The sequence below is a fragment of the Centropristis striata genome, chromosome 12, assembly GCF_030273125.1.
Source record: "Centropristis striata isolate RG_2023a ecotype Rhode Island chromosome 12, C.striata_1.0, whole genome shotgun sequence".
Taxonomy (NCBI): domain Eukaryota; kingdom Metazoa; phylum Chordata; class Actinopteri; order Perciformes; family Serranidae; genus Centropristis; species Centropristis striata.
Window position 1 is genome coordinate 17,123,501 of NC_081528.1, and position 55,116 is coordinate 17,178,616.

Genomic DNA, 55,116 nt, shown 5'->3' on the forward strand with positions numbered 1-55,116 from the left:
TTTTAGGGAAGCCACAGAAACATTTGAGCTGTCTTTATGATGAATTAATTAGAAGTAAAGCTGAGAAGATAATTAATGACTCATCCCATGTACAGCGAATTTGAGCTTTTACCTTCGGGGAAGCGGTATAGGCTATCGATGGCCTCCTCCGCTCCCTCCACTGGCTACCGGTGGCTGCGCGGATACGCTTCAAGACTCTAGCTCTGGCGTACTCTGCTGCTAACGGTTCAGGTCCTACTTACATCCAGGACCTTGTCAAACTCTACACCCCTGCCCGTCCTCTCCGCTCTGCATCAGCCAAACAGCTGGCGACTCCCACCCTGCGTGGGTCAACTCGCCTCAAAACCTCCTCCAGACTTTTCTCTGTCTTGGCTCCCAAATGGTGGAACGAGCTCCCCACCATAATCAGGACCTCAGACAGCCTGTACATCTTCCGCCGCAGGCTGAAGACCTATCTCTTCCAACAATACCTCGGTTAAGTCATGGTCACCTAACAGATATATTTAAAAAAAAAAAAAAAAAAAAAAAAAGCTCTTACTCTTTTCTCTTCTTTTCTTCCTTAACATATAGCACTCCTTTAGCAATGACAGTTAGCTCTTAAAGTTATGTACTTACTTGATTCCTATGGTCTCTGTCTAGTACCATCAGGTTGAATGCACTTATCGTAAGTCGCTTTGGACAAAAGCGTCTGCTAAATGACATGTAATGTAATGTAATGTAATGAAGAACCTGTACAAAAAGTCCTTTGTCCCAGAAGCTGTCAACGCTATAAATAAGACCAGAATGCGGTAGCTATTTACCCTGTTTACTCCTGTTGTTTTCTTTGCTGAGGGTTTCCCTGCAGAGCAGGGGCCTCATGTATCAAACAGTGCGTAGCTTTCATACTGAAAGATGGCGTACTCCCAAAACTAGGAAAGTACGTACGCAAACTCACCTCCACATGTATCAAACTGTTCTTACGCCAGGTTCAGCGCACCTTTCCTTGATACATCCCAACCTGCGTGGAACTGAGCGCCCATGCACGAGCCACCAGCCACGCCCCGGCTCCTCCCCAAAATGAAGACGCAAATAACATGCAAATGACTATAAATCGCCGGCATGCCCGCTGATTATCGACAAAACAACGACAAATCAACTTACTGCGACTGCGCGCGAGGTGGACGTGGTGATCTCCGGTGTGGAGGCAGGAAAAATGAGCTTTTTAGTGCCTCAGGTGTGGGATTAGCAACAAGGTGTCACTGTGGCTGTTAACGCAGCCGAATCAGAGGGCTGCACCATGACAGAAGGGTCCCTCCACACACGCTCCTTCTAAATGCCACCGTTATTGAATGAGGTCAGAGCCGTTAGAGCTGCCAGTGCGTAATGCGTGCCAATATCATTTTTACGCATCAGTTTATAAGCCACACTTAACTTGTTGTCCCAATTAAACATCACATATGGGATCAATTATGCACCACACCTGACTTATTCTGAAAGGATTTCCCACACACGTTTTTTCTCCGAAGAGAGGGATCTGTGCGTCATGGATCGCTGTTCATCTGCAGCGTTAACATCTCCATGTTAAGCCAAAGGAGAAACGGTCGGCGATCGGGACTTTGACACAGTAATTAAGGCAGGTTATCTGTGAAAAATGTGTGCGCTCCATAATCAGAATCACAAGTACTTTATTGGATATTCGGTATATATAAAAATAGTGGAAATAGCAGAATATATAGACTTAAGAAAATATACAATCTTAACACCAAAACATATGGACTTCAATATACTATCATTGCACAAGTAAGCAGCACTACGCAGGTGAAGTCTAAAATATGATAATAGAAAAAAACATCTACAATATGAAAATAGAAAAAAACATCTATACCCTCATATTTAGAACGGGTTATTGATGGTGGAAAATGGCATTTTCCTTCCATTTTCCGAGAGCTATGAACTATAAAAATAATAAGTTGTGTGTAGTATGAGTTTAGACATGAAACACGTTTTAAATAGAGCATAAAAGACAGTAGTTTCTGCCAAACAAAAGTTTGCGGTGCCACCGCACATTCTCACGGCACCTCGATAGGTTGCGGAGCGGTCCGCACATTCTCACGGCAAGTTCACTTTTCATACATGTGGCGTGTGCGGAAAAAACAGCGTACGCAATGTTTTTTTGCGGATGCAGCGTTGATACATGAGGCCCCAGGTTCTCTGAACTTGATTTGTACTGTGGTGTGGTTTTATGAAATTATGTACTTGAATGGGTTATGTGTGAAGTACAGTTATTGCTGTAGGCTATTTTATATTTTTCTATTCTTGAAATGTTTTTCTTTGTTGTTTTACTATTTATTCTGTTTGTTTTGAGACATGTCTATGGTGAAACCAAAGAGGAATTTCCACTCAGTGGATAATAAAGTTTTCGTATTCATATTCGTATTCGTATTCGTATTTATTCTGCTGTCATCTTCACTGTGATGAAAACTGGATGTGATGCAATGAAGGAGAAAAATGCAGCAGAGAGACAGAGGATCTACGCTGCTGTCAAAGCTGTTGGGTTGGATTAGTGAGTCAACAGGTCTGTTTACCATCAGTTGATACTGTATGATCAAGAGTTTGTGAAACATTATGTGGCTAGTAGGTGGTACTGCACCTATTATAGTATTCTAATGTTAGAATTAAGTTTTGTCCCGTTGTTTGATTGTATATTTTAATGCAAGTGCTCAGATTAACATAGCAGCAGTGGCCTGAGCTCAAGTCTGTGTTGTCCAACACTGTTATTGAAACTTAATTTCCTGCATTAAGATGAGTTTCTATGCACTAATTTGTGCCTTTTTGCATCAATTTCTGGTGGAATTGTGTTTATTTTTGTAAAGGAAACAAAACACAACACAAACTTCATGCATCAGATGACAATTTAAAATGAAAATATATAATGGAATCATACATGTAGACATGATTTACTCTCCTGTCCTATTTTGTGATTATTTTTATTCATTTTTTATTCATTCTTATTATTTTACAACCCCTGGACTATAGCTCATATGCGTTTCAGCACGAGTTCTGCTAATTTCTTTTTGCATATCTGAAACACATCACAAATATCTGTGTTCACTTAGAAGTTAGTAATAAAATTGGAGGCTAATATTTAGAGAAAAAATACGCAATTTAATTACAATTAAATCACAATACTTAAAGACAAAAACAATCTATCCTATAATCTTCCGTGCATTAAATTTTTGTCTGCTGAATCGGTAATATCCCCTCAGACGTCTGATGGAGGTGTGACACACTTTGGTCTTTGCATGAAATGAAGACATCTCACCATTTAATGTCTTAAAGTCCACATAAAATTGGACTGTGGAGTACCTATGCATGCATGTATACAATTTCTCATGCATGTGTGTTCTTCACCATAGAAAGGCTGGCTGCCCACAGAGGGCATCACATGGGAGCATGTACTCCCAACATGACAGTTTGACTCCATCAATATATCTGTTCGGCGGGGCAGGCTGTGCACAAACAGGAATGTATCTATTTATTTTTAAAAACTGCTGTAAAAATCCCAGAAAAGGGCATTTTCTCTCTGGGAGGCCAAAGGGCAGGAGCTCAAGCCCCTTTGAGGTCTATCTGTGCACATGCAGGGTTGTAGACATATTTAATCTTTCAAAGTTATACAGTACAAAATAATGGTCAAGGGATGACAACATGAATGAATAAGTCCCTCTTTCTGGTCAGGTAGCACTTTGTAAAGGCCTTCAACATGTCCGTCATGAGAACATGAGAAAGTAAAGCCACATGCAACAGCTACACTGACTGAGCTGCTCTGTGGTGGGCTGTTTCTCCTCCCTGTGACCAACCATCAAGGCTGTTCACTCAGAACAGACTATTCAACAGGATGTGCAGAGAGGGGAGAGCTACATGAGGTCTCTGCAGGCTAAATTTAGTTAAAATAAGTGTTGTTGGTTTTTTTCTTGGCTCTTAACATTTAAAACATTTTATAGAAACTCCAAACTCTTAAAAGATGCAGCCATAGACACCTACAGCCGACTCATCTGCAGATGTATAATATAAAAATATTTCCATTAGTTGATGTTGGTTTTAACTTTAATGTAGATTTATTGATTCATTCACTATTATTTTGGACAGGCTTCCCGTTAACTTTAGCAAGGCTCTCATACCTATTTGTGGATAATCAGGCAAACTTAAGATCACAGTTTAGACTGCTGCTAAATTAAAAGCACCAAACTGAAGTGCAAATAAAAACAGTAAAGACATGTGTCTCTGGGTGTCCAACCCTCCTAAACCCTTCACCTACTCCTGTCAATTGTGTAAATTCTCCCTCTTGCCTTTTTTAAAACAGCAGTGTAGCCCAGCTCCCTGAGGCTAAAGCTGAGTGAGAGAAAGGTAGAAAGGCCCCTTTGTATCAACACCTCAGTTTCAAGCCCAACCACAACAATGCTAAAGGTTCCATGCATCATTTGTTTGTCGTGGTGTGTTTCTATATGTGTGAAAGTGCAAAGAGTGTTTTGGCTCGTTGTCAACAATATATTGACCCTGATGAAGGCCACAAACCACAGTGTGCTGGTCTGACAAACCTTCCTGCAGTGTTGGCCCTGTAGAGATACGTTGTCTGTCTATTTTAATTCTTCTTGATGCCAGAGTTTGTGGTGTTGTATTAGATGTGTTATATTATCAGCTGGTGTCAAACACTGTACATATGGTGGCCCTTTAGATACAAATATGCAGCTCAGAAACTGAATCTCCTCCAGGTGAATGTGCTCCTACTGCCTTGACATTAGTATAGCAGATAAATGCTTTAAATGCCCTCCTCTGAACGCTGAGCTTTTCCTGCTGAAGTAATTGACAGGCAGAGTTGGTGGGTCATCAGAATGTGCAGCATTTTGATTGGCTGGCTTGCACAATATTTGAGATGGCTCCTGTGTTTTTGTCACTGTGGCAAATAGCTGGATACATGTTTTTCTGTCATGCAATTAAATCTCTGTTTAACTTAGTGGTAACACACATTTTGATTTGCAGACAAAAAGCAGTTAATTACACTCCAGTTTCTCCTGTGCAGAGCTATAGGCAGAGAGGTCAGAGCCTTCATTGCATTCTATGCAAAGCATTTATAATGAAATGGTTCAACATTCCCTCTAAGATGACCACTTACATCAGGCATGTCCAAACTATTCCACAAAGGGCCGTGTGGCTGCAGGTTTTCGTTCCAACCAAGCAGCAGCACACCAGACTTGACTCAGTTAATCAACTGATCTCAGTCTTCAGACAGTTGATTGGTCAAACTGTGTGCTTTTGCTTGGTTGAAACGAAAACCTGCAGCCCTTTGTGGAATAGTTTGGACATGCCTGACTTACATGGTTAACAGAAAGGGTTGTGTTGTAAACCTTATCTTCTTCTTGTCCTCTGGTTTTTACTACAGGGTGGCACTGATGTGATGGAGTTGTTAATGTTTTGATAAAATCTAATCTATCTCCCAACTCTACATATAGAATACAGCCATTAAATGTAAATAATTGGACACAGAACTTATAGCAGTAAGTCCAGTCTCTAGGAATTACCTGGACTTCTCTGCAGTGCATCATTTACACACGAGCTGCCACCCGGCGTCTGGCGCAATGCCTGCGTCCTGTTGCCTGTGTCTCGCCTGCTACTCCTGCTGAAGCCGTCCTCGACCGCGATGCTGCTCCACTGCCTCGGCCATCGTTGTCTCCAGCCCCTCCAGCCGTCCCGACAGCGCCGACCGGACCACGACGTACTCAAATCTCCACTCCTGGCTCGGCCAGCTGGCGATCCCTCGGTAGGTGCAGTCGTGGTGTTGACCACTCTAGCCTTCGCCTGTTGAGGCGCACCGGACCAGCGGCTAACGACGAGCTAACCCTCCGGTTGGCGTTGATTAACGTGCGGTCACTAGCGAGCAAAACGTTCATGCTGAACGACTTCTTTATCTCTCGGGAGTTGGACTTTCTATTTCTGTGTGAGACCTGGCTCTCTACCGGTGATAACACGCCGTTCTCTGAACTTCTCCCACTGGACTGTAACTTCCTGAATTCTCCCCGTGCGACTGGGAGAGGCGGAGGCATTGCTTCTGTTTACAAGTCGTTTTTTCACTGTCGGCAGATTCCACACTCTGGTTTTGCTAGCTTTGAACTACAGCTCTTTGAATTAATTATGTCTTCTCCCATATTGTGTGCAGTGGTGTATCGCCCTCCTAAATTCAACAAAGATTTCATCAATGACTTTGCTGATTTTTTGTCTGGGCTATTGGTGAAGTATGACCACTTAATAATTTGTGGTGACTTTAATGTCCATGTTTGCTGCGAGTCTCAACCTCTGACCCGGGACTTTCTGAACCTTCTAGATTCATTTAGTCTTAAGCAAGCTGTCACCGGCCCAACACACAAAAAGGGTCACACACTTGATCTTGTGCTGTCTTATGGTGTTTCTGCCTCGGTGACTGAAATCTGTGCCATGTCTTTCTCTGACCATTCCCCAATTCTGTTCACTTTATCAGTCCCACACCCAGGTAGTAACCCTAGTGTCACCAAACGGACCTCACGCACAATTAACTCATCCACTGCTGGGCAGTTTTCAGCCGCTTTCAATGATTCACCCCTGTATGGGCCACAACTGGACATTATCTCTGAGTGTAGTGCTGATCAGCTTCATTCTGCATTCTCATCAGCTTGCACTGACATTCTGGACTCTGTTGCCCCTCTCAAACCCAAACAAGCTAAAGCCCAGTTAACACCATGGCTCAATGATGCAACGCGTGTCCTCAGACGCTCCTGTAGGCAGACTGAGCGCAAGTGGCAGAAGGACCGGCTCCACGTGTCCCTCCAAATCCTCCGAAGTCGCCTAGTGGACTACCAACGAGCCGTTAAAACTGCCAAATCACAGTACATTTCCACCCTGGTCTCCAGTAACAGTCACAAACCTCAGTTTCTCTTCAATACTCTAAATTCTCTCATAAATCCCCGTAATGAATCCCCTGTTGTGCCCTCACCTGCCCTCTGTGAAAGCTTTCAAAAATTCTTCGTTGACAAGATCGCGGCACTCAGGCCCTCTGATACCTCTGCCAGCCCCCTCCCCCCGCCTCCCCCCCTTCCCCAGCCGGCTGTCTTCGAGCAGTTTGAGCCCATTACCCTATCCTCCCTCTCCGATGCAGTCAGACACCTGCAGCCTTCTAACTGCACCTCTGACTGTCTACCCCCCCGTCTACTTAAGGATGCTACAGTTTTCAACACAGTTGCCCCCTTCCTTCTACTGTTGTTTAATTCCATCCTCTCCACTGGTTGTGTCCCGGCTGCCTTCAAGTTCGCCGTGGTGCAGCCACTACTAAAGAAACCCAACCTCGACCCCTCCATTCTCTCAAACTTCAGACCAATTTCCAAACTACCCTTCCTGTCTAAACTCCTCGAGCGAGAAGTCTACATCCAACTGAAAGCCTTTCTCACCAATAACAACATCTATGAAAAATTCCAGTCTGGCTTCAGAACAGCCCACAGCACAGAGACTGCACTGCTGAGAGTGCTAAACGACCTGCTCCTAGTCGTTGACTCAGGGAGTACTGTGATCCTAGTGCTCCTAGATCTCACAGCAGCCTTTGACACGGTGGATCACAGGATCCTGCTGTCGCGGCTTGAGCACCAAGTTGGCATCAAAGGCACAGCCCTGAAGTTCTTCCAGTCCTACCTGGCTGACAGGAGCTTCTCTGTCCTGCTTGGGGATTTCTTCTCCTCTGTTGCCCCCCTCACCTGTGGGGTCCCTCAGGGCTCTATACTAGGCCCCATCCTCTTCCTGTTATATATTTTACCCCTAGGGGACATCCTGGTCAAACACAACATCTCTTTCCACTGCTTTGCAGACGACGTCCAGTTATATCTGCCTCTTAAGGTTGATGGGCAGGCTGCACTCCAGCCAGTGCTTGATTGTCTGGCTGACATCAGATCATGGATGGGTGCAAACTTCCTCAACCTTAATGAGAGCAAGACGGAGATCATTATTTTTGGAAAAACCTCTCCGGCCTTCTCCACTGATGCCCTAGGCCCTCTAGCCTCCAACATCCGGCCTTCTGTCAAAAATCTTGGCGTGATTTTTGACAGTGCTTTTAAGTTTGAACAGCAGGTTAGTGCAGTGGTAAGGAGAAGCTTTTTCCACCTGAGAACTCTAGCCAAGACTAAAGCCTACCTGCCTCAGAGTGACCTGGAGAAAACTATCCATGCCTTCATCACATCACAACTGGACTACTGTAACGCCCTCTACACCGGCATGGATCAATTGCAGCTTCGCCGACTACAGTTGGTCCAAAACTCAGCCGCCAGACTCCTCACCTGCACTAAAAAACATGATCACATCACCCCGGTCCTCGCATCACTCCACTGGCTCCCCATCCGTCACCGCATCAACTATAAACTACTTCTAACTGTCTACAAATCCCTCCATGGTCTGGCCCCTACATACCTGTCTGACCTCCTGCACCACCACACCCCCTCCAGAGCTCTACGGTCAGCTGACCAGCTGCTGTTGGAGGTGCCCAGGTCCAGACTAAAAACAAGGGGCGACAGGGCCTTCTCAGTAGCAGCCCCCAGACTCTGGAACTGCCTCCCCCTCCAAATCCGTGCAGCGCAGTCCCTAAATGTTTTTAAGTCTCACTTAAAAACCCATCTCTTTTCTCTTGCCTACAATTAAAGTTTTTTGTTGTTGTTTTGTTTGTTTTGTTTTGTTTTGTTTTGTTTAGTTTTAGTCTCTTTTTTACCTTTGTCAATTCTGTATTTTATTGCACTTTTTGCACTTTTATGTGAAGCACTTTGGTGCGGCTCAGCCGTCTGTAAATGCGCTATATAAATAAATTTGACTTTGACTTTACATCAAGTGTTTATGTTTAGTGCCAATGTAGGAACTAGGCACAGCTGCATCATCTTTTTACCCGTCACGGTGTCTTTGTTGCAGTTCTATTTCTACTAATTTTGACTTACTTTTATATTCACAGATTCTTATTCAGAAAGCGAAACTTCTTAGGGCTGATTGTCCACATGTACAAATACATTTCCTCTTTATCTGAACTGTACCTACTATCTGTTTTTGGGTTTCTGGAAATCAGGCTACAAATATAGTTATGGTAGTACATCAGTAGGGATGGGTACCTTTCACATTTGAACCGATACGGTACCGATACCTGGTACCTCGGAATCGGTAACGGTACTCAACAGTACCAATTTTCTGTATTTTTGCGTTTGTTTATGTGGTAATAAATGTTAATTTGTTTAATAATAAAATCAATTTTTTTCAATTCAACATATTTATTTCTCAAAATATAAACTTTAAAAAATATATCAAAACAATATAAAATCCAGGATGAGCAGTGCTTCATTGTTGAGCGAACGTGCATTTTGTAACATGAAGGTTACAGTGTTATCAAAGAATGCAGAGGAGCGCTCTCAGGTGGCAAGTGCACGGAGGAGAAACAAAAAAAAAAGGTTGCAAGTGCACGTGTGATTTGTTGTGATGACGTCGTAGCTGTGCGGCACAGCACCGGTCAGACAGTATTGTGGGCATAGCATGGTTGGAATAAACAAAGTTGAGTCTGGCTGCTCTGTGCACATATCGAGGATGACGCAGGATTCTGAGGGATTTAATTTCAGCGAGGCAGTTTGGAGTAAATTGGCAGGTAATATTCCTGAGTTGAAGAGCGGAGTATTAGCGGAGGACCAGAGATGCAGCAGCTAGCTGCTAGCTGCTAATGACTGGTCTACAGAAGAATGGAGAGAGCAAACGGAGTAAGGAAGGTCCAATCTCGAGGCAGACGAAGGCCAAGCCCGGGCAGAGACATTGGAGAGATAGCCGCTGGCGGCTAGCAGGCCGAGAGCCGGCTGTTCGTCTCTGCGCCGGGTTGGAAGAGGGCAGCAGCTAGTGGCTAGTGGCCGCGGTGAGCAGACAGGACCAGACGAGGAGGTAAATAAAAAAATAAAAAATAGTGTGATCGTCAGCACGCTTGTTAATCAAAGACGTTAAATGAAAACAGGTTGAAATCAATGATCAGTTTAAAGTTAACGCCGTTAAGGTACCGAAACATGGTACCATTTGATTTTACATGAATCGGTACTCGGTAGTACCAACGGAATTCGGTCGGTAGCCTACCTATAAAAGTACCGAATTTGGTACCCATCCCTATACATCAGCGAACAAAAACAAGATGTACAACACAAAATGTGCTGGATAGCGTTCTTAATTCATGACTCCCAACAGGTAATATGACAGGTCAGCCATATTAGTGAGTAACCGCTATCTCTTTCCAAATATTTCAGCTTCCGATTGATCAAATTTTATTTCAGTTACAATTTTGGCTTGGATAAGCCCATTTTCCTTTGTTTATTTTGTTTTTTTGAGTAGTTTTTCCTTGTCCACCATGAGGGTCAAAGGACAGGGTATCGTAGAATTAAAAAAAAATTATAATATATTACTATTTCTTAAATTATGTATTCATATATATATCATATATTTTTCATTAAATTATCTATTATTATTATTATTATTTTGATTATATATTACTCATCTTTTAAATTATATATATTTTTAATTATTATTAATCGTTGGATTTTAGGTTTTTCAGTTTAATTGTATTGAAATTTCAATAAATGCATGATATTTCTTCTTAAATAATTGTGATCTCAATATTGATCAAAAAATAATTATTAGGATCATGGTCATAATCTCGCAGCCCTGCCATATATAGTGAAGGTACAAAGGAAAATTAAGCAGAAAGTTTGGATTACTATAGTTCACATTATACAAACAAATCATGTGTTGTGTTGACTGTCAGTGTCAGGTTGAGAAACCCACCATGAAACATGAAACAGAAGTGTGCTGTTGATGTTGTTTCATGTGCTCAGGTTGGAAAGAGTAGATTTTATTTCCACTGTGGTCAAACAGTGAAAAAGCGACATAATAAGAAGCCAATCAGATCGCTCTGAAATGTTCCCTCCCACTTTATAGGATTATATTAAGGCGACTCATCTTCTAATACGACCCTATTCGACTGTTGGTGGAAGTGAAATAACAACAAAATGCTGATCTTGTTTTATTTGCTGCTGAGTCTCACATTGGGCCGTAAGTAAATCTAAGTATTGTCATCTTCTCACAGTGGATTAACAGGGCACACATTTGTCTTTTTGTCTTTAATCACTATTCTCTGTTTTATATTTCCAGGATACAAACAGGATCAGATCTTTGAGACGAAGTCTGTTGGTGTTGGAGATAATGCGACTTTGACGTGTTCCCGGCAGATATCTGAGCTCAGATCAACCTTGTTTTGGATCCGACTTGTTTCTGGAACCATCCCTGAATTTTTTGGAGGAACATATTCATTTGACTATGATGGTGTTAATAAGACTCCTCGCATTACAACAAAACAAGAGCCTGGAACATTTATCCTGCATATTAATGAAGCAAAGCTAAGCGATACTGGAGTTTACTACTGTATAAACGTAAACGGCTTTGAAATGACACTTCTGAAAGGAACATTTCTGAGAATTGAAGGTAAACACCATTTATGACAACAGTTTACGCAGCTTAATTCTCCTTCATGCAAAAATAAAGATAGCACAAGTTTCCATACTTCATAGGGAAGAATGAGGGCAGAATATGTTTGTTAAAGCATTTTTATTTTTTACTCACCAGGAACAGAACCTGATATCACCGCCATCATTCAAGACATTCACTCTGATCCAGTCCTTCCAGGAGACTCAGTGACTCTGCAGTGTTCAGTCTTCTCCGACTCAGAGAATAAAACCTGTCCAGGAGGACACAGTGTGTTCTGGTTCAGAGCCAGATCAGATGAAACTCCCAGTTTAGTTTATGCAGAAGGAAACAGCAGTGATGGATGTGAGAGGAGCCCTGAAGCTCACTCTCCACAGAAATGTGTCTACAGCTTCTCAAAGAACGTCAGCTCCTCTGATGCTGGGACTTATTACTGTGCTGTGGCCACATGTGGAGAGATATTATTTGGAAATGGGACAAAACTGGACATTGAAGGTAAGTGCAGAATGATTCAATTTTCATTTTGAGTCTGGTAGAAACCATCAAGTATTACAAAACATTTGTTACCAATACATTAATAACTTTAATGATTTGTTCCTGATATTGTTTCAGCACTCAACATGTGGGACATGCAGCAAACCAAAACAGCTCTGATTCTGTTATGTGCAGCGTTGGCTATAAGTCTGATTGTTATCGCCGTACTGATTTATTCCATCAAGAACAAAACTTGCGAGTGTTGCAACAGTAAAATAAGTTTCTTATACAGTTTTTTCAACAGCGAATAACCAACATTTAGAATGACAATTTGTGTAATTAACCTAGAGAACATAACATTTTTGTTTTTATTTATAATCCAGATACTTTTGGTCTGCAAACAAACTCTGCAACAGCCGGCTGTGATCAACAAAGTCAGCAGGTAAAAAGAAAATATTCTTGCAAGCTTTTCTTCCTACATACAGTATGAACAGTGCATTTTCAAAAACAAATATCTTATTCATTTATTTTCCAAAATCATGTTTTTTGTGCAAGCCAGGGAAAATAACTTGAACTGGTGTTGAGTTGTTTTAATATCTCCTTGATTTTATTTTATTTTTTTAAAAGTGCACTTAAGAGAATATCAATGAATCTGTTGATGGTTTATTCATTTCAAGAATGGCTTTTAAATTATTTTGTTAATTAAATCTTTATAAAGAATTCGAAGAAGAATTTATAGTCCATGTATTTCCTTTAGAGACATGAGGACTCGTTGGTTTATTCTGCACCAACCTTCAGCAAGAAGAAAACTGGCCGAGCAGAGAGAAGGAATGCAACAGCAGGAGACGGAGAGACCGTCTACTCTGATGTCAGGGTGAAAAATTAACAATCTACTGGATTTGCTAATAAATGCTTTGAATTTTTTACTGCTGCACCTGTTGTAATAATGCTGCCTTTACATACATTTCAAATCAAATTTCGTTTTTGTATGGTTGATAACCTTCAAACATTTTATTTTATCATTTTGACATTATGCTTTGTCCAATCACTGGTTGGCTTCTTTCTTTCTTTTTTAGGGAGGTTTCCTTTCTGTCTCTTTTATTGAAATGCATTTTTAAGTTATCTTAAGTAGAGTTAACTTTCAAGTTAACTTTTCTTATCATTGCAATTTTAGATGTTAGAGCAATGTTAGAGCACCGTTTTCAGGTTTTTCAAAGTGTTTTCTCTTTATGTTTTATGACGAGGTGTGGTTGTGTTTCATTTTTATTGTTAAATCATGATTTGTTTATTTTGAAAATACCTTTAGTTGCACTTACTTGATGATGCATCCTGTATAGTAAAGTACTTTGTTTTTAACAAAATAAAACAAATAAATCACTTTTAAAGCAATAACCCCAGAGGCTAAAATGGTAGAATTATTTTATATTGCTTAATGTGTCACTCATGCTGATCTCTTACTGCTACAATTAAAATGCATGGACTTTTGCTGCTGTGAAGACTCTGCAGTGCAAACATGTTACTCACATTTGCTCCTGGAAGAAAACCATATGGACTACTTTGAAATTAGAATTTGCAAGAATAAAACACAGGGTTCAACTAGTGTAAGGCCAAAAACCAAAACGTTAAAAAAAACCCCCCAAAAAACAGCTGTTATCGAGTTGAGATAAAATACAGATTTGATGATGATTATTTGTAGTTTAATGACATAATTTGTGTGACTTGTTTCCAAAATGTGTGTGTGCTTACTTGGTTTGTGTGTGACTAGAGCTGCATTTATTCTTCAAATACACAAAATGTCACTAATTTGACCTTTAACCCATGCAAATAGCAATTTATAAGTCTGCTTTGTCACAGCCCTCTGCCCCAGATACGACACACACAACACTGTCTAAGATCAGTTTTGGACATGTCAGGGACGGTGTGTCACTTCCCCCATTGTGGCTTTTCAAAATAAAATTCCATGTTGACAGAAAACGGTTACCTTTGGGTAATTAAGCTAATGTCTTAAACGTTTCGAGGACAGCCACTTTCCACTAGTTTTTCTGTATGTCAGTGTGCTGCACACCACAACATCCTTCAAAAAAACATGTTTCAAAAGGATAAAAATCTGTCAGGGGATAATGGCCGCTCTGTTTTTGTGGCCTCACATCACTCTGTAAAGATCTTCTGCCTGTCTGTTGTGAGAACAAGTAAAGCCACATGCAACAGCTCCACTGACTGACATGAGCTGTGGTGGGCTGTTTCTCCTCCCTTTGACCAACCAACAAGGCTGTTTACTCAGAACAGACTATTCAACAGGATGTTCAGTGAGGGGAGAGCTAAAACTACAAAAATATCCGTTGTTTTAAAAGATGCATCCTGCAACGACTAGATGCATCTGCAGTCTTAAAACACCACAGATGCACATTGATTCATGTTTTTATTTTATTGGAACATAACGTCACTGTGCCTTGTGATGAAAAGACTGTCAAACCTTTTTGTCAGTTATCTGGCAAACTTCAGCTCTGTGGTTGACAAAAAGACAGAGGTGGGACCAGAGGATGTTCGGCACCGCCCACCTCCGAACACGACTTCCAATGAAAAGCACCAAACCACAGAAAAATGCATTAAAAAAACAACAAGGCGTGACTCTACTCTTTAACTGCTCCTGTAAACTGTTGTGATATTAGAGTCATGAATGTGATGTTACACTGTGTTAAAACAGCAGTCAAGCCCAACTTCCTTGAGCTAAAACAGAGTGAGAGAAGTAAAAAATAAAAAATGAATGAAAAAGCCCCTTTATATTGCCGTCTTAGGTTAAAGCCCAGCCACAACAATGCTTAAGTTTCCATCCATCATTTGTTTGTCAGTGGTGACTGTGAATGCATTTTTATATGTGTCTGTGTGTATCAGGTGCACACAAAGAAAAAGCAGATGCTGCAGGGTTGTTTTCTTTTGAACTACGTGTCACAGTTGTTTCCTGTCTCCACCCTTCTCTATATCTAACACTGTGCAGGGGCTGGACAGGGCATTGATTTAACGGTAGGGTTATTTTAAAATTTTCTATTGTATTAAGAACTTTAAACCAATGTCTTTTGGCTTGTGGTAACAATATACTGACCCTGATAAAGGCCACAAACCACAGTGCAGTGGTCTGACAAATGTCACTGCAGTTTTTTTCCGTCAGTTGTCGATCTATTTTTGTCAGTCTCTAAAAGCGTTTTGCTAGAAACCCCCCACTCTGTTTCTGTAATTCTTTGAGTTTGTGGTGTCATAAACAACATGACAGCTTCAGGTGTTGTTGTTATCTGTGGGTGTCCACGGCTTCCTTTGATATAAATTGTTTGAGTTTCTTTTAAAGAGCATGGTCATTGTCTCTGTGACTCCACCCGGAGGTTTCTGTAGAGCTGTTGTGCTCAGTGTGGTGGAGGTGGAGGCTCTGGTGAGTTGAATGCAGCCCGGTTGCTGAAACACGCCACCTGTGACAGCACCCACCTGTCAAACAAATAGGCCTAACTTCTAATTATGCTCAACTTTAAGCCTTAATATAATGTAAATGGATGAGTTATATAAAGAGTTCTAGCCCTGTACAGTTGTCATGAACAGGGAAATTGTTCCAGGCCCTAAACATGTTTTTTTATGCTGTAAAACTGGATATTTTAACTTGGGGGTCTACGGGGACTGACTCACTTTTGGAGCCAGCCTCAAGTGGCCACTCTGAGAGCTGCAGTTTTTTGCATTTCTGCTTAATTCTTCGAGAAGCCCCTGGCTGCAGCTCGCAGTTCGGGGCGGAGCTCAACAGGCGTTGAGGTGGGTGGAGTCAAACGTTGAGCTGGGTGGAGTCAAACGTTCAGCTAGGTGGAGTCAAATGTAGAGCTGGAGGAGTATGTTAGATTTACTCAACGGCACCACTTATTAATGACAGCCGCAAAGCACCGTTCGGTTGTTATTATTGGCTGCATATAAACAAATAAGGAGCATATATATATTTATATTTTTGTTTGTAATGACTCAAGTAAAGAAATGAGGACTATTAGTTTTATATGGAATGACTATTCAGCATTCACAAGTATAGTTCATTTTGACTGACATGACATAAGCAACGATAATGTTATAAAACAGCAGAGAGTTGTATGAAAGCAATTAATGCATGTCCAAAAGCATTTATAATTTGTTGTAAGGAGAAACTGCTAATATGATGAGCACAAATGACTAAATGTGGGGAGGTTGAACTAACTGTTGTGCAAATGTTAATATTGATGTGAGAAATGCACCAAATGACAAATAAGGGAGTTTGAAGCGCCATTAAAACTTTAAAAAGCTGTTGTCATTCCCATTTTCATCATGCTAAAATAGTTTGCATCCTTTTGAAGTCTAATGTCGAGTTTTTTTTACCTTTAGTGAATTCTAGTAAAATATGGGTCATTGTTTATTTTGATAAATGTTAAAACTTTATCTATCCTAATTTATAATGCTATTATGATGTGTCATTTGTAACATTTTACTTGTACTAGAAAAATTCTGTCAGACACACTGACAAGGTGAATGTGCTTTGTACATAAGGTTATACCACTTACGTAAGAGATCAAAGACTGAGGTGACTTTAACATCATCTTTATTGAACTGAACACAATTAAAAATCAAAGATAACATATTTAAAAAATAACACAAATAACTGAATTAAAAATCACAGCAAAACCCCTCTATTAAACAACATAACACACTACTAAATTCAAAAATCTAAGCAAAAAAAACCCTCTATTAAACAACATATCACACCAATAATTTCAAAAATCAAAGCAAAAAACCCCTCCATTAAACAACATAACAAACCAATAAATTCAAAAATCAAAGCAATACACAACACAGTACAGGCCTAGAAGCCCATGTAGATAAGTATCCAAAACATATGGAATACAATAATGACAAAGTATGAAAAAATATACTGTACATATGATGTAATACAGAATATATGATGGGTATTTAAATATAATACTTAAAAAAAATTAATATAAAGAATATTTATAAAATATTAAATATCGAGCCACATGCACACATTTACTTACAGTTACTTACAAGTGCATATCCATACAATTAAAAATATATATACAGACAATGGCCCTTTTAATATAATAATACAGAATATATTTTATATTATTTCATATTTGTTCATTATTATTTCATAATTAAACTGTCACATGCATCAAGGAAGTAGGCAGTCCTCTGGTGTTGCTGCTTCTCAAACTGTATCCTCTGACAGAGTCATATGGAGCTTCACAAGATGGACCAAATGTTTTCATCTACAAAATAAGATAGCATAAATGAAAAATCCAGTCATCACAAACCTTTTGGGCTGGCTAAATCATATTGAATCATTGTTGAATGAGGCCTGATCATTTCTGTATTATTGCTTCAATATGATCAGTGTATTCACTGATAGACAGACTGCACAGGATTTAATACAGCCCCATATTCAGAAACATAACATATTCACCATACAGGTTATGATTCACCATATCAGATCTTTTAAACAATACTTTTACTATACTTTTACCATACTTTAGGCTGTTTATTTTGTTATAGCCTAAATATCTCCTCATCTTTGTGTCTCACAGCAAACCTGTCTCCTACAAATTATGTTTGTATATTACTGTTTAATACTTAGCCTCAGTTGTGTGGTGATAAGGTAATCACTGCCTGGATTATGTTCAGAAACAACACTTTTTTGAGTGAATGAAACACTGATTTTCCTCATTATGTTAATAAATGTAATTTATAGGAGACAGTAGACACCTGAGACACACACACACCTGGGCTAACGTTACACACACTATAGTTATCACACAGCATTATTAGCTGCTTTCTTAGCCTGCTCTAGTGATTTTATTAGCCCTTACTAACAGAGAAAGAGAGGATCGTGTAGATAAAGTATAAGCACGTACCATCAGTCATCTCTTTAAATAGGTGGCGTCTTCTCACGTCTCCGGTGAACAGCAGCTAGCAGGCGCCGCTGTTGTGAAGTTTGCGGGTCTACTTGTACTCCCGAGCTATCGCAGTCTCTTTAACATTGTCCTCGTTTAGATAACTACAGTCAGAGACATTGTATGCTACCATCGGCTCATCCATGAGCGCAATATCTTCCTCCTCATCATCCCCCAACTCACTCTCTCCGTCATTATCTTGGCTAATGTTAGCCGGGCCGTCCACGTCCTAGTCGGAGGTCCCGCTGTCTCTCTCTCCTCTCGTCTCATCACCTACCGGTGCGGGGAAATAGTCCATAATTAACTCTGTCCAGTTATCATCACATGTAGCACCTCTATCTCTGATTAAATTGAAAAGTTTTGCAATGTTCTCCTCACATTAATCCACCGGAGCTAAACGACTGAAGTTCCACTGCTTTTGACTCCACCCAGCTCAACGTTTGACTCCACCCACCTCAACGTCCGTTGAGCTCCGCCCCGAACTGCAGGCTGCAGCCAGGGTTACTTGAATTCTTCAACCCCAGAAGTTGCTGCTTGGAGGTAAATTGTGTCATCTTTGTGTCCCACTGATTAAAAAGCCCTCCTTCTGTTCTTCTGATGTGTTTTGCTGCAGGTGACTGACAGGCAGAGTGGGCGGGCCATCATCGGAACATCTGGATTCTCATTATATTCACAGTAAGACTGCCCCTTTCTGTGTTACTGTCACACAAATACCTGAACACATTTTTAAATGTACGCCAATCAAGCTGATCAATTGAGTTCCTATTTAAAGCTGCTATGATCAATATTTTGGGGGGCGTCCTGGTTGCTCACTGGTAGAGTGCCTACCACAAGGACTGAGTCTTATTGAAATATTGAAATGTTGCATTGAAGAAAATGCGAATTAAGGACGGTTGCATTTACTGATTTAGAGCGAATAAAACAAGCTGCATAGACTTACTTTGGTCAGAAGATGGCAGTGTAATTTGTTGCTATAGGCTAATCCATCAGTAAACAGTAGAAGAAGTAGAGATTGAGCAAGAAAGAAAAAATAAGCAAAGGAGGTTGCTATTTGGCCACCGACAAGAGAAAACATGTCTTCAGGAATTGGATTCAATTGGGTGACTTATAATTGTTTCTTCATGTCAGAGTGGAAACAGTGTGTTAAATATTCACTAAGTCAGAACTTTTACGCAAAAAGTGTTTCCATCTCCTGTTTAGCACATTCACTTTTTTTTTAAGACAAAAACCAACTCAAGCAAGCATAAAAACTTCTATGCAATTTTTTCGAACATTTTCCAAATTTTAGTGTTTCCATCAAGCTTTTTTCATGCGAATCTTCAAAATGTGCAGAGAAATTTGTTGATGGAAACAGGGTTAATGCCTAATAAAGCTGAAAAGAATTTTAAAAATGCCAAAACAAAAACACAGTAAGATGTAGAGCTGTTGAAGTTCCCCTCAACTAATAAATGAGATGTACAACATAAAAAAGATTGTGGTGTCATATTGTGCCTTTTGGTTTCATGAGTAAGACTTTCTTTATGCTTCATATTACTCTCTCACACACACATCCTGCTTCTTAATCTGCTCATTATTCGCATGTATTCTTTTACTTAAATCAACTAATATTGAGGATCTCCATCAGTCAATCATGTCATTGCTGTCAAACTTAAAATCTCCTCTCTGCCTCTGTCAGCTGTGATTTTAGGCAAAAAACACATTCACCTTCAGTTTATTATATCTACTGACCTTCTGACATTTTTCTCAACACCACCACCATTCTTGTCTAGACTCTAAAGGGGCTTTCCTATTCTATGTACAGCTTTACCGCCCGCTTAAAAATAAATGACGTAAGGATGAAGTCTAAGTTTAAGGTTCAAAATCAAGATAAGAGAAGCACCTGTTGTGTTTACTCTCAGTGTCAGTTATAGAAACCCACCATGAAGCAGAAGCGTGTAGTTAGTGTTGTTTCATGTGTTTTTATTTCCATTGTGGTTGAACAAGTGAGAGGCCAATCAGATCGATCTGAAGCATTTCCCTCCCACTTCATATGATTACATTACGGTGAATCATTTCATAAATTACAGCAGTAAAGGGTGGAATAACCAAAAAAACATGATCATATTTTATTTACTGCTGATGTTCAGCGTTGGGCATAAGTATATTTCTAGATGTCAGATTTACTCAAGATATGTATTTGATCCATTGTTGTGTTCTTAAAGTTGTTAAGTAGAGAGCTACATTATTATTTCTCTGTTTTTAATATAAAATGTCTTTTTCAGGATGTGAGCTTGATCAGATCTTTGACACACAGACTGTTGGTGTTGGAGATGGTGTGGCACTGAAATGTGCCCGTGAGTTTTCAGGAAGCTTGTTTTGGTTCAGGCTTGTTTCTGGAGACTTGCCTAAAGTCTAAGGAAAAACATTTAGCTTTGAGACGGATCCTCGCATCACAGCCACTGAATAGCCTGGATTCTTTGTTCTGCTTATTAAAGAAGCAAAGCTCAGTGATGCTGCAGTTTACTTCTGCATGAAAATATATCAGAACAACATCACGTTTCTGAAAGGAAGACCTCAGAGTTAAAGGTAAATACAAATCCTGATTTTATTACAGCTTTGTTTGATATTGGCATATGTTAAAAAAAATATGCTTAAAGTTTTGAATTAATTTCCCAGGGCCAGATACCACTGCAGTCCCTCCGTCTGATCCAGTCTGTCCAGGAGCCTCGTTGTCTCTGCAGTGTTCAGTCCTCTCTGACTCCGAGAACAAAACCTGTCCAGGAGGACACAGTGTGTGCTGTTTCAGAGCCGGATCACATCAGTGTCACCCAAGTTTTAATTATACTGATGGAAACCGCGTTGAAGAACATGAAAAGAACCCTGACGGACCCTCACAGAAGAAATGTGTCGACAGCTTCTACAAGAACGTCAGTTCGTCTGATGCCGGGACATGTTTCTGTGCTGCTGCCACATGTGAGGAGACATTTTCCATTTTCAACGATTCAAAACTCAACACTGAAGGTAACTGCAGCATATTTATGTATAAAAAATGAAATTTGCATATGAACCTAATTAAGGTCAAGTCTCTGTTCTTAATGTAACATGCCATCATAAATGATAATTTACTCTTAATTCCACTTCTATTAATTGTTTTCTTTTATATTATGCTCCTTTTTTATTTTTTGCTTTGTTTCAGCACTCAACATGTGGAATTCACAGAAAAACAACACAGTTCTCTGTCTGTTATGTGCAGCTTTGGTTATAAGCCTGATTGTTATAGCCCTTCTCGCTTATTCAGTCAAGAAGCTCAAGAAAAAATCTTGTGGTTGTTGCGACGGTAAGTAAAGTAATTCACACATCGATCTATTAAACTGTATTTGCCAAATGTGAATTCACATCAATGCTGTGTTTTTATTTTATATTACAGCTGCAGCATCAGCTGGTGGTCATCAGCAAAGTCAGCAGGTAAAGAATATAAACAGCATGTTTTCCTCTCTAATGCTATAAGTGTTTACGTCTCATAACATCTCTGTATATTTTCTCAGACAGACGAGGACTCACTGGTTTATTCTGCACCAACCTTCACCAGCAGGAAAACCAGCAAGGGAGGGACGAGGGACGCAAAATCAGACGAGGAATAGAGCATCTACACCGATGTCCGGGCTTGTGGACTCGAGTCTGAAAACCGGACTTGATACTTAATGCTGAGAGATTTTAGCTTGTGGAAAATGTACCGGCACTAAATTTCACCTCCAAAGTCGGTAAATATTTCTTTTTTTTTTCAATAAGTTAAAAAATATGTATCATATTTTATTGTAATTGTAATAATATTTTCTGTAAAGAAAATAATGTATTTTAGAAGTTTAAGATACTTATGCTGATTCCTCAGAATCTATAAAAGTTTTATTTTTAACCCCCTTAAATTCCCTTTGTTTATCATGAACTTTAAAGTTACTTTCCTCTAAGACCCACATACTTTTCTGTCTGTGCTATGCAAATGTATTGTACTAACAGTGATGGTTGTGTAGGTGTGTTGCTTCCTTTATAAATAAAACACAACATGACAAGAGTAATCAAACTGATGGTTGAATTAGAGATATATGACTTTTGAACCTTTATTGCATTATTTCTCAGTGTGACTCATCGGCTCAATGTCTTGTTTATTTAATAATTGCAGCATTTCAGAAACAACTATTAACAGTAATGACTCAGACAGAAACATAACGATCTGGTAACACTCATGCGATCCAGATTTATGAACATACAGCTGTTTTTAAAAAGTCACCTCTCTGGATATGAGTCATAAATGTGCAAGTAGAAGAGAAACTGTAGGCGGCCTGCAAGTTACACTGACTTTTCACTGAATTTCAATCATATCAAGCTGATGCAACCTCATCAGGTGATGATATTTCTAATGTTTTCAGTCATGTATAACAATTTCAACATGAATATTTTCACCACTGCTTTAGTTTATACCTCAGGACTTGATATTTAATTACTCAAAACTACAGAAATCAGAACTGCTAACACATCACGGTGACTGTTGACCCACTTTAATCACTGCAGGATACTTTGACTTTGTTCACAAAGGTCAGGGCAACTCATGTCAAAGTTCAAGACATTCAAACAGTGCTGCTCTGAACGTTAAATACTGATCAGTGCAACACACAACACCGACACAATAATGCAGAAGGCTGGCACACACCCTACAGTCCTGTTCTCTGCTCTTGCAATAAGGAACTGTTTTCCAGTTCTGAAATAATTGATGCTGCTGCAGAATCTATGCAAACCCCTTTAGAAGCAGCACTCACTTTTCCATGTTGTCACACAAACGTAGCTGCCAGTAGCTCCTAACAGGAGGCAGACTGGTCAGATCCTCCAGTTGTTGATCTCAAACATGTTAATGGGACCCTGGCAGGTTGGATTTGTGATAACTTGATCTCGCCGTTTGCATGCTCTCATAATAAAACCAACTTCAGTGCTAAGTCTGATTCTGTGTATGCTGAAATCAGAGACAAATCCTTACGCAGTCTGGTGCACTGAATTCTACATAAGACTAAAAGAACTGATTTGTTGATATGTTCATTTTATAGTGAACTAGAGACATCAAATCTGTTACAAATTGGTCTACTTCCGCCCCCTTTGCTCTGACCACACCCATCTTCAAACTCACAAACACACATTTCAAGTTTCCTTACCGCATCTTAGGGCGCTTTCACACCTATCTTGTTTGGTCTGGACTTTAGGAATTTTCAGTTTGATCCAAACCTAAATTCCAGGTGTGAAAGGTGCCCCGGACCACGGTCTGCACCAGAGGACCAAAGTTTGGTCCAACCAAAAGAGGTGGTCTCGGTCCGGTCCAAACGAACCAAGGTCCGAACCTTTTGCAGTGTGAAAACAACTTTTTTTTTTTATAGTTCGGACCTTTGTATCAATGACAGGAAGTTTTTTTCTTCTTCTGCTTTCGAATTACGGTACAGGAAGTTGGATTGCAGGATTGCGAGCCGTGTTCTCCTCCTCTCCTGTCGACGGCGATACAGTTTTTGCATGATGAGGAGGCTCATCTTGTGAATACCAAGCACTCTCAGTTGCTCATTACGCTGGTGCTGCTGGTAGCAAAAGACCAGCAAAAGTATTTGTTGCGGCGATCTGCCTGGAGGTGCAGCTGCGTGTGTGTGACAGCGGCCGTGCTGCTGCATGCGCGCGACGGCGTGTGCGTTGCTCCGCGGCGCCTCAGCAGGTGAGCACAATCACTAATCAGCGGCAAGGTAACACAAGACCAAGGACAAACATTTAATTGTGTGCACGACGGAGCTGAGGACAGCAGCAGAAACCTTCACTGCCACAAGACTGAAATAACGCATGGGAAAAGGACTCAAACGGAGTAAAAGGTGGCTCGCTGGATTCATTTTGTGTAAACACGTTAAGGAAGTAACATAGACGTCAGATGCCGGCCGGACTAACAACGCAGTGTAACCAAAACAAAACGAGCCGCGGAAGTCCACAGGGAGATGACGTGTCCAGTAGAATTGTCTTGTAAAGTCCGTTGTTCCTTTTGCAGTGTGAAACCAAAACCCTCTGTACCAAATGTATACAATGTAACAGAAGCGTTTTCAGGTGTGAAAACGTCTTACACTGCTTCTGTTTTAGTTCCTGCTTCAGTAGGTGTCTCCAGGACAACACAGACACACACAAGAGAAAACAATGTCAGCCACGCTATCATGGTTGCTAATAAAAAAAGAGCAAAATGTGACATCTTTCTCCATAAACTATGAAGCAATAAAAGGTAGGTTGACACTTTTTAAAGTCTATCTGTTCCCACGCCCCTGCACTGTATTTTAAGAGTTATTAGTCTCTGTAATTGTTCCTCATCCCCCATTTAAGCCATTCCAATACATAGTCTTTCCCTGCAAAGAAGTATGTTAAAGATCAGCTAATGGCAACAGCAGAATACAACAGTCAGAGTTGGACAAATCAAATTGTTTCCTTCAGTTTATTTCTTGTAACAGTTACAGTGACCAGTAAGAGCAGAGAAAACCACTAATGCTGCCTACAAGATTGATGATGTTGTGAGAAACGTCAATGTTAGCAGGGCAATCACACATAATATATTTCACATGTACAAACAATTTCAACCATTTATTTACAAAAGCATTCAGCAAATCCTACATCTTCAAAAAAAGGCAGTAAATATTTTGAAAGAAAATAATTCAATTTAAAAAAAATTCAAATGTTATGGTCTTCAATAGCCCTGTAAAACTTTATCTTCTTAAAACAAGTGAGGGTTAATATTTCTTAAAGAAAATAATAAAAATAAAAAGATGCAAAGGATCTGTAAAAACTGCCTGTATATTGTGATTTTGTCTTATCTTATTAAAGGTATATAGGAACATGCAACATGTTTGATTATTTATTTACTCTGTTAGAGGCCAGTACTATAAACCAACCAGTTTGTTTTATATAGATACACTTTCACATTCAGCGTTTAACTCGTGAATAAACACTTTCTTCAGTGTTCAACTCGTTCTTCCTTCCTCTTGTAGCTTTGTTTCCAGAGAAATGCAGCGCAGCGTAGTTCAGATCAGGTCCAGCTTCACTCTGTGCAGCAGATAAAAAGCCTCAGTTTATAGTTATGGTATTATATGTTGCTGTATAGAATTGTGTTCAGGAAAAACAAACAAATAATATAATTTTGTACCATATCTTGAAGTGGCAGGCAGGAGTTGTCATGTCTTGCTTTGGGAGCTGTGCTTTCTATTTCTAAAATGTAAAATAATACAAAAAATTTGTTTTTTATCTGACTTTACAATTGATATCCTCAGAAGATTCAACATGTTTTTTTTTCAATTATTGACATTGTTTACTATAAACAGTAATATGAAGACTGGTAGAGATGTTTGCAGATACATGTATTCAGTTATTCATCCGACAAAAATATACTCGATGGCTCGCACAATATCTTACGAAATATGATTGTTCTGTTTCACTTTGTGAAATGGTCACACAATCTCTGTTTCAAACATGTCAATAACACTGTGCAATGCATCTACTTGTTTAAGTTTAGGCACCAAAATAACTTGATAAAGTTGAGGCGAAAGATCAGGGCTTGTGTTAAAATAACAACTTTAGTACGTCACTAACTGGACCCAGTTACGTTGTTGACATAGGTGATAGAACCAACTTCAGTGCAAAGTCTGATTCTGTGTATGCGGAAATCAGAGACAAATCCTTATGCAGTCTGGTACACTGAATTCTACATCAGACTAAAATAACTGATTTGTTGATATGTTCATTTTATAGTGAACTAGAGACATCAAATCTGTCCAGAGGTGTGTGTGTGTGTGTGTGTATATATATATATATATATATACATAACTTTCCAATTAAAACTATGGGAATATTAAAATACTTGACTCAGTCAACAAAACTTACCTTTAGGTTGTAAACGTGCTGGTTTTGAATTTCGGTAACAGATGAAAAAGATGTTTCCAATCGAAGAAATGCCCAAGAAGACTGCTACTATCACCAGTACGATGAAGTCAGCACTTACTGTTTGCCCTCAATAACAAAGAAAACATCATATCAATAGTTCTGAAGGAAAAGGAGACTTTTTGTGGAATATTATTCATAGCAGTCATACCGATGTGCAGTTTTGTTATGTTTCCAAATAATATTTCTCCACATGTGGCCACAGCACAGTAGTAAGTCCCAGCATCAGATGAAGTGACGTTCTTAGAGAAACAATAAACGCAGCTCTTCTGAGAGTCAGATTTCTTCTCACATTCATGACTTGATTCTCCATCAGTGTAGATGATGTTTGGATGAGATTCAACAGATTTGAACCAGAACACACTGTGACCTCCGTGACATGTGTTTCTCTCAGAGTCAGAGAGGACTGAGCACTGCAGAGTGATCGGGTCTTCTGGTCGGACTGGATTAGACTCTGACAGCTGAACAACAGTATAGTCGGACGTCCTCTGAGTCTTTCCTGCGTCATACAAAATTATGTTAAAAGTTGTGGATCTCCACATACTGTAAAATATTAAAAACGATATACAACCCAAAAAAAGAAGTTGCAACACTCATAAAAACAGAATGTGTAAGTGAAAATGATTGTATATATTTACAAAAAAATAAAGTTTCCCAGTTTGGGCTTTAGATATCTTATCTTTGTACTGTATTCAACTGAATGTAGGGGGCAAATCATTGCATTGTCATTTTTACAGCGTCCCTGTAAACGTTTTGCAGCTTTTTTTGCAGAAATGATAACAAATGCATTTTCCAGAAGTTAAATTTGATCCATGGTAAAACCTCCACATTGACAGAATATGATGAATATATCTTTCCATATCAGAGCGTGAGACTGATCTCCTTTAGTTGGCTTTTAAAGTTGCTTTTAAAGCTTTTCTAGTTGAGCTTGGTTCCTAAATATTTTATTGTAGGAATGTATTGTGACTATATTTTGATTGTATTCTTTGATGTTTCTATCTTGTTTCTATTGAAAAACTTTATTTTACCATGTGGTTGTCGCGCTATATTTAGGCTTAATTGTACAGCACTTTAGTCAATCATTGATTGTGCTTAATATGTTGTAGATATATACTTTGACTTAACATAACATTTCAGGTGGATATTTTTAAGATATGTTGTACTGTGAATTTGGAAATTGTCTCAAAAACCCAAGTTATTTTTCTTGTTAACATTGCAACAAAAAAAAGAAAAGATCACATAATTACCTTTCAATGACAAATAGGAGCCACTCCAAGTTATATTAATCCAGTCCACGAGTGCACAGTGATACATTCCCTCGTCTTCTTGAATCGTGCTCAAAATAGTCAGATTGCTATGAGTTTTATTAACTATTAAATCCAATCTTGAAGCTGAATACTCTGGTCCGTAGACATGCTGTACGTTTTTCTGCATTGTCACAAGTGATTTCAGAGTCTCCCCGGCACTCTGCTTGTACCAGTGAACATCTCTGCGACTGATCGCAGCGTCAGGCAAAACACATGTGAAGGTCACAGGTTCACCAAGTTTAACTGTGATCACTGGAACCAGAGCATCTGAAATAAATGTAGACATACATGAATAAATAAATGGCAGTTATTGTGAAGAAAATAATAATCAGGATGCAAAACAATAATCACACAAACTATCACACACCTAGTTTGCATGCAGAGAAAATGTTCAGTTATGATTAGAAAGCACACTTACCTCCCTGATGAAGAACAAGCAATGCAACACACAGCAGGATCATCTTGAGACTAGTGTTTGATTCGGAAAGGTGTTGTTACTTCAGTGAGTGAGGAAGCAAAGATGCTCCTGATAGGTCAAACCATCAAATGCACCTGATTGGTTAATATTTAAAAAGCCATTTCCTGCTATGCTGGTCTGGTCTCATTCTTGTGCAACCACTTTTTTTTGCAACCAGTATTTCTTACAGCAGCAGTAATTTGATTCAGAAAAAAAAGAAACACTAGGTACCACAAGCTCCAATAGCCACAATGTTAGTGATGTTAGTGAGTGAGTGCCCCATACAGAATATTATATTTTATCAGAACTAAATGATATAATACTGTCCATTGTTGCACATTGTCAACGTTTGTATACTAATAATTGGTCTATTTCAGTGGTTTTCAAACTTTTTGTGCCCAAAGCACACCAAAGTGCAAGCCATAAGCTAATGGCACACCTGTATTTATATTCTTTCAGCACTACTTCAAGTAGTCATGTCAACCTCGTAACTACTTTACTTCCAGCATTTACTTACTGTTTACACTGTCTCCTATATAGCCTTCCTAGGAAATGTTTTGACATAACCCTAGATCAGTGGTTTTGTAGCCTAAATTCAATTAAATTGTTTTCTTGTTTGTTTTTTTTAACTTGTTTGTTTTTCGAGTGCTCCTAATATGGGTCATTTTGACCAAAAGCTCATATGGATCATTATTGGTGGTTTCAGCAGGTGCAAGTGATGTTGATCAGCCAAACCACAGCACATCCATCTAACACTTTTTGTGCCTAAAGCTAAACAACCTGACAGTGAAAGACGATTGTATTGTGGGTGACACTGCTTCTCCTTCATCAGGGATGTAAGTGATATATAATAACAGCTGTTTTCTAATGTATCTGTATCTACATGCAATCTAAATGTGTGGTGCTTCATGTGAACATTGTAAGGGTTATTTTTAACATCTGAACTACACTAATTATTTGCTGTTTGTCTTGTGCATCTACATACGCTGACTCCAGTGAGTAAAGTATTTTTCAGGCTGCACTTTGGTAAGGGAAACTTTCAAAAGCATGCCCCAAGTTGTCTGAATTCAGTAAACTATTTTTGAAGCAGTTTCAGATATATTAGGCATAAATCTAATTCCAACCCCTCATATCGCTATTTTCGGCAAGCCCCCAGATGACCTCCGTACCACTCAAAATAACGTTGATGCCTTCGCCTCCCTTATTTCTCTCGTGAATTATTTTATTTTGAAAGTCTTCTCAATCACGATCAATCAAAGTCTGGTAACATGACATTTTCGGTCTTCTGAAACTGGAGAAGATCAAATTCTCACTCAGAAGTTCATCTCACAGGTTCTATACTCATTGGAGACCACTACTTAACTATCTAGATGGGCTGCCAGCTTGGGAAGTATCTCTGTAAAGTCCCATTGTATGCTTATGTTTGAACTCACTACTCCATGCCGGTCTGCCAACAAGATCTATTCACCCTAAGACACTCCAGCATAACAAACTTGCTTTGATAACTGAGGAGTAAGCAGCTATTGATATTTACTCTGTACAAGTAATGGTCAGCACTTGCACTTTACATTTGTATTTTTAATTATTACTGTGTACGTATATGTGTATACTAATGTATGTATATTTTAATTATTTTTTTATTTTATTTTTATTTTATGTTATTTTATTTTTTTATTTTATTTTTAATAATTATTTGACATTGGACCATGGGTCTGGGGGGGGGGGGGAGTGAAGAAAATAAAATAAATTCTATTCATGTATGCACTTTATGTCTGTGCCAAACATTTGAGAAATAAAAATTATATATATATATAAAAGCTATATATAAAAGTTCAGTGTCTGTAAGTGTAGCTGAAGTTAAGATTTATTGCTTAGATCATGAGAAAAAACTCATTTAAAGATTATATACACCCTTAATGGAAATTACAATTTGAAGACAAAATATTGTATCTAATTCACAGCAACAACAATAGAACATGTAAAACACCTAATATTTTGCAGGACAGTGGCAGTTTTCTAACGATGCCTGTGATGACGAGGTTTAGACTAGTAATAAAATAGTAAAATATACACCTTAATGTTTGTTTTTGGGAGAAACATGTTTTGGCCTGTAGTGTCTCGCCTCAAGGCTCTTCTGCATTGACTTCACAGACTCAGAGGCTAAGTACGCTTCTTTTAAGTAGTGTATTACGTAAACAATGACTATGCCTTCTAAAAAATGAAAAAAAAAAAGAGAAAAAGAAAAAAAAACAGGAAAAGGAGACCATTGTGGCAGGAAATGCACTTTGATTGTAAATCTGTCATAACCAATCAGATACAAGATGCACATTTCAACCACAAGAGTGAATGAAGTACAAACCAAAGCAGCAGTCTGTTGAGAGAAAAAAACTTCAAAATGTCAGCGTATTGTCAAAGAGTATAATCATGATCCTGATGTCTAATTAAAAGTTACAACTTGACCAGAAAAGAAAAAAAAAAAATATATAGATATATATGTTTTTATATATATATATATATATATATATATATATATATATATACACATAAACTCTTTAAAACATAAACCAGATTTAATTCTTATCTTGAAATGAAAAAGAGAGGGAAAGAAGAAAAAAAAAAAGGCAAACGCAAAGACGAATCTTTCTGAACATCAAAAACAATAGTTCCGTGAATGGTTGAGAATAAGAGAATCACATGCTTCACATAGACCAGGAGACCATTGTGGCAGGAAATGCACTTTGATTGTAAATCTGTCTTAACCAATCAGATACAAGATGCATTTGAACCTATCAGGTTCATTTCACCTCCTTCACTCACAAAATAAGCAACAAGTTTCCTCACGAGGGACAAAGCGAAGATGATTGTGTTGTGGGTGACACTGCTTCTCCTTCATCAGGGACGTAAGTAATATGTAATAACAACTGTTTTCTAATGTATCTGTATCTGCATGTAATCTAAATGTGTGGTGACTCATGTGAGCATTGTAAGGGTTTTTAACATCTTTACTACACTAATTATTTGCTGTTTGTCTTGTGTACCTAGATACGCTGACTCCAGTAACCACAGTTCAGCTTGGTGAACCTGCAACCTTGACATGCGTTTCTCCTGATGAAAAGTTGAGTGCTAGAAAAGTCCACTGGTACAAACAGAGTGCCAGGGAGACTCTGAAATTGGTTGTGTCAATGTGGAATTTAAAACCTCAGTATGCGCCAGAGTTTCCTGCATCGAGGTTCGTGCTAAATCATGATAAGAAGTCAAGTAACCTGACCATCCTGAAGACGACTGAAGAAGACGAGGGGATGTATCAGTGGTGCAGTCACAGAGTGGAAGAGTCCTGAATGGAGCGGGACTTATTTGTTGGTTAAAGGTAATCATGTTATTTACTTTTACTGAGTTTTAAAATGTCAGAGTTCAGGCTGTTCTCATGACCTGTTCATAGTTAAACGCAAAGCAATGCACTGAATTTTGTTGCTATTCGACCAATATAATAATAATAATAATAATAATAATAATAAACTTTATTTATATAGCTCCTTTCATAAATGAAATGCCACAGAAAGTGCTTTACAACAAAGAAATTGCATACACCAAGAGCTTCACATTGAAAGGACATACAATTGAATGTATTAAAAACAAATAAAAAGCATTAAATTAATAAAGTCGAAGTTAAAAATATAGATAATTAAAAGTTTTTTGTTTGTTTTTTGCTCTGAAGCCACTGACTAAAGAGTCTTACTGTATGGACGATCACAAATACACAGACTGTTCTCGTCTGATCAAAATGATTTTCGTGATAATTGACCCCTAAAAGTCTCACGGATTAAATGCATATTTGTGTCATACAGACGCATTTAGATCAGGTTTGAGGCTTTGACCCAGGAGACCAGTGTTCATGTCCTGTTAGAAACTTATTTACTCATGTTCAACATCACAGATGTAATTTTGTCCAATATTTCTGTACAGAAGTAGTTATTTTTAGTTAGTTAGTCACTTTAAAGGGTTTTGTCTGCCCAAACTTAATATAGCAGTCCCACATCACACAAAAGTTAATGAGTAATAACGTGGCAGATTTTTATTTGACATAAATTGTTCTGCAGTGCTCCTTAAGCTTTCAAAATCTGTCTAAAGATCCAAAACTTTTACCAATTTTTTATGACACAGAAAAGACTCGGAAGACGTCAAACTACACTGTTGTTCAGCCGCCAGCGTCTGATCCGGTCCGAGCAGGAGCCCCGATGACTCTGCAGTGTTCAGTCCTCTCTGACTCTGAGACAAAGACGTGTCCTGGAGATCACAGCGTGTTCTGGTTCAGAGCTGGGGCTAAAGAATCTCATCCAAACATCATCTACACTGATGGAAGAACAAGCAATGAATGTAAGAAGAAATCTGACACTCAGAAGAAATGTGTTTACTAATTCTCTAAGAACGTCAGCTCCTCTGACTTACTACTGCGCTGTGGCCACATGTGGACAGATATTAATTGGAAACGGAGCTAAAGCGGTCATTAAAGGTAACTGCTTCATTGTTCAGTAAATTATAAGATCTGTATATATGAATGTTAGATTGCAGGTCAAATGAAATGTATTAAGATCAACTATTGCGTTTTTTATTCAAAATCATTTAACCAGAAAGTGACATTGCATATTTACCTTTCCTCAATGTGCTTTTTTCCCTGTAGATAAAGGTTCAGAAGTGATTTTCCTGCTGTGTGTCATCCAGGCTTTAAGTCTGACTGTGATCATCTGCCTCATTTATGCCCTCAAGAATAAAGAGTCTGGTTTTTACAACGGTAACAGAAGTTATCATAGTTCTCTATACAGCAATATTAAATGAAAACTATTGCATCCTTCATATTCTTACATATTTTTTTATTTTATAATTTCAGCTGCTGTTGCCGTGCAAAAACACAGGAGTGGTCAGCAGGTAAAGAAATAAAGTCACAGTCAGATTGACTTTGTTATAATCTTTCTCATGGAGGTTTAACTTTGTCATATTATTTATATTTTCAGAGAGATGAGGACGCACAGTTTTATTCTGCTGTTGTCTTCACCATGATGAAAACTGGATGTGATGCAATGAAGGAGAAAAACGCAGCAGAGAGACAGAGGATCTACGCTGCTGTCAAAGCTTTTGGGTTGGATTAGTGAGTCAACAGGTCTGTTTACCATCAGTTGACACTTAATGTCAGGCCGCCATTGTAAATAAGAACTTGTTCTTAATGACCTGCCTGGTTAAATAAAGGTGAATGAAATGAAAATACTGTATGATCAAGTTAATGTTAGTCTAAAGAGTTTGTGAAACAGTCTGTGGCTAGTAGTTGGTACTGCACCTATTATAGTATTCTGATGTTAGGATTAAGTTTTGTCCAGTTGTTTAAAAGTAGTTAGATTGTATATTTTAATGCAAGTGTTCAGATTAACATAGCAGGAGTTGCCTGAGCTCAAGTCTGTTTAGAGCATTATGTCTCCCTCCTTCATTTTCTGTCATCTATTTACTATATGTAATACGTTCATAAAAAATACCCCCAAACATGTAAATAAATATCTGCCTTAAAAACTAAGTTGTGCAACACTGTTATTGAAACACTGAAAACTTAATTTCCTGCATTAAGATGAGTTTCTATGCACTAATTTGTGCCTTTTTGCATCAATTTATGGTGGAATTGTGTTTATTTTTGTAAAGGAAACAAATCACAACACAAACTTCATGCATCAGATGACAATTTAAAATGAAAATATATAATAGAATCACACATGTGGACATGATTTACTCTCCTGTCCTATCTTGTGTTTATTTTTATTCATTTTTATTATTTTATAACCCCTGGACTCTAACAGCTCATATGCGTTTCAGCACAAGTTCTGCTAATTTCTTTCTGCACATTTGAAACACCTCACAAATATCTGTGTTCATTTAGAAGTTGGTAATAAATTGAATTGAATTAAAGTAAAATCATAATACTTAAAGACAAAAACAATATGTCCTATAATCTTCCGTGCATGAAATTATTGTCTGCTGATTCGGTAATATCCCCTCAGACGTCTGATGGAGGTGTGACACACTTTGGTCTCTGCATGAAATAAAGTTCATACAAGAGGCAGCGCTGCTCTTTATCTGAGGTGGAAACTGAAACTAACTGAAAATACTTCTGATCAGAAAGGCATCTCACCATTTAATGTCTTAAAGTCCACATAAAATTGGACTGTGGAGTACCTATGCATGCATATATACAATTTCTCATGCATGTGTGTTCTTCACCATAGAAAGGCTGGCTCACCTGGGAGCATGTACTCCCAACATGACAGTTTGACTCCATCAATATATCTGTTTGGCGGGGCAGGCTGTGCACAAACAGGAATGTATCTATTTATTTTTAACTGCTTTAAAAATCCCAGAAAATGGCATTTTCTCTCTGGGAGGCCAAAGGGCAGGTGCTCAAGCCCCTTTGAGGTCTATCTGTGCACATGCAGGGTTGTAGACATATTTAATCTTTCAAAGTTATACAGTACAAAATAATGGTCAAGGGATGACTACATGAATGAATAAGTCCCTCTTTCTGGTCAGGTAGCACTTTGTAAAGGCCTTCAACATGTCCGTCATGAGAACATGAGAAAGTAAAGCCACATGCAACAGCTACACTGACTGAGCTGCTCTGTGGTTGGCTGTTTCTCCTCCCTGTGACCAACCATCAAGGCTGTTCACTCAGAACAGACTATTCAACAGGATGTGCAGAGAGGGGAGAGCTACATGAGGTCTCTGCAGGCTAAATTTAGTTAAAATAAGTGTTGTTGGTTTTTTTTTCTTGGCTCTTAACATTTAAAACATTTTATAGAAACTCCAAACTCTTAAAATATGCAGCCATAGTCACCTACAGCCGACTCATCTGCAGATGTAAAATATAAATATATTTTCATTAGTTGATGTTGGTTTTAACTTTACTGTAGATTTGTTGATTCATTCACTAATATTTTGTACAGGCTTCCCATTAACTTTAGCAAGGCTCTCATACCTATTTGTGGATAATCAGGCAAACTTAAGATCACAGTCTAGACTGCTGCTAAATTAAAAGCACCAAACTGCAGACATGTGCAATCAAAAACAGTGTGTCTCCCATGTGACCCATGTGTCTCTGGGTGTCCAACCCTCCTAAACCCTTCACCTACTCCTGTCAATTGTTGTAAATTCTCCCTCTTGCCTTTTTCAAACAGCAGTGTAGCCCAGCTCCCTGAAGCTAAAGCTGAGTGAGAGACAGGTAGAAAGGCCCCTTTGTATCAACACCTCAGTTTGAAGCCCAACCACAACAATGCTAAAGTTTCCATGCATCATTTGTTTGTCGTGGTGTGTTTCTATATGTGTGAAAGTGCAAAGAGTGTTTTGGCTCGTTGTCAACAATATATTGACCCTGATGAAGGCCACAAACCACAGTGTGCTGGTCTGACAAACCTTCCTGCAGTGTTGGCCCTGTAGATAGATACGTTTTAATTCTTCTTGATGCCAGAGTTTGTGGTGTTGTATTAGATGTATTATATTATCAGCTGGTGTCAAACACTGTACATATGGTGGCCCTTTAGATACAAATATGCAGCTCAGAAACTGAATCTCCTCCAGGTGAATGTGTTCCTGCTGCCTTGACATTAGTATATAGATAGATGCTTTAAATGCCCTCCTTTGAACGCTGAGCTCTTCCTGCTGAAGTAATTGACAGGCATAGTGGGCGGGTCATCAGAATGTGTAGCATTTTTATTGGCTGGCTTGCACAACATTTGAGATGGCTCCTGTGTCTTTGTCACTGTGGCAAATAGCTGGATACATGTTTTTCTTTCATGCAATTGAATCTCTGTTTAACTAAGTGGTAACACACATTTTGATTTGCAGACAAAAAGCAATTAATTCCACTCCAGTTTCTCCTGTGCAGAGTTATAGGTAGAGAGATCAGAGCCTTCATTGCATTCTATGCAAAGCATTTATAATGAAATGGAAATGAAACATTCCCTTTAAGATGACCACTTACATGGTTAACAGAAAGGGTTGTGTTGTAAACCTTATCTTCTTCTTGTCCTCTGGTTTTTACCACAGGGTGGCACTGATGTGATGGAGTTGTTAATTATTTTGATAAAATCTAGTCTATCTCCCAACTCTACATATAGAATACAGCCATTAAATGTAAATGTTTAGACGCAGAACTTATAGCAGTAAGTCCAGTCAGAATTACGTGGACTTCTCTGCAGTCCATCATTTACATCCAGTGTTTATGTTTAGTGCCAATGTAGGAACTACTGTCGTGTGCCATTCACGGTGCATCACGACCATGGGCCTTTCCTGTTTCCCAGTGTGCACATCCTCGATAGCTTTTCTCGCCTCCTCTTCTAACAGCTTAGTACCTCCCACAGGAGATGCAAATGGAGGAGGCAGGGAAGAGACACGAGGAGAGACGAGTCAGAGGAACAGGATTTTAACAAAATGAGACATTCAGGTTTTTGAGATGAGATGAGATGAGATGAGATATACTTTATTCATCCCAGCAGAGAAATGTAGGTGTTCCAGCAGCCAACATACACACAACACAACACAACACAACACAACACAACACAACACATGTATACATACATACATATTCCACCTATACAAAACATGAGCCCACAATACATATCCTAGGATAGAAAAAGTGGAATGGATGGTCCATGTGCATGAGTAGCTGTTACTCATAGATAACAGTTACAGCAAGTGTGCAAATATACAGGTGTGTAAATAAACAGGTGTGCAAATATACATGTGCAAAAATACAGTTTGATGTATACATATAGTATAAGCAGCTTAAGCTAAAGTTTAAATAAATATTCTTCTGTCCTTACTAAAAGGGGAGTCATTATAAAGTGCAATTGCAGTAGGTAAAAAAGTATTCTTAAGTCTGTCCTTTTTGCAGCTTAGCTGCCGTAGCCTCCAACTAAAAACACTCTTTTGTTTGCACACTAGATTGTGCAAGGGATGCGTGTTATTGTCCATCATACTCAACAATTTCTGTACCATGCTTCTCTCCATCACCACCTCCAGGGACTCTACAGCAGTCCCCAGCACAGAGCCAGCCCTCCTAATCAGCTTGTTAAGCGTTTTAGAGTCACAAGCCCTTACGCCGCTGCCCCAGCTGATGGCTGCAAAGAAAATGGCACTTGCCACAACAGACTGATAAAACATACATAACATTTTGCTACACACATTAAAGGACCTAAGCTTCATCAAGAAGTAGAGTCTGCTCTGACCTTTCTTGTAGACAGCCTCAGTGTGTTGCTTCCAGTCCAGTTCATTGTTCATGTGCACACCCAAGTATTTGTAACTCTCTACCACCTGCACTTCATCCCCAAGGATAGAGATGGTGCTTAGTTCAGGCCTGGCCCTCCTGAAGTCCACCACCATTTCCTTGTTCTTAGTTACATTTAAAACAAGGTGATTCTCCCCACTCCATACAACAAAGTCATCTATCAGCTGCCTGTATTCTGTCTCATCTTCTGTGCCACTGACCGCCTGGTCAGAAACAGACCTCCCCAGTCTCACAAACTGGGGTCTGTCAGTCAGGTAATCCATTATCCATGATATTGTGGTGGTGGTGTCTACCAGCATCAGCTCCAGCTTTTCACGTAACAGTACTGGCTGTATGGTGTTAAAAGCACTTGAAAAATCAAAAAACATTTCCTTTCACCTTGAAACCGGTTATGGTTTTCATACCATGCCACACATCCCTTATGTTGTTCTGCTGGAGCTTGCTCTCCAGCTTCCTCCTGTATGCCTCTTTGTTTTCTCTCAGCCTCCCTCTCAACTCCCTCTGTACGCTCTTCAGCAACTCTCTGTCACCGTCCCTAAATGCCTTCTTCTTCTTGTTTAGCAGACCTTTTAAGTCACTGGTGATCCAGGGTTTATTGTTTGCAAAGCACTTTACTTTCTTAGGAGGTACCACATTATCGACACAGAAGGAGATGAAGTCTGTTACAGTCCGTCATGGAGGCAACGTTATTCCCATGTGGTGCCACTAGCGCAGCGCCATGACACCAAACAATAATTGCTGAGCTGTCAATTAAATATGTGTGGCACAGCTGCATAATCTTTTCACCTGTCACGGTGTCTATTTGTGCAGTTCTATTTCTATTTATTTTTGACTCATTTTTATATTCACAAATTCTTAATCAGAAAGCGAAACTTCTTTGAGATGACTGTCTACATGTATCAATACATTTCCTCTTTATCTGAGCCATACCTACTATTTCTTTAAGGGTTTCCTTTGTCATTTTTTTTTTTTTTGAGTAGTTTTACCTTGTCCACCATGAGGGTCAAAGGACAGGGTGTTGTACTCATTTTTTAAAAATTATATATTATTTTTAAAATAATATATTAGATATTTTTATTATATTATTTTTCAAATTAGATATTATTATTATTTTAATAATATATTACCCATCATTTAAATTATTTTTAAAAATATATGGATATATTTTATTTATTATTTTTATTATGTATTATTTTTCAAATTATATATTATTCATTTTTTAATTATATATTACTCATCTTTTAAATATTTTTTAAATATATATGTATATATTTTATTTATTATTACTATTTTTATTTTCAGTTTAATTGTATTCATAGTTCAATAAATGCATGATATTTCTTCTTAAATAATTGTGATCTCAATATTGATAAAAAAAATAATTATTAGGATCATGGTCATAATCTCGCAGCCCTGCCATATATAGTAAAAGTACAAAAGAAAATTAACCAGAAAGTTTGGATTACTATAGTTCACATTACAAACAAATCGACTCTCACTGTTTACTGTCAGTGTCAGGTTTAGAAACCCACCATGAAACATGAAACAGAAGTGTGCTGTTGATGTTGTTTCATGTGCTCAGGTTGGAAAGAGTAGATTTTATTTCCACTGTGGTCAAACAGTGAAACACCGACAAAATGAGAGGCCAATCAGATCACTCTGAAATGTTCCCTTCCAGTCTCACATTGGGCCGTAAGTAAATCTAAGTATTGTCATCTTCTCACAGTGGATTAACAGGGCACACATTTGTCTTTTTGTCTTTAATCACTTATCTCTGTTTTATATTTTCAGGATGGAAACAGAATCAGATCTTTGAGACGAAGTCTGCTGGTGTTGGAGATGATGCGACTTTGACGTGTTCCCGCCAGACATCTGAGCTCAGATCAACCTTGTTTTGGATTCGGCTTGTTTTTGGAACCATCCCCGAATTTTTGGGAGGAACATATTCATTTAACTATTATGGTGTTAATAAGACTCCTCGTATTACAACAAAACAAGAGCCTGGAACATTTATCCTGCATATTAATGAAGCAAAGCTAAGCGATACTGGAGTTTACTACTGTATGAAAGTAAACAAACTTAATATGACACTTGTGAAAGGAACATTTCTGAGAATTGAAGGTAAACACCATTTATAACAGCAGTTTACACAGCTTAATTCTCCTTCATGCATATATAAATATAGCACAAGTTTCCATACTTCATAGGGAAGAATGAGGGCAGAATATGTTTGTTAAAGCATTTTTAATTTTCATTTTGTACTTCCCAGAACCAGAACCTGATATCACCGCCATCATTCAAGACATTCACTCTGATCCAGTCCTTCCAGGAGACTCAGTGACTCTGCAGTGTTCAGTCCTCTCCGACTCAGAGAATAAAACCTGTCCAGGAGGACACAGTGTGTTCTGGTTCAGAGCCGGATCAGATGAAACTCCCAGTTTAGTTTATGCAGAAGGAAACAGCAGTGATGGATGTGAGAGGAGCCCTGAAGCTCACTCTCCACAGAAATGTGTCTACAGCTTCTCGAAGAACGTCAGCTCCTCTGATGCTGGGACTTATTACTGTGCTGTGGCCACATGTGGAGAGATATTATTTGGAAATGGGACAAAACTGGACATTGAAGGTAAGTGCAGAATGATTCAATTTTCATTTTGAGTCTGGTAGAAACCATCAAGTATTACAAAACATTTGTTACCAATACATTAATAACTTTAATGATTTGTTTCTGATATTGTTTCAGCACTCAACATGTGGGACATGCAGCAAACCAAAACAGCTCTGATTCTGTTATGTGCAGCGTTGGCTATAAGTCTGATTGTTATCGCCGTACTGATTTATTCCATCAAGAACAAAACTTGTGAGTGTTGCAACAGTAAAATAAGTTTTATAATTTTTCTTATACAGTTTTTGCAACAGCTAATAACCAACATTTAGAATGACAATTTGTGTAAATAACCTACAGAACATAATCTTTTTGTTTTTATTTATAATCCAGATGCTTTTGGTCTGCAAACAAACTCTGCAACAGCCGGCCGTGATCAACAAAGTCAGCAGGTAAAAAGAAAAGATTCTTCCTAGATATGAACGGTGCATTTTCAAAAACAACTATCTTTTTTATTTATTTTCCTAAATCATGTTTTTTGTGCAAGTGGGTGTTGAGTTGTGTTAATATCTCCTTGCTTTAAAAAAAAAAAAAAAAGTGCACTTAAGAGAATATCAGTGAATCTGTTGATGGTTTATTCATTTCAAGAATGGCTTTTAAATGATTTTGTTATTTAAATCTTTATGGAGAAAGATACAAATTTGCATAATATTGTTCCATGTACAGGTCCTTCTCAAAAAATTAGCATACTGTGATAAAGTTCATCCTTTTCCATAATGTAATGATAAAAATTAAACTTTCATATATTTTAGATTCATTACACACAACTGAAGTAGTTCAAGCCTTTTATTGTTTTAATATTGATGATTTTGGAAAAAAAAGGAAAGAAAAACTCAAAATCCCTATCTCAAAAAATTAGCATATTTCATCCGACCAATAAAAGAAAAGTGTTTTTAATACAAAAAAAAGTCAACCTTCAAATAATTATGTTCAGTTATGCACTCAATACTTGGTCGGGAATCCTTTTGCAGAAATGACTGCTTCAATGCGGCGTGGCATGGAGGCAATCAGCCTGTGGCACTGCTGAGGTGTTATGGAGGCCCAGGATGCTTCGATAGCGGCCTTAAGCTCATCCAGAGTGTTGGGTCTTGCGTCTCTCAACTTTCTCTTCACAATATCCCACAGATTCTCTATGGGGTTCAGGTCAGGAGAGTTGGCAGGCCAATTGAGCACAGTAATACCATGGTCAGTAAACCATTTACCAGTGGTTTTGGCACTGTGAGCAGGTGCCAGGTCGTGCTGAAAAATGAAATCTTCATCTCCATAAAGCTTTTCAGCAGATGGAAGCATGAAGTGCTCCAAAATCTCCTGATAGCTAGCTGCATTGACCCTGCCCTTGATAAAACACAGTGGACCAACACCAGCAGCTGACATGGCACCCCAGACCATCGCTGACTGTGGGTACTTGACACTGGACTTCAGGCATTTTGGCATTTCCTTCTCCCCAGTCTTCCTCCAGACTCTGGCACCTTGATTTCCGAATGACATGCAAAATTTGCTTTCATCCGAAAAAAGTACTGTGGACCACTGAGCAACAGTCCAGTGCTGCTTCTCTGTAGCCCAGGTCAGGCGCTTCTGCCGCTGTTTCTGGTTCAAAAGTGGCTTGACCTGGGGAATGCGGCACCTGTAGCCCATTTCCTGCACACGCCTGTGTACGGGGGTCTGGATGTTTCTACTCCAGACTCAGTCCACTGCTTCCGCAGGTCCCCCAAGGTCTGGAATCGGCCCTTCTCCACAATCTTCCTCAGGGTCCGGTCACCTCTTCTCGTTGTGCAGCGTTTTCTGCCACACTTTTTCCTTCCCACAGACTTCCCACTGAGGTGCCTTGATACAGCACTCTGGGAACAGCCTATTCGTTCAGAAATTTCTTTCTGTGTCTTACCCTCTTGCTTGAGGGTGTCAATGATGGCCTTCTGGACAGCAGTCAGGTCGGCAGTCTTACCCATGATTGCGGTTTTGAGTAATGAATCAGGCTGGGAGTTTTTAAAAGCCTCAGGAATCTTTTGCAGGTGTTTAGAGTTAATTTGTTGATTCAGATGATTAGGTTAATAGCTCGTTTAGAGAACCTTTTCATGATATGCTAATTTTTTGAGATAGGGATTTTGAGTTTTTCTTTACTTTTTTTCCCAAAATCATCAATATTAAAACAATAAAAGGCTTGAACTACTTCAGTTGTGTGTAATGAATCTAAAATATATGAAAGTTACATTTTTATCATTACATTATGGAAAAGGATGAACTTTATCACAATATGCTAATTATTTGAGAAGGACCTGTATTTCCTTAAGAGACATGAGGACGCGTTGGTTTATTCTGCACCAACCTTCATCAAGAAGAAAACTGGCCGAGCAGAGAGAAGGAATGCAACGGCAGCAGACGGAGAGACTGTCTACACTGATGTCAGGGTGACAAATTAACAATCTATTGGATTTACTAATTGAAGCTTAGAATATTTTTTCACTGGCGCACCTGTTGTAAATATGCTGCTTCACATCAATTTCCAATCAAATTTAGTTTTTGTTTTGTTGATAACCTTGAAACATTTTATTTTATCATTTTGACATTATGCTTTGTCCAATTATTGTTTGGCTTCTTTCTTTTTTTTTAATGACATGTTAAGAGCTGTCAAGATTTTTCTTGATAGAGTGTTTTGGGAGGTTTTCTTTCTGTCTCTTTTATTTGAAATGCATTTGTAAGGCTGTTAACTTCTCTTATTTTATATTGCAATATTAAAGAGCACCATTTTCAGGTTTTTCAAAGGGTTCTCTCTTAGTTTTTTATGACGAGGTGTGGTTGTGTTTCATTTACATTGTTAAGTCATGATTTGTTTATTTTGAAAATACCTTTAGTTGCACTCACTGGAGGATGCCTCTTGTATGGGAAAGTACGATTTTTTTTAACAAAATAAAAGGAATAAATCACTTTTAAAGCAATAACGCTGGAGGCTTAAATGGCAGAATTATTTCATATTGCTTCATGTTTCTCACTCATGCTGATCTCTTACTGCTCAATTAAAATGCATGGATTTTTGCTGCTGTGAAGACTCTGCAGTGTAAACATGTTACTCACATTTGCTCCTGGAAAAAAAAAAGATATGGACTACTTTGAAATTAGAATTTGCAAGAATAAAACACAGGGTTCAACTAGTTTAAGGCCAAAAAACCAAAAGGTTTTTTTTTAAAATTGTTATCGAGCTGCTGTTATCAAATTAAGATAAAATAGAGATTTGATGATGATTATTTTATGGTTTAGTGACATAATTTGTATGTGACTTGTTTCCAAAATGTGTGTGTGCTTACTTGGTTTGTGTGTGACTAGAGCTGCATTTATTCTTCAAATACACAAAATGTCACTAATTTGACCTTTAACCCATGCAAATAGCAATTTATAAGTCTGCTTTGTCACAGCCCTCTGCACCAGATACGACACACACGGCACTGTCTAAAATCAGTTTTGGACATGTCATGGACGGTGTGTCACTTTCCCCGTCGTGGCTTTGCAAAATTTTCCATGTTGACAGAAAACGGTTACCTTTGGGTAACAGCCTCTTTCCACTAGTTTTTCATTATGTTGGTGTGCTGCACACCACAACATCCTTAAAAAAAACATGTTTCAAAAGGATAAAAATCTGTCAGGGGATAATGGATCAGCCGCTCTGTTTTTGTGGTCTCACATCACTCTGTAAAGATCTTCTGCCTGTCTGTCGTGACAACAAGTAAAGCCACATGCAACAGCTCCACTGACTGACATGTGCTGTGGTGGGCTGTTTCTCCTCCCTTTGACCAACCAACAAGGCTGTTTAGTCAGAACAGGCTTTTCAACAGGATGTTCAGTGAGGGAAGAGCTAAAACTACAAAAATATCCGTTGTTTTAAAAGATGCATCCTGCAACGACTAGATGCATCTGCAGTCTTAAAATACCACAGACGCACATTAATTAATGTTTTTATTTTATCAGAACTTAAATATATTGGATATATGTGGACAGGCTGCCATCCGTCACTGTGCCATGTGATGAAAAGACTGTCAAACTTCAGCTCTGTGCTTCACAAAAAGACAGAGGTGGGACCAGAGGATGTTCACCACCTCCGAACATGACTTCCAATGAAAAGCACCAAACAGCAGAAAAATGCATTAAAAAAAACGACAAGGCGTGACTCTACTCTTTAACTGCTCCTGTAAACTGCTGTGATATTAGAGTCATCAATGTGATGTTACACTGTGTAAAAACAGCAGTCAAGCCCAACTTCCTGGAGCTAAAACAGAGTGAGAGAAGTAAAAAAAAAAAGCCCAACCACAACAATGCTTAAGTTTCCATCCATCATTTGTTTGAGAAAAAGCAGATGCTGCAGGGTTGTTTTCTTTTGAACTACGTGTCACAGTTGTTTCCTGTCTCCACCCTTCTCTATATCTAACTTGTGTGTAATGTGTGCAGGGGCTGGACAGAGCATTGATTTAACTGTAGGGTTATTTTAAAACTTTCTATTGTATTAAGAACTTTAAACCAATGTCTTTTGGCTTGTGGTAACAATATACTGACCCTGATAAAGGCCACAAACCACAGTGCAGCGGTCTGACAAATGTCACTGTTTTTTCTGTCAGTTGTCGATCTATTTTTGTCAGTCTCTAAAAGCGTTTTGCTAGAAACCCCCCACTCTGTTTCTGTAATTCTTTGAGTTTGTGGTGTCATAAACAACATGACAGCTTCAGGTGTTGTTGTTATCTGTGGGTGTCCACGGCTTCCTTTGATATAAATTTGTTTGAGTTTCTTTGAAAGAGCATGGTCATCGTCTCTGTGACTCCACCCAGAGGTTTCTGTAGAGCTGTTGTGCTCAGTGTGGTGGAGGTGGAGCTCTGATGAGTTGAATGCAGCCCGGTTGCTGAAACACGCCACCTGTGACAGCACCCACCTGTCAATCAAATAGGCCTAACCTCTAATTATGCACAGCAAGCCTTAATATAATGTAAATGGATGAGTTATATAAAGAGTTCTACCCCTGTACAGTTGTCATGAACGGGGAAATTGTTACAGGCTCTAAACATGTTTTTTTATGCCGTAAAACTGGATATTTTAACTTGGGGGTCTAGGGGACTGACTCACTTTTGGAGCCAGCCTCAAGTGGCCACTCTGAGAGCTGCAGTTTTTTGTACTTCTGCTTAATTCTTCAACCCCAGAAGTTGCTGCTTGGAGGTAAATTGCTTCTTCTTTGTGTCCCACTGATTAAAAAGCCCTCCTTCTGTTCTTCTGATGTGTTTCACTGCAGGTGACTGACAGGCAAAGTGGGCGGGCCATCATCGGAACATCTGGATTCTCATTATATTCACAGTAAGACTGCCCCTTTCTGTGTTACTGTCACACAAATACCTGAACACATTTTTAAATGCACGCCAATCAAGCTGATCAATTGAGTTCCTATTTAAAGCTGCTATGATCAATATTTTGGGGGGCATCCTGGTTGCTCACTGGTAGAGCACCTACCACAAGGACTGAGTCTTATTGAAATATTGAAATGTTACATTAAAGAAAATGCAAATTACTGATTACTGATTTAGAGTGAATACACTAAGCTGCATAGACTTACTTTGGTCAGAAGATGGCAGTGTAATGTGTTGCTATAGGCTAATCCATCAGTAAACAGGAGAAGAAGTAGAGATTGAGCAAGAGAGAAAAAAATAATACAAAAGAGATCGCTATCTGGCCACCCACAAGATAAACATGTCTTCAGGAATTGGATTCAATTGGTTGACTTATAATTGTTCCTTCATGTCAGAGTGGAAACAGTGTGTTAAACAGTGGCAGCTTGTTAATAGGGGGCACTAGGGCGCCGCCCCCATCAAAATTGCAGGAAAAAGTATAGACACAGTAAACATAAATTACGTAATAAAAATAATTATGACATCTGTTCACTCATAATATGTGTCTGGCTAATCATTTTTCAGCATTCCCATTCCATATTGGTTTGTTTTGTACTGCGGTGAAGTTAGTTTGAAGTTGGATATTCGACAGACATTCGCTTACGGATAAACCTCTGTTTTGCTACTGCGGTCTAGCCAACTGCGTTCATGCCAGCGGTCTCTTTGCTTGGTCAAGTCAGCCGCTCCTACATTTCGAGTGCGCCCGTATCGCATGTTAATCAGTAGAGACGGCGTTAGCGCTGAGAAAGTACAGTGCGTAACAACTTCCTCTTTTCAAAATAAAGTGTTGAGAAATGAACAACAATAAAAAGAAATGTCAGTGTGATCAAACACTGGTTATGAGAAATAACATCAAATCAAATGTGTTTTTACATTAAAAAAATAATATAGAATATGGACAGTGTTAAACCGTGTCCCATTCAGCCAGTGTAGTGTACTATGATCCAACACTGATGTTTAGTCAATTGATGACATGACCTGGAATCTATTGAGCTAAAATGCTAATATTTAGATATAAAAATTATTTTTTTTAAAAATGAACAGACTTCAAATGTAGAAAGAAGAGGTGTGTCTCATTCTGACACACCTCATTCTCATTCTGATGTTCAGTCATTAGGTCACATGACCAGGAATCTATTGAGATAAAATGCTAATATTTAGATATGAAAATTAATAAAAAAATAGGAGCAGACTATAAATGTATAAAGAGGAGGTGTGTCTCATTCTGCCAGTGGAGTACTATGATCCAACACTGATGTTGAGTCATTAGGTCACATGACCTGGAATCTATTGAGCGAAAATGCTAATATTTAGATATAAAAATAAAAAAATATATATGAACAGACTTCAAATGTAAAAAGAAGAGGTGTGTCGCATTCTGCCAGTGCAGTACTATGATCCAACACTGATGTTGAGTCATTAGGTCACATGACCTGGAATCTATTGAGATAAAATGCAAATATTTAGATATAAAAATTAATAAAAAAATATGAACAGACTTCAAATGTAAAAAGAAGAGGTGTGTCTCATTCTGCCAGTGCAGTACTATGATCCAACACTGGTTTTGAGTCATTAGGTCACATGACCAGGAATCTATTGAGCTAAAATGCTAATATTTAGATATAGAAATTAATAAAAAAATATGAGCAGACTTCAAATGTAAAAAGAAGAGGTGTGTCTCATTCTGCCAGTGCAGTACTATGATCCAACACTGATGTTTAGTCAATTGATGACATGACCTGGGATCTATTGAGATAAAGAGATTTTTTTAATTTATTTTTTTAAACTCAACGAGACTTTTACCTGGTTAAATAAAGGATATATATAGTGTCCCAAAGCCAAATCTTGCTTCAAATCTTACCTTTTGGCCTAGGCTAAACTGCCGAAGATGCTTAATAGATGTAAGAACTGAGAAAAATTGTTCAAACATGGTGCTGATCATACAAAAGTTTTGTTTCCCTTCAGCATGTTTTGTTTTTTAGCACCATCTATGTTTTCTCAAGTACATAGGTGTGTTTTTCAGTGTTCTACAGCTACAGTAGCTTGTTCATTTATTATTGATTTATTATTTTGTTATTTAAAAACAAATCTGAAATGGAATTTCTTGTCTATCAGCACTATTAAAGTCAAAATTATGATATATGTTATTGAGATGAAAACAAAAAGGCAAATGGTTATTTATTTTTATTTATTATTGATTTATAATTATTTTGTTACTTAAAAACAAGTCTGAAAAATAATTTGTTGTTAAACAGCACCATTAATGTCATAATTTTGATATATGTTGTGGAGATGCAAAGAAAAAGGCAAATTTATGTCTCTGAGAGCAGAAAAGGTGTCTAGTTTATTCATTTAAAAATAGGAAATATCATAAACATAAATACCATAAACGCCCAATGTGACATATATGTCACATTACAGATCTTTGACACTTAGGGGTAGTATTTTTTTAAAAACATCAGAAATGTGGTCCACTTGGTCTGTGGTATGTCCCCCATAATTTTCCTTTAAGGATTTCTGGGTCCGGGTTCTTATGGGTTAATCTTCTTGAATCATGTCCCTTGTTTCAGTGGCATAAGGGACATTTCCATTTTTTGTTCTTGGCATCCTCTATGTCCTCGCTTTCCATGGACTGACATGTGCTATGGAACCACCTGTCGCAGTCATCACATTGTATCTGTTTAGGTGAAAACAAATTATATGTTATTGTTAATTAATTAACTAGTTATTATTTGACACCTAAACATTACTATACTTTTTCATGGTTATATGACAATTCAACATGTCTATAACTGTTTTTCAATTACTAACCCATTGTATAATGGCAGTTCCTGGTCCTGGTGGCTTAAAGGTGGCACACATTGCACAATAATTGTGTTCATCAAAGACTGAAAAAAACAACAACATTGATTTAATACATCTACTATCTACTGTATCTTGTTTTTTATTTGTATGCTTAATTTGCATTTACCAGAGGCATCTAGGATGCTAAGAGCCAGATCTCTCCTCTCCTTCTTCATTTCTTTTTTTGCTGTGTTGTAATCCATCGCAGGGATTTCTGGGAAAGCCTTCATCAGGGCTTCTGCCATCTAAACAATATCAAATGCAGGTACTTCCAACAATAATGTGGGAGCATATAATAAATTACATACACTCATGGTCACTATTAAACAAATTAATTATTTTCACACTGTAATTTTTACATTTGCCGATATTGGTTGATCTTTCAAAAGAAAAATTCCCACCTCACATAATGAAAAAAAATTTTTTTCGGCTTACCTTGACAACAATGACACCACAGCTGCTTCCATCTTGTTGGATTGGATGGGACATAACCCCCCCTTTCCATTTGACATCCACCCATTCCATTTTTTCATGACTTGTCCTCCTCATCTTGAAGTACTCCCTGAATAAAGTTTATATTCATCATACTCTTTAAATTAAGGTCCTTCAATTTTATGAACTCATGTAAACTAGTCACTAGTATGGGGCGGCTGTGGCTCAGACGATCCCTGACCGTCGCAGCCTACATGTCGAAGTATCCTTGAGCAAGATACTGAACCCCAAATTGCTCCCGATGCTGCGTTCATCGGTGTGTGAATGAATTCCCAATGGTGGCAGGTGGGACCGTTTAGGGTAGCCTCTGCCACCACGCTTTGAGTGGTCGCAAAGCGACTAGAAAAGCGCTATATAAGTGCAAGTCCATTTACCATTTACCATTTAGTAACAGAAACAGGAAGACACAGACAGTTATGTTAACACCTAGCAAAATAGAGAAGATTTCCTCCCATACAATTTTAGAAATATAATTTTTTACCTTTTAGAATTATCAATCCCCAGATGTTGATCACTAAAAGAGCCTTTGCATGTGGCCAATTTAATGAAAACAGGTACACTTTGTTTGATAACATTTGTAACATAAACTGAAAGTAGCTTAAAATTACTCTACCGGATTCTTTTAGCAGCAGTTTCTGAGGCCTTCAGCTCTGTTTTGTTCTGCGCTGGATCCACCAGGTACACTGTGCTGGTTTCTGCATGTATGTACTGTGACACAACAAAACATGACAAAACAATGTAAAACTACAAAATTTCAGCCCCCAAATTTTGAGTGCCAAAGGGTGATGAAGATGTGTGTATGTGAATTTAGACAGCAGCATGGCTCCTAATCAGTACTGTCTGTCAGTTGCTTTCTGTCTCTCTGCCCTTGTGTCTTTCTTGGTTTCACTGTGCTATGCACTCATCTCTGTGGTAATTTCATAGTCTATGTACCTTACTACATGGCCCATGGCACTATCAATCTGTTTTTGTGTCATTACTTGGGATATGATATGCATTTAAAGACAAAAATCAAGAGATCAACATAAAAAAAAAGACAAACCAGCAAGTTCCAGTGGTTATTGTTGACCAGCACAAATGATAGAACAGCTCCAAAGTTGCTGAAGTTCACCTACAATTGAAATAAATACAAATGGATGAAAGTTACCACTGAAACAAATTTAAAATTCTTATGACAAACTAATAGTTAAATTATGACAATAGTATTTCTTATACCAGTTTTAGTGTTGTACTTTGGAATTTCTTTATTATTTTATATGTCCAGGAGTGAGTAAATTAACATTCTAGTCAAAACAATTCATAGGATGATTATGCAATAGTCTACTCATCATTCAGACACACACACACACACACACACACACCTTTCGGAAACTTTGTTGCTGCAGATTTTCCCTGTCACCAAACAGAATGCAACCTGCTGTATAGTGGCTCATTAAATAGATGGTGTCCATCATACTGAATTTGTGGGCAAAAACATGGAGCAGGCCCTCAATAACCTGACAGAAACAACAAATTGTTTGTCCAATTAATAACAATGACAATAATAATAATAAACAGCCTCAAATAGGATGAAACATCTAATTATCAAAAATAATTCATATATAACATTTTCACACTTTATACATACCTCCCCTGTCAACCATTCATGTGGCCTAAGTGTGTACAGCTCTGAGTGGTGGATAAGGAGGTTCTGCCCCTTCATCTGTGAGGGAATCATTGCAATAACCACCTCACTGCTCCTTCTTTTCCACAGTAGGGTTAACTGCAAATCAGTATTACCAAAAACAAAACAAAAAAAGGGCATGTTATAAATGCGTTGGGATGGAGAGTGGAACAAAGATGTGACAAAGACTTATTCATAAGCCTATACCACACCTGTGCATCTTTGTCTCTGTGATCCTGTTTGACTGTTATTGTCTTCATCTTGCTCTTGGGTTTGATACGTTTTTTGGGTGGATTGAAGTACTTCGACTTTGACTTGGACCATCCAGCAGAGCTATCTCTCTTGTTCCACTGTTCAACAGGGTCATCATCTGACTTGCCTGAAATTGGATTGAGTTTGTGCAAAATCTGCACTGGAAGATTTTGTTGCATGATGTGCTCAATATATCTTCCTTGCATTGAGGCATACATTCTTGACACAAACTCTGCTGGTTGCAAGTATCTCTTCTTTTGCAAGATAGAATGCTTTACTAAACGAAACCACAGCTCAACGTGGCAGTTTGTGTATCTTGTTTTCGGCTTTCCATCGCTTTTTTAAATTTCTGTCTTCATGTGCTGTGACAGATCCCCAAGAAGCAAACCACTCCATAAAGGAAAGATCCCCATGTAGGTTTAAGTAGCACATCGATAACACCAGGTAGCTGGTACTGGCTTTTTGTGCCAACAGCATCATCAGAAAGGACATCACATTCTGCTTGGTCCCTTTGGAGTTGAAAAACTTGTGTGAAAGGCGACTTTCCAATAATGGTGTTTGCAGTGCTGTCCATGAGGATCTTCTCATCTTCGATCATGTGTTCACTTTCTTCCACCTTAAGGGCCTTGTTTTCTAAACACACACACACACACACACACACACACACACACACACACACATCAAGATAGCCTTTGCTCTGCTTCACCACTTCTGTGTCCTTCTCTGCATCAAAAAGCACACACATGTGATAAAAAACCTCCACAGCCATGTTCATGCTAGTGCAGTTTAGAAGGTAAGCAAAGGTGTACAAGGCATATTCCTTTATGCCTTTGTCGGTAGTTTTCTTCACCAATGCCTGTAATACAGCCTTCAAAATGTGGGCAGAGCAAAGGTGAAGCACTGTAAAGGTTGGAATTTGTTTTGTTTGTCCCATTGCGATTTGATATGCTCTGTCAAGGTAGACAGAAACAGAAACAGAAACAGAAATATGAGCACACTGTTAATCATAGCCCAGCTATGATCTGTCTCAACCTGTGCTATTTTTTTGTTTGTGTTGTTTGATATTTTTCTGTTAAATTCCATAAGCCAGTGTGATATGGCAGGAACTGAATGGCTGTTTGACACAAGTTCTGTGACAGGTAGGGGAGGGCTGTCCTTGCCCATGCCAGGCAAAACTAGAGCATAATACAGAACTTTCTTGTTTTGATCTGGTATTTTCTGGACAACACTGCCTGAAGCATCAAGGTAGAGAGTGACAGGATGTTTTTTTAGTTGTTCAGCCAGAATGTTAAGTCTACCCTCTGTGTACATATGTAGAGCAAATGGATCAATTTGTAGGTGTTTCATATATCCTTTAAATGCTGCATGACTGCTGCTCTCACGGATTACTTTTTGAGAGAGCATTAGTTCCAACATTACATCATTGTGAAGCCTTGTGCTCTTCTTCACTTCAGAGGATATTTTCTTTAAAACATCCTTGGTCAGTCTGCGAGTTATGTTGCCAGCTTTTAATTCGTCAAGTGGTGTATTTTTCAGCATGGCGTAGTGGAAATTGCTGACACCTTTGGTAATAGCTTTTGCTATTTTTCCTCTTCTCAGGTACTTTGCTGGTCGAAATCTCCTCAGATTTTTTCTGTGCGTGACCGCCCCAACGTGAATCACTTGAAAACTTACTTTTTTTGTGTTGATTTTGGCTTGTTTCTCTTAAAGAAAAAGTAGACAGCTTCACACTCATCAAAGCTGTATTTTGCTTTTGCACTGAAATAGTCACATTTCTTTTTGTGGCTATGACTTTTTTTTAACATGCTGGTATTTAAACACCAGTGTACAACATGGATTCTCTTTCAGAAACTCATGATACAATGTATCAGTCCATGGAAATCAGTTAGACAGTTTATTCATGTCATGTTTAGGTTTGATTTTGTCCCATTGTTTTTTGGTTATAAAAATGTTGAACTTTTTTCGTCCTGGTTTGCAATGTCGGTTGTCAGTCTCTTCTTCCTGTGTACCTTCACCATCCTCAGAGCTATCACCTTCTTCTGCTGCTGGTATCTCTTCCATGTCTGCAGTGTGACTCTCCTCCTCTTCATCCTTCTTATCTACCTGTTTTTGTGTCTTATCTGCAATGAAACAAAATTAATGGTACGGATGTGTTCTACGGATAAGCGGTACGAATGTGCTTCACATATAAATGGTATGGATGTCCTTTACGCTTGTACTGTATGGATGTACTGTACAAATGTACTATGTAGATGTATATGTATACAGTACTTGAACAATATGACATTTTCTTCCATTCACATTGTAAACATTTGAATAAAAAATAATATAACATTTATGAAAAGTATAAATAAGTAATAGCACATATCAATGTTTGAGTTATGAAAAATATGTAGGAGATAGCAAGCGAAAAACGCAGAGGAATGATAATAATAAAAATGGAAATATAGAACCAACATTATTGTGACAGCTTATCAGCTCTCCTACAAAATAATTAAATAAATAGAATATAAATTTAAGTTGTAGGCTATTACCTGGACGAAGGACTGCTGTCTGGACTCCTCGTCTGTCCTCCCTCCAGATTGTTCTCAGCCATTTGATGTACTCTTTTCGTTGGTTTTAAAGACATCAAGTGTGACTGATGTCAAAATCCCCCCAGCTTTTTCCCACATATCTGTGGTCCTCTGTCTCTGACCTTTTTTGAAGCGCCCCATATTAAAGTCAACAGATAACAAATTGTTGCTGAAGACAGCATTACTGCATTCTGTAGCCTCTAGTCGTCTGCCTCTAGAGTCAGCCTCTCTGTTCAGAAGGTCACCCACTTGCACCATCAGCTGTGCATGCGGTCCCTAGACCAATAGGATTTCACCAATTAAGTATGTTAATTTAAGAGACAGATGCAGGCTCTCCTCAGTTCAGTTGCTCACTAGATTCCAGGTCATGTGACCTAATGACTAAGATTGAGTGTTGGATCATGCTACACTGGCAGAATGAGACACACCTCTTCTTTTTACATTTGAAGTCTGTTCATATTTTTTTATACATTTTTATATCTAAATATTAGCATTTTAGCTCAATAGATCCTAGGTCATGTCATCAATTGACTAAACATCAGTGTTGGATCATAGTACTCCACTGGCAGAATGAGACACACATCTTTTTTTCTTACATTTGAAGTCTGTTCATATTTTTTATAAATTTTTATATCTAAATATTAGCATTTTCGCTCAATAGATTCCAGGTCATGTGACCTAATGACTGAACATCAGTGTTGGATCATAGTACTCCACTGGCAGAATGAGACACACCTCTTCTTTTTACATTTGAAGTCTGTTCATGTTTTTTATTAATTTTTATATCTAAATATTAGCATTTTCGCTCAATAGATTCCAGGTCATGTGACCTAATGACTCAAAATCAGTGTTGGCTCATAGTACTCCACTAGCAGAATGAGACAAACCTCTTTTTATTGCAGCTTAATACTCTTCATATTTTATATTAATCTTTTAATGTCAAAAAATGTATTTTCAATAGCTCCCAGGTCATGTGACCTAATGACCCAAAATCAGTGTTGGTGTGTACACTACACTGGCTGAATGGGACACAGTTTAACACTGTCCATATTCTATATTATTTTTTTAATGTAAAAAAACACATTTCATATGACGTAATTTCTCATAACCAGTGTTGACATCTCTTTTTATTGTTGTTAATTTCTCAACACTTTATTTTGAAAAGAGGAAGTTGTTACGCACTGTACTTTCTCAGCGCTAACGCCATCTCTACTGATTAACATGCGATACGGGCGCACTCGAAATGTAGGAGCGGCTGACTTGACCAAGCAAAAAGAAGAGACCGCTGGCATGAACGCAGTTGGCTAGACCGCAGTAGCAAAACAGAGGTTTACCCGTAAGCGAATGTCTGTCAAATATCCAACTTCAAACTAACTTCACCGCAGTTTTATACTTTTAGTTTTTTTGTGTAAATATATAAGTTTCAAGGACGAGGGACGCCGGCCAAATGAGTGTGTATGTATGTTCTTCAACTTTTTGCTTGCATGTGACTTCATGCCTGGTCAATCTGATTGATTCACAATCTCTGTCAATCAAAGTCACACCCTTGGCCGCCTCGATGCACAGGCGCGATGGTCACTGATGCAAACAGCGAAGACGTATTTTGCTTCAGGTATTTTGCAGCTTCAGGTGAAACAACGGCAGCGAAAGAAAATTCGGTAATTTTCCTACAGAAGAATTTTCACGAGGCGATCGCTTGAGGAAAAAAAGCGGATAAAGGAGCTTGGGCCGGACTAACCAGACTTTAAAATCCAGCAGCAGGAAGGTGACCGTGGACGGAGTTACACCCGGAGCTTCTCCCGCTTGTTTTACACTAAACACAGTTGGCTAGCTGGACCTTACCAATGCTTTTTATTGCTTTCCCTGCTTGCTTTTTCAAAGTGTTGGCACTGTAAGGTTCAGAAGTTAATATAATTTATATTTGACTAAAAGATGCTTTTACAATGTTATCATTTTCATTAATTGGCTGTTTGTGTATTTATATTGCACATTTATTATTTACATATTTACATGTTGAATGTTTGCAGCTGCGTCTTTAAGACAGTTTAGGACTGGCTTCTGATTGGTTGATTCAGTCTGGTGGATGTGAGAAACCAGGAAGTGAAGTTGTATTGAAGTTAGGTGACTGAGTAAAAAGGCTGTTTGAGAAAGTCATCTGTCTCCATCTTGCTGTCTCTCCTTATAAAGTGAGATCCAACCACC

The 55,116-nt window shown here is 38.5% G+C and overlaps 4 protein-coding genes and 1 pseudogene across 4 annotated transcripts; 4 read left to right on the forward strand and 1 right to left on the reverse strand.

The window, feature by feature from the left end:
* The first annotated feature begins 11,060 nt into the window (after nucleotides 1-11,060).
* On the forward strand, nucleotides 11,061-12,892 carry LOC131981377 (signal-regulatory protein beta-2-like). The gene is made up of 6 exons (XM_059345653.1): nucleotides 11,061-11,103; nucleotides 11,203-11,532; nucleotides 11,674-12,027; nucleotides 12,145-12,276; nucleotides 12,390-12,448; nucleotides 12,764-12,892. Exons 1-6 carry the CDS (start codon nucleotides 11,061-11,063, stop codon nucleotides 12,890-12,892), a joined length of 1,047 nt encoding a protein of 348 aa, XP_059201636.1.
* A 2,457-nt stretch (nucleotides 12,893-15,349) lies between these two features.
* Nucleotides 15,350-21,627, forward strand: LOC131981378 (uncharacterized; annotated as a pseudogene).
* Nucleotides 21,628-25,595: 3,968 nt separating this feature from the next.
* On the reverse strand, nucleotides 25,596-27,702 carry LOC131981379 (uncharacterized). Its single transcript, XM_059345654.1, has 4 exons — nucleotides 27,660-27,702; nucleotides 27,182-27,508; nucleotides 26,086-26,433; nucleotides 25,596-25,645 (listed from the first exon to the last, which is right to left on the reverse strand). Exons 1-4 carry the CDS (start codon nucleotides 27,700-27,702, stop codon nucleotides 25,596-25,598), a joined length of 768 nt encoding a protein of 255 aa, XP_059201637.1.
* Nucleotides 27,703-30,555: 2,853 nt separating this feature from the next.
* Nucleotides 30,556-32,842, forward strand: LOC131981380 (uncharacterized). Its single transcript, XM_059345655.1, has 6 exons — nucleotides 30,556-30,598; nucleotides 30,741-31,013; nucleotides 31,860-32,072; nucleotides 32,377-32,487; nucleotides 32,584-32,621; nucleotides 32,708-32,842. The coding sequence occupies exons 1-6, from the start codon at nucleotides 30,556-30,558 to the stop codon at nucleotides 32,840-32,842; spliced, it is 813 nt and encodes a 270-aa protein (XP_059201638.1).
* Nucleotides 32,843-38,651: 5,809 nt separating this feature from the next.
* Nucleotides 38,652-42,155, forward strand: LOC131981381 (signal-regulatory protein beta-2-like). Its single transcript, XM_059345656.1, has 6 exons — nucleotides 38,652-38,706; nucleotides 38,806-39,135; nucleotides 39,284-39,637; nucleotides 39,755-39,871; nucleotides 40,010-40,068; nucleotides 41,965-42,155. Exons 1-6 carry the CDS (start codon nucleotides 38,652-38,654, stop codon nucleotides 42,091-42,093), a joined length of 1,044 nt encoding a protein of 347 aa, XP_059201639.1. The 3' UTR covers nucleotides 42,094-42,155.
* Nucleotides 42,156-55,116: the final 12,961 nt, after the last annotated feature.

Excerpts from the sequence above, each read along its gene's own strand:
- LOC131981377 (XM_059345653.1), top strand. The coding sequence starts at position 11,061 with ATGCTGATCTTGTTTTATTTGCTGCTGAGTCTCACATTGGGCC. Across the intron at positions 12,028-12,144 it reads GACAAAACTGGACATTGAAG|CACTCAACATGTGGGACATG; the intron begins GTAAGTGCAGAA and ends ATATTGTTTCAG. Across the intron at positions 12,449-12,763 it reads GTGATCAACAAAGTCAGCAG|AGACATGAGGACTCGTTGGT; the intron begins GTAAAAAGAAAA and ends TATTTCCTTTAG.
- LOC131981379 (XM_059345654.1), bottom strand. The coding sequence starts at position 27,702 with ATGATCCTGCTGTGTGTTGCATTGCTTGTTCTTCATCAGGGAG. Across the intron at positions 26,434-27,181 it reads CTCCTATTTGTCATTGAAAG|GAAAGACTCAGAGGACGTCC; the intron begins GTAATTATGTGA and ends TGTATGACGCAG. Across the intron at positions 25,646-26,085 it reads CATAACAAAACTGCACATCG|AATCAGACTTTGCACTGAAG; the intron begins GTATGACTGCTA and ends CCGCATACACAG.
- LOC131981380 (XM_059345655.1), top strand. The coding sequence starts at position 30,556 with ATGATTGTGTTGTGGGTGACACTGCTTCTCCTTCATCAGGGAC. Across the intron at positions 32,073-32,376 it reads TGGAAGAACAAGCAATGAAT|ATAAAGGTTCAGAAGTGATT; the intron begins GTAAGAAGAAAT and ends TTTTCCCTGTAG. Across the intron at positions 32,622-32,707 it reads AACACAGGAGTGGTCAGCAG|AGAGATGAGGACGCACAGTT; the intron begins GTAAAGAAATAA and ends TTATATTTTCAG.
- LOC131981381 (XM_059345656.1), top strand. The coding sequence starts at position 38,652 with ATGAGAGGCCAATCAGATCACTCTGAAATGTTCCCTTCCAGTCTCACA. Across the intron at positions 39,136-39,283 it reads AACATTTCTGAGAATTGAAG|AACCAGAACCTGATATCACC; the intron begins GTAAACACCATT and ends TGTACTTCCCAG. Across the intron at positions 39,638-39,754 it reads GACAAAACTGGACATTGAAG|CACTCAACATGTGGGACATG; the intron begins GTAAGTGCAGAA and ends ATATTGTTTCAG.